The sequence below is a fragment of the Osmia lignaria genome, unplaced genomic scaffold, assembly GCF_051020975.1.
Source record: "Osmia lignaria lignaria isolate PbOS001 unplaced genomic scaffold, iyOsmLign1 scaffold0005, whole genome shotgun sequence".
NCBI lineage: Eukaryota > Metazoa > Arthropoda > Insecta > Hymenoptera > Megachilidae > Osmia > Osmia lignaria.
The window spans coordinates 16,599,113-16,671,201 of record NW_027478162.1 but is presented as its reverse complement, the minus strand read 5'-3'; positions in this window follow the sequence as shown (position 1 = coordinate 16,671,201).

Here is a 72,089-nt window from a genome sequence, read left to right as displayed (position 1 = left end):
GCATTTGCGGCTCGCACTAGTGCAGAGTTATCTCAAAGAAAGGGGCCACGGTGTTTCTGTATCTGTATTATGTTGGTGCGGCTTCGGAACTTTTAAATATCTTGATATATCTCGAGAACTACGCATCTGATCAAAGAATATCATAGAACATAAAAAGTAGGAAACTTAATTCTCTACAAAAAAGGTCTCTTAACATTTTGCCATAGCTCACTTCGTTTCCGAGATATTTGCAGATTTATCTCAAGGGAAGGGGCCTGACGGACATATCTCGAGATATTTCTTCTTCTTGTTGTTCTTCTTCTGCACAGCTAAGCTGGAAGTGGCATTTGCGGCTCGCACTAGTGCAGAGTTATCTCAAAGAAAGGGGCCACGGTGTTTCTGTATCTGTATTATGTTGGTGCGGCTTCGGAACTTTTAAATATCTTGATATATCTCGAGAACTACGCGTCTGATCAAAAAATATCATAGAACATAAAATGTAGGAAACATAATTCTCTACAAAAAAGGTCTCTTAACATTTTGCCATAGCTCGCTTCGTTTCCGAGATATTTGCAGATTTATCTCAAGGGAAGGGGCCTGACGGACATATTTCGAGATATTTCTTCTTCTTGTTGTTCTTCTTCTGCACAGCTAAGCTGGAAGTGGCATTTGCGGCTCGCACTAGTGCACAGTTATCTCAAAGAAAGGGGCCACGGTGTTTCTGTATCTCTATTATGTTGGTGCGGCTTCGGAACTTTTAAATATCTCGATATATCTCGAAAACTACGCTTCTGATCAAAAAATATCATAGAACATAAATTGTAGGAAACATAATTCTCTACAAAAAACGTCTCTTAACATTTTGCCATAGCTCGCTTCGTTTCCGAGATATTTGCAGATTCAGCTCAAAGGAACGGGCCTGACGGACATATTTCGAGATACTTCTTTTTCTTGTTGTTCTTCCTCTGCACAGCTAAGCTGGAAGTGGCATTTGCAGCTCGCAATAGTGCAGAGTTATCTCAAAGAAAGGGGCCACGGTGTTTCTGTATCTCTATTATGTTGGTGCGGCTTCGGAACTTTTAAATATCTTGATATATCTCGAGAACTACGCATCTGATCAAAAAATATCATAGAACATAAAAAGTAGGAAACTTAATTCTCCACAAAAAAGGTCTCTTAATATTTTGCCAAGCTCGCTTCGTTTCCGAGATATTTGCAGATTTATCTCAAGGGAAGGGGCCTGACGGACATATTTCGAGATATTTCTTCTTCTTGTTGTTCTTCTTCTGCACAGCTAAGCTGGAAGTGGCATTTGCGGCTCGCACTAGTGCAGAGTTATCTCAAAGAAAGGGGCCACGGTGTTTCTGTATCTCTATTATGTTGGTGCGGCTTCGGAACTTTTAAATATCTCGATATATCTCGAAAACTACGCTTCTGATCAAAAAATATCATAGAACATAAATTGTAGGAAACATAATTCTCTACAAAAAAGGTCTCTCAACATTTTGCCATAGCTCGCTTCGTTTCCGAGATATTTGCAGATATATCTCAAGGGCAGGGGCCTGACGGACATATTTCGAGATATTTCTTCTTCTTGTTGTTCTTCTTCTGCACAGCTAAGCTGGAAGTGGCATTTACAGCTCGCAATAGTGCAGAGTTATCTCAAAGAGAGGGGCCACGGTGTTTCTGTATCTCTATTATGTTGGTGCGGCTTCGGAACTTTTAAATATCTTGATATATCTCGAGAACTACGCATCTGATCAAAAAATATCATAGAACATAAAAAGTAGGAAACTTAATTCTCTACAAAAAAGGTCTCTTAACATTTTGCCATAGCTCGCTTGGTTTCCGAGATATTTGCAGATTTACCTCAAGGGAAGGGGCCCGACGGACATATTTCGAGATATTTCTTTTTCTTGTTGTTCTTCTTCTGCACAGCTAAGCTGGAAGTGGCATTTGCGGCTCGCACTAGTGCAGAGTTATCTCAAAGAAAGGGGCCACGGTGTTTCTGTATCTCTATTATGTTGGTGCGGCTTCGGAACTTTTAAATATCTCGATATATCTCGAAAACTACGCTTCTGATCAAAAAATATCATAGAGCATAAATTGTAGGAAACATAATTCTCTACAAAAAACGTCTCTTAACATTTTGCCATAGCTCGCTTCGTTTCCGAGATATTTGCAGATTCAGCTCAAAGGAACGGGCCTGACGAACATATTTCGAGATACTTCTTCTTCTTGTTGTTCTTCCTCTGCACAGCTAAGCTGGAAGTGGCATTTGCAGCTCGCAATAGTGCAGAGTTATCTCAAAGAAAGGGGCCACGGTGTTTCTGTATCTCTATTATGTTGGTGCGGCTTCGGAACTTTTAAATATCTCGATATATCTCGAAAACTACGCTTCTGATCAAAAAATATCATAGAACATAAATTGTAGGAAACATAATTCGCTACAAAAAAGGTCTCTCAACATTTTGCCATAGCTCGCTTCGTTTCCGAGATATTTGCAGATATATCTCAAGGGAAGGGGCCTGACGGACATATTTCGAGATATTTCTTCTTCTTGTTGTTCTTCTTCTGCACAGCTAAGCTGGAAGTGGCATTTGCGGCTCGCACTATTGCAGAGTTATCTCAAAGAAAGGGGCCACGGTGTTTCTGTATCTCTATTATGTTGGTGCGGCTTCGGAACTTTTAAATATCTCGATATATCTCGAAAACTACGCTTCTGATCAAAAAATATCATAGAACATAAATTGTAGGAAACATAATTCTCTACAAAAAAGGTCTCTCAACATTTTGCCATAGCTCGCTTCGTTTCCGAGATATTTGCAGATATATCTCAAGGGCAGGGGCCTGACGGACATATTTCGAGATATTTCTTCTTCTTGTTGTTCTTCTTCTGCACAGCTAAGCTGGAAGTGGCATTTACAGCTCGCAATAGTGCAGAGTTATCTCAAAGAAAGGGGCCACGGTGTTTCTGTATCTCTATTATGTTGGTGCGGCTTCGGAACTTTTAAATATCTTGATATATCTCGAGAACTGCGCATCTGATCAAAAAATATCATAGAACATAAAAAGTAGGAAACTTAATTCTCTACAAAAAAGGTCTCTTAACATTTTGCCATAGCTCGCTTCGTTTCCGAGATATTTGCAGATTTATCTCAAGGGAAGGGGCCTAACGGACATATTTCGAGATATTTCTTCTTCTTGTTGTTCTTCTTCTGCACAGCTAAGCTGGAAGTGGCATTTGCGGCTCGCACTATTGCAGAGTTATCTCAAAGAAAGGGGCCACGGTGTTTCTGTATCTCTATTATGTTGGTGCGGCTTCGGAACTTTTAAATATCTTGATATATCTCGAGAACTACGCATCTGATCAAAAAATATCATAGAACATAAAAAGTAGGAAACTTAATTCTCTACAAAAAAGGTCTCTTAACATTTTGCCATACCTCGCTTCGTTTCCGAGATATTTGCAGATTTATCTCAAGGGAAGGGGCCTGACGGACATATTTCGAGATATTTCTTCTTCTTGTTGTTCTTCTTCTGCACAGCTAAGCTGGAAGTGGCATTTGCGGCTCGCACTAGTGCAGAGTTATCTCAAAGAAAGGGGCCACGGTGTTTCTGTATCTCTATTATGTTGGTGCGGCTTCGGAACTTTTAAATATCTCGATATATCTCGAAAACTACGCTTCTGATCAAAAAATATCATAGAACATAAAAAGTAGGAAACTTAATTCTCTACAAAAAAGGTCTCTCAACATTTTGCCATAGCTCGCTTCGTTTCCGAGATATTTGCAGATTTATCTCAAGGGAAGGGGCCTGACGGACATATTTCGAGATATTTCTTCTTCTTGTTGTTCTTCTTCTGCACAGCTAAGCTGGAAGTGGCATTTGCGGCTCGCACTAGTGCAGAGTTATCTCAAAGAAAGGGGCCACGGTGTTTCTGTATCTGTATTATGTTGGTGCGGCTTCGGAACTTTTAAATATCTTGATATATCTCGAGAACTACGCATCTGATCAAAGAATATCATAGAACATAAAAAGTAGGAAACTTAATTCTCTACAAAAAAGGTCTCTTAACATTTTGCCATAGCTCACTTCGTTTCCGAGATATTTGCAGATTTATCTCAAGGGAAGGGGCCTGACGGACATATCTCGAGATATTTCTTCTTCTTGTTGTTCTTCTTCTGCACAGCTAAGCTGGAAGTGGCATTTGCGGCTCGCACTAGTGCAGAGTTATCTCAAAGAAAGGGGCCACGGTGTTTCTGTATCTGTATTATGTTGGTGCGGCTTCGGAACTTTTAAATATCTTGATATATCTCGAGAACTACGCGTCTGATCAAAAAATATCATAGAACATAAAATGTAGGAAACATAATTCTCTACAAAAAAGGTCTCTTAACATTTTGCCATAGCTCGCTTCGTTTCCGAGATATTTGCAGATTTATCTCAAGGGAAGGGGCCTGACGGACATATTTCGAGATATTTCTTCTTCTTGTTGTTCTTCTTCTGCACAGCTAAGCTGGAAGTGGCATTTGCGGCTCGCACTAGTGCACAGTTATCTCAAAGAAAGGGGCCACGGTGTTTCTGTATCTCTATTATGTTGGTGCGGCTTCGGAACTTTTAAATATCTCGATATATCTCGAAAACTACGCTTCTGATCAAAAAATATCATAGAACATAAATTGTAGGAAACATAATTCTCTACAAAAAACGTCTCTTAACATTTTGCCATAGCTCGCTTCGTTTCCGAGATATTTGCAGATTCAGCTCAAAGGAACGGGCCTGACGGACATATTTCGAGATACTTCTTTTTCTTGTTGTTCTTCCTCTGCACAGCTAAGCTGGAAGTGGCATTTGCAGCTCGCAATAGTGCAGAGTTATCTCAAAGAAAGGGGCCACGGTGTTTCTGTATCTCTATTATGTTGGTGCGGCTTCGGAACTTTTAAATATCTTGATATATCTCGAGAACTACGCATCTGATCAAAAAATATCATAGAACATAAAAAGTAGGAAACTTAATTCTCCACAAAAAAGGTCTCTTAATATTTTGCCAAGCTCGCTTCGTTTCCGAGATATTTGCAGATTTATCTCAAGGGAAGGGGCCTGACGGACATATTTCGAGATATTTCTTCTTCTTGTTGTTCTTCTTCTGCACAGCTAAGCTGGAAGTGGCATTTGCGGCTCGCACTATTGCAGAGTTATCTCAAAGAAAGGGGCCACGGTGTTTCTGTATCTCTATTATGTTGGTGCGGCTTCGGAACTTTTAAATATCTCGATATATCTCGAAAACTACGCTTCTGATCAAAAAATATCATAGAACATAAATTGTAGGAAACATAATTCTCTACAAAAAAGGTCTCTCAACATTTTGCCATAGCTCGCTTCGTTTCCGAGATATTTGCAGATATATCTCAAGGGCAGGGGCCTGACGGACATATTTCGAGATATTTCTTCTTCTTGTTGTTCTTCTTCTGCACAGCTAAGCTGGAAGTGGCATTTACAGCTCGCAATAGTGCAGAGTTATCTCAAAGAAAGGGGCCACGGTGTTTCTGTATCTCTATTATGTTGGTGCGGCTTCGGAACTTTTAAATATCTTGATATATCTCGAGAACTGCGCATCTGATCAAAAAATATCATAGAACATAAAAAGTAGGAAACTTAATTCTCTACAAAAAAGGTCTCTTAACATTTTGCCATAGCTCGCTTCGTTTCCGAGATATTTGCAGATTTATCTCAAGGGAAGGGGCCTAACGGACATATTTCGAGATATTTCTTCTTCTTGTTGTTCTTCTTCTGCACAGCTAAGCTGGAAGTGGCATTTGCGGCTCGCACTATTGCAGAGTTATCTCAAAGAAAGGGGCCACGGTGTTTCTGTATCTCTATTATGTTGGTGCGGCTTCGGAACTTTTCAATATCTTGATATATCTCGAGAACTACGCATCTGATCAAAAAATATCATAGAACATAAAAAGTAGGAAACCTAATTCTCTACAAAAAAGGTCTCTTAACATTTTGCCATACCTCGCTTCGTTTCCGAGATATTTGCAGATTTATCTCAAGGGAAGGGGCCTGACGGACATATTTCGAGATATTTCTTCTTCTTGTTGTTCTTCTTCTGCACAGCTAAGCTGGAAGTGGCATTTGCGGCTCGCACTAGTGCAGAGTTATCTCAAAGAAAGGGGCCACGGTGTTTCTGTATCTCTATTATGTTGGTGCGGCTTCGGAACTTTTAAATATCTCGATATATCTCGAAAACTACGCTTCTGATCAAAAAATATCATAGAACATAAAAAGTAGGAAACTTAATTCTCTACAAAAAAGGTCTCTTAACATTTTGCCATAGCTCGCTTCGTTTCCGAGATATTTGCAGATTTATCTCAAGGGAAGGGGCCTGACGGACATATTTCGAGATATTTCTTCTTCTTGTTGTTCTTCTTCTGCACAGCTAAGCTGGAAGTGGCATTTGCGGCTCGCACTAGTGCAGAGTTATCTCAAAGAAAGGGGCCACGGTGTTTCTGTATCTCTATTATGTTGGTGCGGCTTCGGAACTTTTAAATATCTCGATATATCTCGAAAACTACGCTTCTGATCAAAAAATATCATAGAACATAAATTGTAGGAAACATAATTCTCTACAAAAAAGGTCTCTCAACATTTTGCCATAGCTCGCTTCGTTTCCGAGATATTTGCAGATATATCTCAAGGGCAGGGGCCTGACGGACATATTTCGAGATATTTCTTCTTCTTGTTGTTCTTCTTCTGCACAGCTAAGCTGGAAGTGGCATTTGCGGCTCGCAATAGTGCAGAGTTATCTCAAAGAAAGGGGCCACGGTGTTTCTGTATCTCTATTATGTTGGTGGGGCTTCGGAACTTTTAAATATCTTGATATATCTCGAGAACTACGCATCTGATCAAAAAATATCATAGAACATAAAAAGTAGGAAACTTAATTCTCTACAAAAAAGGTCTCTTAACATTTTGCCATAGCTCGCTTCGTTTCCGAGATATTTGCAGATTTATCTCAAGGGAAGGGGCCTGACGGACATATTTCGAGATATTTCTTCTTCTTGTTGTTCTTCTTCTGCACAGCTAAGCTGGAAGTGGCATTTGCGGCTCGCACTATTGCAGAGTTATCTCAAAGAAAGGGGCCACGGTGTTTCTGTATCTCTATTATGTTGGTGCGGCTTCGGAACTTTTAAATATCTCGATATATCTCGAAAACTACGCTTCTGATCAAAAAATATCATAGAACATAAATTGTAGGAAACATAATTCTCTACAAAAAAGGTCTCTCAACATTTTGCCATAGCTCGCTTCGTTTCCGAGATATTTGCAGATATATCTCAAGGGCAGGGGCCTGACGGACATATTTCGAGATATTTCTTCTTCTTGTTGTTCTTCTTCTGCACAGCTAAGCTGGAAGTGGCATTTACAGCTCGCAATAGTGCAGAGTTATCTCAAAGAGAGGGGCCACGGTGTTTCTGTATCTCTATTATGTTGGTGCGGCTTCGGAACTTTTAAATATCTTGATATATCTCGAGAACTACGCATCTGATCAAAAAATATCATAGAACATAAAAAGTAGGAAACTTAATTCTCTACAAAAAAGGTCTCTTAACATTTTGCCATAGCTCGCTTGGTTTCCGAGATATTTGCAGATTTACCTCAAGGGAAGGGGCCCGACGGATATATTTCGAGATATTTCTTTTTCTTGTTGTTCTTCTTCTGCACAGCTAAGCTGGAAGTGGCATTTGCGGCTCGCACTAGTGCAGAGTTATCTCAAAGAAAGGGGCCACGGTGTTTCTGTATCTCTATTATGTTGGTGCGGCTTCGGAACTTTTAAATATCTCGATATATCTCGAAAACTACGCTTCTGATCAAAAAATATCATAGAACATAAATTGTAGGAAACATAATTCTCTACAAAAAACGTCTCTTAACATTTTGCCATAGCTCGCTTCGTTTCCGAGATATTTGCAGATTCAGCTCAAAGGAACGGGCCTGACGGACATATTTCGAGATACTTCTTTTCCTTGTTGTTCTTCCTCTGCACAGCTAAGCTGGAAGTGGCATTTGCAGCTCGCAATAGTGCAGAGTTATCTCAAAGAAAGGGGCCACGGTGTTTCTGTATCTCTATTATGTTGGTGCGGCTTCGGAACTTTTAAATATCTCGATATATCTCGAAAACTACGCTTCTGATCAAAAAATATCATAGAACATAAATTGTAGGAAACATAATTCGCTACAAAAAAGGTCTCTCAACATTTTGCCATAGCTCGCTTCGTTTCCGAGATATTTGCAGATATATCTCAAGGGAAGGGGCCTGACGGACATATTTCGAGATATTTCTTCTTCTTGTTGTTCTTCTTCTGCACAGCTAAGCTGGAAGTGGCATTTACAGCTCGCAATAGTGCAGAGTTATCTCAAAGAAAGGGGCCACGGTGTTTCTGTATCTCTATTATGTTGGTGCGGCTTCGGAACTTTTAAATATCTTGATATATCTCGAGAACTGCGCATCTGATCAAAAAATATCATAGAACATAAAAAGTAGGAAACTTAATTCTCTACAAAAAAGGTCTCTTAACATTTTGCCATAGCTCGCTTCGTTTCCGAGATATTTGCAGATTTATCTCAAGGGAAGGGGCCTAACGGACATATTTCGAGATATTTCTTCTTCTTGTTGTTCTTCTTCTGCACAGCTAAGCTGGAAGTGGCATTTGCGGCTCGCACTATTGCAGAGTTATCTCAAAGAAAGGGGCCACGGTGTTTCTGTATCTCTATTATGTTGGTGCGGCTTCGGAACTTTTCAATATCTTGATATATCTCGAGAACTACGCATCTGATCAAAAAATATCATAGAACATAAAAAGTAGGAAACTTAATTCTCTACAAAAAAGGTCTCTTAACATTTTGCCATACCTCGCTTCGTTTCCGAGATATTTGCAGATTTATCTCAAGGGAAGGGGCCTGACGGACATATTTCGAGATATTTCTTCTTCTTGTTGTTCTTCTTCTGCACAGCTAAGCTGGAAGTGGCATTTGCGGCTCGCACTAGTGCAGAGTTATCTCAAAGAAAGGGGCCACGGTGTTTCTGTATCTCTATTATGTTGGTGCGGCTTCGGAACTTTTAAATATCTCGATATATCTCGAAAACTACGCTTCTGATCAAAAAATATCATAGAACATAAAAAGTAGGAAACTTAATTCTCTACAAAAAAGGTCTCTTAACATTTTGCCATAGCTCGCTTCGTTTCCGAGATATTTGCAGATTTATCTCAAGGGAAGGGGCCTGACGGACATATTTCGAGATATTTCTTCTTCTTGTTGTTCTTCTTCTGCACAGCTAAGCTGGAAGTGGCATTTGCGGCTCGCACTAGTGCAGAGTTATCTCAAAGAAAGGGGCCACGGTGTTTCTGTATCTCTATTATGTTGGTGCGGCTTCGGAACTTTTAAACATCTCGATATATCTCGAAAACTACGCTTCTGATCAAAAAATATCATAGAACATAAATTGTAGGAAACATAATTCTCTACAAAAAACGTCTCTTAACATTTTGCCATAGCTCGCTTCGTTTCCGAGATATTTGCAGATTCAGCTCAAAGGAACGGGCCTGACGGACATATTTCGAGATACTTCTTTTTCTTGTTGTTCTTCCTCTGCACAGCTAAGCTGGAAGTGGCATTTGCAGCTCGCAATAGTGCAGAGTTATCTCAAAGAAAGGGGCCACGGTGTTTCTGTATCTCTATTATGTTGGTGCGGCTTCGGAACTTTTAAATATCTTGATATATCTCGAGAACTACGCATCTGATCAAAAAATATCATAGAACATAAAAAGTAGGAAACTTAATTCTCTACAAAAAAGGTCTCTTAACATTTTGCCATAGCTCGCTTCGTTTCCGAGATATTTGCAGATTTATCTCAAGGGAAGGGGCCTGACGGACATATTTCGAGATATTTCTTCTTCTTGTTGTTCTTCGTCTGCACAGCTAAGCTGGAAGTGGCATTTGCGGCTCGCACTAGTGCAGAGTTATCTCAAAGAAAGGGGCCACGGTGTTTCTGTATCTCTATTATGTTGGTGCGGCTTCGGAACTTTTAAATATCTCGATATATCTCGAAAACTACGCTTCTGATCAAAAAATATCATAGAACATAAATTGTAGGAAACATAATTCTCTACAAAAAAGGTCTCTCAACATTTTGCCATAGCTCGCTTCGTTTCCGAGATATTTGCAGATATATCTCAAGGGCAGGGGCCTGACGGACATATTTCGAGATATTTCTTCTTCTTGTTGTTCTTCTTCTGCACAGCTAAGCTGGAAGTGGCATTTACAGCTCGCAATAGTGCAGAGTTATCTCAAAGAAAGGGGCCACGGTGTTTCTGTATCTCTATTATGTTGGTGCGGCTTCGGAACTTTTAAATATCTTGATATATCTCGAGAACTGCGCATCTGATCAAAAAATATCATAGAACATAAAAAGTAGGAAACTTAATTCTCTACAAAAAAGGTCTCTTAACATTTTGCCATAGCTCGCTTCGTTTCCGAGATATTTGCAGATTTATCTCAAGGGAAGGGGCCTAACGGACATATTTCGAGATATTTCTTCTTCTTGTTGTTCTTCTTCTGCACAGCTAAGCTGGAAGTGGCATTTGCGGCTCGCACTATTGCAGAGTTATCTCAAAGAAAGGGGCCACGGTGTTTCTGTATCTCTATTATGTTGGTGAGGCTTCGGAACTTTTAAATATCTTGATATATCTCGAGAACTACGCATCTGATCAAAAAATATCATAGAACATAAAAAGTAGGAAACTTAATTCTCTACAAAAAAGGTCTCTTAACATTTTGCCATACCTCGCTTCGTTTCCGAGATATTTGCAGATTTATCTCAAGGGAAGGGGCCTGTCGGACATATTTCGAGATATTTCTTCTTCTTGTTGTTCTTCTTCTGCACAGCTAAGCTGGAGGTGGCATTTGCGGCTCGCACTAGTGCAGAGTTATCTCAAAGAAAGGGGCCACGGTGTTTCGGTATCTCTATTATGTTGGTGCGGCTTCGGAACTTTTAAATATCTCGATATATCTCGAAAACTACGCTTCTGATCGAAAAATATCATAGAACATAAATTGTAGGAAACATAATTCTCTACAAAAAACGTCTCTAAACATTTTGCCATAGCTCGCTTCGTTTCGGAGATATTTGCAGATTCAGCTCAAAGGAACGGGCCTGACGGACATATTTCGAGATACTTCTTTTTCTTGTTGTTCTTCCTCTGCACAGCTAAGCTGGAAGTGGCATTTGCAGCTCGCAATAGTGCAGAGTTATCTCAAAGAAAGGGGCCACGGTGTTTCTGTATCTGTATTATGTTGGTGCGGCTTCGGAACTTTTAAATATCTTGATATATCTCGAGAACTACGCATCTGATCAAAGAATATCATAGAACATAAAAAGTAGGAAACTTAATTCTCTACAAAAAAGGTCTCTTAACATTTTGCCATAGCTCACTTCGTTTCCGAGATATTTGCAGATTTATCTCAAGGGAAGGGGCCTGACGGACATATCTCGAGATATTTCTTCTTCTTGTTGTTCTTCTTCTGCACAGCTAAGCTGGAAGTGGCATTTGCGGCTCGCACTAGTGCACAGTTATCTCAAAGAAAGGGGCCACGGTGTTTCTGTATCTCTAATATGTTGGTGCGGCTTCGGAACTTTTAAGTATCTCGATATATCTCGAAAACTACGCTTCTGATCAAAGAATATCATACAAGATAAATTGTAGGAAACATAATTCTCTACAAAAAACGTCTCTTAACATTTTGCCATAGCTCGCTTCGTTTCCGAGATATTTGCAGATTAAGCTCAAAGGAACTGGCCTGACGGACATATTTCGAGATATTTCTTCTTCTTGTTGTTCTTCCTCTGCACAGCTCAGCTGGAAGTGGCATTTGCAGCTCGCAATAGTGCAGAGTTATCTCAAAGAAAGGGGCCACGGTGTTTCTGTATCTGTATTATGTTGGTGCGGCTTCGGAACTTTTAAATATCTTGATATATCTCGAGAACTACGCATCTGATCAAAAAATATCATAGAACATAAAAAGTAGGAAACTTAATTCTCTACAAAAAAGGTCTCTTAACATTTTGCCATAGCTCGCTTCGTTTCCGAGATATTTGCAGATTTATCTCAAGGGAAGGGGCCTGACGGACATATTTCGAGATATTTCTTCTTCTTGTTGTTCTTCTTCTGCACAGCTAAGCTGGAAGTGGCATTTGCGGCTCGCACTAGTGCACAGTTATCTCAAAGAAAGGGGCCACGGTGTTTCTGTATCTCTAATATGTTGGTGCGGCTTCGGAACTTTTAAGTATCTCGATATATCTCGAAAACTACGCTTCTGATCAAAAAATATCATAGAACATAAATTGTAGGAAACATAATTCTCTACAAAAAACGTCTCTTAACATTTTGCCATAGCTCGCTTCGTTTCCGAGATATTTGCAGATTCAGCTCAAAGGAACTGGCCTGACGGACATATTTCGAGATATTTCTTCTTCTTGTTGTTCTTCCTCTGCACAGCTAAGCTGGAAGTGGCATTTGCAGCTCGCAATAGTGCAGAGTTATCTCAAAGAAAGGGGCCACGGTGTTTCTGTATCTGTATTATGCTGGTGCGGCTTCGGAACTTTTAAATATCTTGATATATCTCGAGAACTACGCATCTGATCAAAAAATATCATAGAACATAAAAAGTAGGAAACTTAATTCTCTACAAAAAAGGTCTCTTAACATTTTGCCATAGCTCGCTTCGTTTCCGAGATATTTGCAGATTTATCTCAAGGGAAGGGGCCTGACGGACATATTTCGAAATATTTCTTCTTCTTGTTGTTCTTCTTCTGCACAGCTAAGCTGGAAGTGGCATTTGCGGCTCGCACTATTGCAGAGTTATCTCAAAGAAAGGGGCCACGGTGTTTCTGTATCTCTATTATGTTGGTGCGGCTTCGTAACTTTTAAATATCTCGATATATCTCGAAAACTACGCTTCTGATCAAAAAATATCATAGAACATAAATTGTAGGAAACATAATTCTCTACAAAAAAGGTCTCTTAACATTTTGCCATAGCTCGCTTGGTTTCCGAGCTATTTGCAGATATATCTCAAGGGCAGGGGCCTGACGGACATATTTCGAGATATTTCTTCTTCTTGTTGTTCTTCTTCTGCACAGCTAAGCTGGAAGTGGCATTTACAGCTCGCAATAGTGCAGAGTTATCTCAAAGAAAGGGGCCACGGTGATTCTGTATCTCTATTATGTTGGTGCGGCTTCGGAACTTTTAAATATCTTGATATATCTCGAGAACTACGCATCTGATCAAAAAATATCATAGAACATAAAAAGTAGGAAACTTGATTCTCTACAAAAAAGGTCTCTTAACATTTTGCCATAGCTCGCTTCGTTTCCGAGATATTTGCAGATTTATCTCAAGGGAAGGGGCCTGACGGACATATTTCGAAATATTTCTTCTTCTTGTTGTTCTTCTTCTGCACAGCTAAGCTGGAAGTGGCATTTGCGGCTCGCACTATTGCAGAGTTATCTCAAAGAAAGGGGCCACGGTGATTCTGTATCTCTATTATGTTGGTGCGGCTTCGTAACTTTTAAATATCTCGATATATCTCGAAAACTACGCTTCTGGTCAAAAAATATCATAGAACATAAATTGTAGGAAACAAAGTTCTCTACAAAAAAGGTCTCTTAACATTTTGCCATAGCTCGCTTGGTTTCCGAGATATTAGCAGATATATCTCAAGGGCAGGGGCCTGACGGACATATTTCGAGATATTTCTTCTTCTTGTTGTTCTTCTTCTGCACAGCTAAGCTGGAAGTGGCATTTACAGCTCGCAATAGTGCAGAGTTATCTCAAAGAAAGGGGCCACGGTGTTTCTGTATCTCTATTATGTTGGTGCGGTTTCGGAACTTTTAAATATCTTGATATATCTCGAGAACTACGCATCTGATCAAAAAATATCATAGAACATAAAAAGTAGAAAACTTAATTCTCTACAAAAAAGGTCTCTTAACATTTTGCCATAGCTCGCTTCGTTTCCGAGATATTTGCAGATTTATGTCAAGGGAAGGGGCCTCACGGACATATTTCGAGATATTTCTTCTTCTTGTTGTTCTTCTTCTGCACAGCTAAGCTGGAAGTGGCATTTGCAGCTCGCAATAGTGCAGAAATATCTCAAAGAAAGGGGCCACGGTGTTTCTGTATCTCTATTATGTTGGTGCGGCTTCGGAACTTTTAAATATCTTGATATATCTCGAGAACTACGCGTCTATTCAAAAAATATCATAGAACATAAAAAGTAGGAAACATAATTCTCTACAAAAAAGGTCTCTTAACATTTTGCCATAGCTCGCTTCGTTTCCGAGATATTTGCAGATTTATCTCAAGGGAAGGGGCCTGACGGACATATTTCGAGAAGTTTCTGCTTCTTGTTGTTCTTCTTCTGCACAGCTAAGCTGGAAGTGGCATTTGCGGCTCGCACTAGTGCACAGTTATCTCAAAGAAAGGGGCCACGGTGTTTCTGTATCTCTAATATGTTGGTGCGGCTTCGGAACTTTTAAGTATCTCGATATATCTCGAAAACTACGCTTCTGATCAAAAAATATCATAGAACATAAATTGTAGGAAACATAATTCTCTACAAAAAAGGTCTCTTAACATTTTGCCATAGCTCGCTTCGTTTCCGAGATATTTGCAGATTTATCTCAAGGGAAGGGGCCTGACGGACATATTTCGAAATATTTCTTCTTCTTGTTGTTCTTCTTCTGCACAGCTAAGCTGGAAGTGGCATTTGCGGCTCGCACTATTGCAGAGTTATCTCAAAGAAAGGGGCCACGGTGTTTCTGTATCTCTATTATGTTGGTGCGGCTTCGTAACTTTTAAATATCTCGATATATCTCGAAAACTACGCTTCTGATCAAAAAATATCATAGAACATAAATTGTAGGAAACATAATTCTCTACAAAAAAGGTCTCTTAACATTTTGCCATAGCTCGCTTGGTTTCCGAGCTATTTGCAGATATATCTCAAGGGCAGGGGCCTGACGGACATATTTCGAGATATTTCTTCTTCTTGTTGTTCTTCTTCTGCACAGCTAAGCTGGAAGTGGCATTTACAGCTCGCAATAGTGCAGAGTTATCTCAAAGAAAGGGGCCACGGTGTTTCTGTATCTCTATTATGTTGGTGCGGCTTCGGAACTTTTAAATATCTTGATATATCTCGAGAACTACGCATCTGATCAAAAAATATCATAGAACATAAAAAGTAGGAAACTTGATTCTCTACAAAAAAGGTCTCTTAACATTTTGCCATAGCTCGCTTCGTTTCCGAGATATTTGCAGATTTATCTCAAGGGAAGGGGCCTGACGGACATATTTCGAAATATTTCTTCTTCTTGTTGTTCTTCTTCTGCACAGCTAAGCTGGAAGTGGCATTTGCGGCTCGCACTATTGCAGAGTTATCTCAAAGAAAGGGGCCACGGTGATTCTGTATCTCTATTATGTTGGTGCGGCTTCGTAACTTTTAAATATCTCGATATATCTCGAAAACTACGCGTCTATTCAAAAAATATCATAGAACATAAAAAGTAGGAAACATAATTCTCTACAAATAAGGTCTCTTAACATTTTGCCATAGCTCACTTCGTTTCCGAGATATTTGCAGATTTATCTCAAGGGAAGGGGCCTCACGGACATATTTCGAGATATTTCTTCTTCTTGTTGTTCTTCTTCTGCACAGCTAAGCTGGAAGTGGCATTTGCAGCTCGCAATAGTGCAGAAATATCTCAAAGAAAGGGGCCACGGTGTTTCTGTATCTCTATTATGTTGGTGCGGCTTCGGAACTTTTAAATATCTTGATATATCTCGAGAACTACGCGTCTATTCAAAAAATATCATAGAACATAAAAAGCAGGAAACATAATTCTCTACAAAAAAGGTCTCTTAACATTTTGCCATAGCTCGCTTCGTTTCCGAGATATTTGCAGATTTATCTCAAGGGAAGGGGCCTGACGGACATATTTCGAGAAGTTTCTGCTTCTTGTTGTTCTTCTTCTGCACAGCTAAGCTGGAAGTGGCATTTGCGGCTCGCACTAGTGCACAGTTATCTCAAAGAAAGGGGCCACGGTGTTTCTGTATCTCTAATATGTTGGTGCGGCTTCGGAACTTTTAAGTATCTCGATATATCTCGAAAACTACGCTTCTGATCAAAAAATATCATAGAACATAAATTGTAGGAAACATAATTCTCTACAAAAAACGTCTCTTAACATTTTGCCATAGCTCGCTTCGTTTCCGAGATATTTGCAGATTCAGCTCAAAGGAACTGGCCTGACGGACATATTTCGAGATATTTCTTCTTCTTGTTGTTCTTCCTCTGCACAGCTAAGCTGGAAGTGGCATTTGCAGCTCGCAATAGTGCAGAGTTATCTCAAAGAAAGGGGCCACGGTGTTTCTGTATCTATTATGTTGGTGCGGCTTCGGAACTTTTAAATATCTTGATATATCTCGAGAACTACGCATCTGATCAAAAAATATCATAGAACACAAAAAGTAGGAAACTTAATTCTCTACAAAAAAGGTCTCCTAACATTTTGCCATAGCTCGCTTCGTTTCCGAGATATTTGCAGATTTATCTCAAGGGAAGGGGCCTGACGGACATATTTCGAGATATTTCTTCTTCTTGTTGTTCTTCTTCTGCACAGCTGAGCTGGAAGTGGCATTTGCGGCTCGCACTATTGCAGAGTTATCTCAAAGAAAGGGGCCACGGTGATTCTGTATCTCTATTATGTTGGTGCGGCTTCGTAACTTTTAAATATCTCGATATATCTCGAAAACTACGCGTCTATTCAAAAAATATCATAGAACATAAAAAGTAGGAAACATAATTCTCTACAAATAAGGTCTCTTAACATTTTGCCATAGCTCACTTCGTTTCCGAGATATTTGCAGATTTATCTCAAGGGAAGGGGCCTCACGGACATATTTCGAGATATTTCTTCTTCTTGTTGTTCTTCTTCTGCACAGCTAAGCTGGAAGTGGCATTTGCAGCTCGCAATAGTGCAGAAATATCTCAAAGAAAGGGGCCACGGTGTTTCTGTATCTCTATTATGTTGGTGCGGCTTCGGAACTTTTAAATATCTTGATATATCTCGAGAACTACGCGTCTATTCAAAAAATATCATAGAACATAAAAAGTAGGAAACATAATTCTCTACAAAAAAGGTCTCTTAACATTTTGCCATAGCTCGCTTCGTTTCCGAGATATTTGCAGATTTATCTCAAGGGAAGGGGCCTGACGGACATATTTCGAGAAGTTTCTGCTTCTTGTTGTTCTTCTTCTGCACAGCTAAGCTGGAAGTGGCATTTGCGGCTCGCACTAGTGCACAGTTATCTCAAAGAAAGGGGCCACGGTGTTTCTGTATCTCTAATATGTTGGTGCGGCTTCGGAACTTTTAAGTATCTCGATATATCTCGAAAACTACGCTTCTGATCAAAAAATATCATAGAACATAAATTGTAGGAAACATAATTCTCTACAAAAAACGTCTCTTAACATTTTGCCATAGCTCGCTTCGTTTCCGCGATATTTGCAGATTCAGCTCAAAGGAACTGGCCTGACGGACATATTTCGAGATATTTCTTCTTCTTGTTGTTCTTCCTCTGCACAGCTAAGCTGGAAGTGGCATTTGCAGCTCGCAATAGTGCAGAGTTATCTCAAAGAAAGGGGCCACGGTGTTTCTGTATCTATTATGTTGGTGCGGCTTCGGAACTTTTAAATATCTTGATATATCTCGAGAACTACGCATCTGATCAAAAAATATCATAGAACACAAAAAGTAGGAAACTTAATTCTCTACAAAAAAGGTCTCCTAACATTTTGCCATAGCTCGCTTCGTTTCCGAGATATTTGCAGATTTATCTCAAGGGAAGGGGCCTGACGGACATATTTCGAGATATTTCTTCTTCTTGTTGTTCTTCTTCTGCACAGCTGAGCTGGAAGTGGCATTTGCAGGTCGCAATAGTGCAGAGTTATCTCAAAGAAAGGGGCCACGGTGTTTCTGTATCTCTATTATGTTGGTGCGGCTTCGGAACTTTTAAATATCTCGATATATCTCGAAAACTACGCTTCTGATCAAAAAATATCATAGAACGTAAATTGTAGGAAACATTATTCTCTACAGAAAAGGTCTCTTAACATTTTGCCATAGCTCGCTTCGTTTCCGAGATATTTGCAGATTCATCTCAAGGGAAGGGGTCTGACGGACATATTTCGAGATATTTCTTCTTCTTGTTGTTCTTCTTCTGCACAGCTAAGCTCGAAGCGGCATTTGCAGCTCGCAATAGTGCTGAGTTATCTCAAAGAAAGAGGCCACGGTGTTTCTGTACCTCTATTATGTTGGTGCAGCTTCGGAACTTTTAAATATCTTGATATATCTCGAGAACTACGCATCTGATCAAAAAATATCATCGAACATAAAAAGGAGGAAACTTAATTCTCTACAAAAAAGGTCTCTTAACATTTTGCCATAGCTCGCTTCGTTTCCGAGATATTTGCAGATTTATCTCAAGGGAAGTGGCCTGACGGACATATTTCGAGATATTTCTTCTTCTTGTTGTTCTTCTTCTGCACAGCTAAGCTGGAAGTGGCATTTGCAGCTCGCAATAGTGCAGAGTTATCCCAAAGAAAGGGGCCACGGTGTTTCTGTATCTCTATTATGTTGGTGCGGCTTCGGAACTTTTAAATATCTTGATATATCTCGAGAACTACGCATCTGATCAAAAAATATCATACTACATAAAAAGTAGGAAACTTAATTCTCTACAAGAAAGGTCTCTAAACATTTTGCCATAGCTCGCTTCGTTTCCGAGATATTTGCAGATTTATCTCAAGGGAAGGGGCCTGACGGACATATTTCGAGATATTTCTTCTTCTTGTTGTTCTTCTTCTGCACAGCTAAGCTGGAAGTGGCATTTGCAGCTCGCAATAGTGCAGAGTTATCCCAAAGAAAGGGGCCACGGTGTTTCTGTATCTCTATTATGTTGGTGCGGCTTCGGAACTTTTAAATATCTCGATATATCTCGAAAACTACGCTTCTGATCAAAAAATATCATAGAACATAAAAAGTAGGAAACTTAATTCTCTACAAAAAAGGTCTCTTAACATTTTGCCATAGCTCGCTTCGTTTCCGAGATATTTGCAGATTTATCTCAAGGGAAGGGGCCTAACGGACATATTTCGAGATATTTCTTCTTCTTGTTGTTCTTCTTCTGCACAGCTAAACTGGAAGTGGCATTTCCAGCTCGCAATAGTGCAGAGTTATCTCAAAGAAAGGGGCCACGGTGTTTCTGTATCTCTATTATGTTGGTGCGGCTTCGGAACTTTTAAATATCTTGATATATCTCGAGAACTACGCATCTGATCAAAAAATATCATAGAACATAAAAAGTAGGAAACTTAATTCTCTACAAAAAAGGTCTCTTAACATTTTGCCATAGCTCGCTTCGTTTCCGAGATATTTGCAGATTTATCTCAAGGGAAGGGGCCTGACGGACATATTTCGAGATATTTCTTCTTCTTGTTGTTCTTCTTCTGCACAGCTGAGCTGGAAGTGGCATTTGCAGGTCGCAATAGTGCAGAGTTATCTCAAAGAAAGGGGCCACGGTGTTTCTGTATCTCTATTATGTTGGTGCGGCTTCGGAACTTTTAAATATCTCGATATATCTCGAAAACTACGCTTCTGATCAAAAAATATCATAGAACGTAAATTGTAGGAAACATTATTCTCTACAAAAAAGGTCTCTTAACATTTTGCCATAGCTCGCTTCGTTTCCGAGATATTTGCAGATTCATCTCAAGGGAAGGGGTCTGACGGACATATTTCGAGATATTTCTTCTTCTTGTTGTTCTTCTTCTGCACAGCTAAGCTGGAAGTGGCATTTGCAGCTCGCAATAGTGCAGAGTTATCTCAAAGAAAGGGGCCACGGTGTTTCTGTATCTCTATTATGTTGGTGCGGCTTCGGAACTTTTAAATATCTCGATATATCTCGAAAACTACGCTTCTGATCGAAAAATATCATACAACGTAAATTGTAGGAAACATAATTCTCTACAAAAAACGTCTCTTAACATTTTGCCATAGCTCGCTTCGTTTCCGAGATATTTGCAGATTCAGCTCAAAGGAACGGGCCTGACGGACATATTTCGAGATACTTCTTTTCCTTGTTGTTCTTCCTCTGCACAGCTAAGCTGGAAGTGGCATTTGCAGCTCGCAATAGTGCAGAGTTATCTCAAAGAAAGGGGCCACGGTGTTTCTGTATCTCTATTATGTTGGTGCGGCTTCGGAACTTTTAAATATCTTGATATATCTCGAGAACTACGCATCTGATCAAAAAATGTCATAGAACATAAAAAGTAGGAAACTTAATTCTCTACAAGAAAGGTCTCTTAACATTTTGCCATAGCTCGCTTCGTTTCCGAGATATTTGCATATTTATCTCAAGGGAAGGGGCCTGACGGACATATTTCGAGATATTTCTTCTTCTTGTTGTTCTTCTTCTGCACAGCTAAGCTGGAAGTGGCATTTGCGGCTCGCACTAGTGCAGAGTTATCTCAAAGAAAGGGGCCACGGTGTTTCTGTATCTTTATTATGTTGGTGCGGCTTCGGAACTTTTAAATATCTCGATATATCTCGACAACTACGCTTCTGATCAAAAAATATCATAGAACATAAAAAGTAGGAAACTTAATTCTCTACAAAAAAGGTCTCTTAACATTTTGCCATAGCTCGCTTCGTTTCCGAGATATTTGCAGATTTATCTCAAGGGAAGGGGCCTAACGGACATATTTCGAGATATTTCTTCTTCTTGTTGTTCTTCTTCTGCACAGCTAAGCTGGAAGTGGCATTTGCGGCTCGCAATAGTGCAGAGTTATCTCAAAGAAAGGGGCCACGGTGTTTCTGTATCTCTATTATGTTGGTGCGGCTTCGGAACTTTTAAATATCTCGATATATCTCGAGAACTACGCATCTGATCAAAAAATGTCATAGAGCATAAAAAGTAGGAAACTTAATTCTCTACAAAAAAGGTCTCTTAAGATTTTGCCATAGCTCGCTTCGTTTCCGAGATATTTGCATATTTATCTCAAGGGAAGGGGCCTGACGGACATATTTCGAGATATTTCTTCTTCTTGTTGTTCTTCTTCTGCACAGCTAAGCTGGAAGTGGCATTTGCGGCTCGCACTAGTGCAGAGTTATCTCAAAGAAAGGGGCCACGGTGTTTCTGTATCTTTATTATGTTGGTGCGGCTTCGGAACTTTTAAATATCTCGATATATCTCGACAACTACGCTTCTGATCAAAAAATATCATAGAACATAAAAAGTAGGAAACTTAATTCTCTACAAAAAAGGTCTCTTAACATTTTGCCATAGCTCGCTTCGTTTCCGAGATATTTGCAGATTTATCTCAAGGGAAGTGGCCTGACGGACATATTTCGAGATATTTCTTCTTCTTGTTGTTCATCTTCTGCACAGCTAAGCTGGAAGTGGCATTTGCAGCTCGCAATAGTGCAGAGTTATCCCAAAGAAAGGGGCCACGGTGTTTCTGTATCTCTATTATGTTGGTGCGGCTTCGGAACTTTTAAATATCTTGATATATCTCGAGAACTACGCATCTGATCAAAAAATATCATACCACATAAAAAGTAGGAAACTTAATTCTCTACAAGAAAGGTCTCTAAACATTTTGCCATAGCTCGCTTCGTTTCCGAGATATTTGCAGATTTATCTCAAGGGAAGGGGCCTGACGGACATATTTCGAGATATTTCTTCTTCTTGTTGTTCTTCTTCTGCACAGCTAAGCTGGAAGTGGCATTTGCAGCTCGCAATAGTGCAGAGTTATCTCAAAGAAAGGGGCCACGGTGTTTCTGTATCTCTATTATGTTGGTGCGGCTTCGGAACTTTTAAATATCTCGATATATCTCGAAAACTACGCTTCTGATCAAAAAATATCATAGAACATAAAAAGTAGGAAACTTAATTCTCTACACAAAAGGTCTCTTAACATTTTGCCATAGCTCGCTTCGTTTCCGAGATATTTGCAGATTCATCTCAAGGGAAGGGGTCTGACGGACATATTTCGAGATATTTCTTCTTCTTGTTGTTCTTCTTCTGCACAGCTAAGCTCGAAGCGGCATTTGCAGCTCGCAATAGTGCAGAGTTATCTCAAAGAAAGAGGCCACGGTGTTTCTCTACCTCTATTATGTTGGTGCAGCTTCGGAACTTTTAAATATCTTGATATATCTCGAGAACTACGCATCTGATCAAAAAATATCATCGAACATAAAAAGTAGGAAACTTAATTCTCTACAAAAAAGGTCTCTTATGATTTTGCCATAGCTCGCTTCGTTTCCGAGATATTTGCAGATTTATCTCAAGGGAAGTGGCCTGACGGACATATTTCGAGATATTTCTTCTTCTTGTTGTTCTTCTTCTGCACAGCTAAGCTGGAAGTGGCATTTGCAGCTCGCAATAGTGCAGAGTTATCCCAAAGAAAGGGGCCACGGTGTTTCTGTATCTCTATTATGTTGGTGCGGCTTCGGAACTTTTAAATATCTTGATATATCTCGAGAACTACGCATCTGATCAAAAAATATCATACTACATAAAAAGTAGGAAACTTAATTCTCTACAAGAAAGGTCTCTAAACATTTTGCCATAGCTCGCTTCGTTTCCGAGATATTTGCAGGTTTATCTCAAGGGAAGGGGCCTGACGGACATATTTCGAGATATTTCTTCTTCTTGTTGTTCTTCTTCTGCACAGCTAAGCTGGAAGTGGCATTTGCAGCTCGCAATAGTGCAGAGTTATCTCAAAGAAAGGGGCCACGGTGTTTCTGTATCTCTATTATGTTGGTGCGGCTTCGGAACTTTTAAATATCTCGATATATCTCGAAAACTACGCTTCTGATCAAAAAATATCATAGAACATAAAAAGTAGGAAACTTAATTCTCTACAAAAAAGGTCTCTTAACATTTTGCCATAGCTCGCTTCGTTTCCGAGATATTTGCAGATTTATCTCAAGGGAAGTGGCCTGACGGACATATTTCGAGATATTTCTTCTTCTTGTTGTTCTTCTTCTGCACAGCTAAGCTGGAAGTGGCATTTGCAGCTCGCAATAGTGCAGAGTTATCCCAAAGAAAGGGGCCACGGTGTTTCTGTATCTCTATTATGTTGGTGCGGCTTCGGAACTTTTAAATATCTTGATATATCTCGAGAACTACGCATCTGATCAAAAAATGTCATACTACATAAAAAGTAGGAAACTTAATTCTCTACAAGAAAGGTCTCTAAACATTTTGCCATAGCTCGCTTCGTTTCCGAGATATTTGCAGATTTATCTCAAGGGAAGGGGCCTGACGGACATATTTCGAGATATTTCTTCTTCTTGTTGTTCTTCTTCTGCACAGCTAAGCTGGAAGTGGCATTTGCAGCTCGCAATAGTGCAGAGTTATCTCAAAGAAAGGGGCCACGGTGTTTCTGTATCTCTATTATGTTGGTGCGGCTTCGGAACTTTTAAATATCTCGATATATCTCGAAAACTACGCTTCTGATCAAAAAATATCATAGAACATAAAAAGTAGGAAACTTAATTCTCTACAAAAAAGGTCTCTTAACATTTTGCCATAGCTCGCTTCGTTTCCGAGATATTTGCAGATTCATCTCAAGGGAAGTGGCCTGACGGACATATTTCGAGATATTTCTTCTTCTTGTTGTTCTTCTTCTGCACAGCTAAGCTGGAAGTGGCATTTGCAGCTCGCAATAGTGCAGAGTTATCCCAAAGAAAGGGGCCACGGTGTTTCTGTATCTCTATTATGTTGGTGCGGCTTCGGAACTTTTAAATATCTTGATATATCTCGAGAACTACGCATCTGATCAAAAAATATCATACTACATAAAAAGTAGGAAACTTAATTCTCTACAAGAAAGGTCTCTAAACATTTTGCCATAGCTCGCTTCGTTTCCGAGATATTTGCAGATTTATCTCAAGGGAAGGGGCCTGACGGACATATTTCGAGATATTTCTTCTTCTTGTTGTTCTTCTTCTGCACAGCTAAGCTGGAAGTGGCATTTGCAGCTCGCAATAGTGCAGAGTTATCTCAAAGAAAGGGGCCACGGTGTTTCTGTATCTCTATTATGTTGGTGCGGCTTCGGAACTTTTAAATATCTCGATATATCTCGAAAACTACGCTTCTGATCAAAAAATATCATAGAACATAAAAAGTAGGAAACTTAATTCTCTACAAAAAAGGTCTCTTAACATTTTGCCATAGCTCGCTTCGTTTCCGAGATATTTGCAGATTTATCTCAAGGGAAGGGGCCTGACGGACATATTTCGAGAAGTTTCTGCTTCTTGTTGTTCTTCTTCTGCACAGCTAAGCTGGAAGTGGCATTTGCGGCTCGCACTAGTGCACAGTTATCTCAAAGAAAGGGGCCACGGTGTTTCTGTATCTCTAATATGTTGGTGCGGCTTCGGAACTTTTAAGTATCTCGATATATCTCGAAAACTACGCTTCTGATCAAAAAATATCATAGAACATAAATTGTAGGAAACATAATTCTCTACAAAAAAGGTCTCTTAACATTTTGCCATAGCTCGCTTCGTTTCCGAGATATTTGCAGATTTATCTCAAGGGAAGGGGCCTGACGGACATATTTCGAAATATTTCTTCTTCTTGTTGTTCTTCTTCTGCACAGCTAAGCTGGAAGTGGCATTTGCGGCTCGCACTATTGCAGAGTTATCTCAAAGAAAGGGGCCACGGTGTTTCTGTATCTCTATTATGTTGGTGCGGCTTCGTAACTTTTAAATATCTCGATATATCTCGAAAACTACGCTTCTGATCAAAAAATATCATAGAACATAAATTGTAGGAAACATAATTCTCTACAAAAAAGGTCTCTTAACATTTTGCCATAGCTCGCTTGGTTTCCGAGCTATTTGCAGATATATCTCAAGGGCAGGGGCCTGACGGACATATTTCGAGATATTTCTTCTTCTTGTTGTTCTTCTTCTGCACAGCTAAGCTGGAAGTGGCATTTACAGCTCGCAATAGTGCAGAGTTATCTCAAAGAAAGGGGCCACGGTGTTTCTGTATCTCTATTATGTTGGTGCGGCTTCGGAACTTTTAAATATCTTGATATATCTCGAGAACTACGCATCTGATCAAAAAATATCATAGAACATAAAAAGTAGGAAACTTGATTCTCTACAAAAAAGGTCTCTTAACATTTTGCCATAGCTCGCTTCGTTTCCGAGATATTTGCAGATTTATCTCAAGGGAAGGGGCCTGACGGACATATTTCGAAATATTTCTTCTTCTTGTTGTTCTTCTTCTGCACAGCTAAGCTGGAAGTGGCATTTGCGGCTCGCACTATTGCAGAGTTATCTCAAAGAAAGGGGCCACGGTGATTCTGTATCTCTATTATGTTGGTGCGGCTTCGTAACTTTTAAATATCTCGATATATCTCGAAAACTACGCGTCTATTCAAAAAATATCATAGAACATAAAAAGTAGGAAACATAATTCTCTACAAATAAGGTCTCTTAACATTTTGCCATAGCTCACTTCGTTTCCGAGATATTTGCAGATTTATCTCAAGGGAAGGGGCCTCACGGACATATTTCGAGATATTTCTTCTTCTTGTTGTTCTTCTTCTGCACAGCTAAGCTGGAAGTGGCATTTGCAGCTCGCAATAGTGCAGAAATATCTCAAAGAAAGGGGCCACGGTGTTTCTGTATCTCTATTATGTTGGTGCGGCTTCGGAACTTTTAAATATCTTGATATATCTCGAGAACTACGCGTCTATTCAAAAAATATCATAGAACATAAAAAGTAGGAAACATAATTCTCTACAAAAAAGGTCTCTTAACATTTTGCCATAGCTCGCTTCGTTTCCGAGATATTTGCAGATTTATCTCAAGGGAAGGGGCCTGACGGACATATTTCGAGAAGTTTCTGCTTCTTGTTGTTCTTCTTCTGCACAGCTAAGCTGGAAGTGGCATTTGCGGCTCGCACTAGTGCACAGTTATCTCAAAGAAAGGGGCCACGGTGTTTCTGTATCTCTAATATGTTGGTGCGGCTTCGGAACTTTTAAGTATCTCGATATATCTCGAAAACTACGCTTCTGATCAAAAAATATCATAGAACATAAATTGTAGGAAACATAATTCTCTACAAAAAACGTCTCTTAACATTTTGCCATAGCTCGCTTCGTTTCCGAGATATTTGCAGATTCAGCTCAAAGGAACTGGCCTGACGGACATATTTCGAGATATTTCTTCTTCTTGTTGTTCTTCCTCTGCACAGCTAAGCTGGAAGTGGCATTTGCAGCTCGCAATAGTGCAGAGTTATCTCAAAGAAAGGGGCCACGGTGTTTCTGTATCTATTATGTTGGTGCGGCTTCGGAACTTTTAAATATCTTGATATATCTCGAGAACTACGCATCTGATCAAAAAATATCATAGAACACAAAAAGTAGGAAACTTAATTCTCTACAAAAAAGGTCTCCTAACATTTTGCCATAGCTCGCTTCGTTTCCGAGATATTTGCAGATTTATCTCAAGGGAAGGGGCCTGACGGACATATTTCGAGATATTTCTTCTTCTTGTTGTTCTTCTTCTGCACAGCTGAGCTGGAAGTGGCATTTGCAGGTCGCAATAGTGCAGAGTTATCTCAAAGAAAGGGGCCACGGTGTTTCTGTATCTCTATTATGTTGGTGCGGCTTCGGAACTTTTAAATATCTCGATATATCTCGAAAACTACGCTTCTGATCAAAAAATATCATAGAACGTAAATTGTAGGAAACATTATTCTCTACAGAAAAGGTCTCTTAACATTTTGCCATAGCTCGCTTCGTTTCCGAGATATTTGCAGATTCATCTCAAGGGAAGGGGTCTGACGGACATATTTCGAGATATTTCTTCTTCTTGTTGTTCTTCTTCTGCACAGCTAAGCTCGAAGCGGCATTTGCAGCTCGCAATAGTGCTGAGTTATCTCAAAGAAAGAGGCCACGGTGTTTCTGTACCTCTATTATGTTGGTGCAGCTTCGGAACTTTTAAATATCTTGATATATCTCGAGAACTACGCATCTGATCAAAAAATATCATCGAACATAAAAAGGAGGAAACTTAATTCTCTACAAAAAAGGTCTCTTAACATTTTGCCATAGCTCGCTTCGTTTCCGAGATATTTGCAGATTTATCTCAAGGGAAGTGGCCTGACGGACATATTTCGAGATATTTCTTCTTCTTGTTGTTCTTCTTCTGCACAGCTAAGCTGGAAGTGGCATTTGCAGCTCGCAATAGTGCAGAGTTATCCCAAAGAAAGGGGCCACGGTGTTTCTGTATCTCTATTATGTTGGTGCGGCTTCGGAACTTTTAAATATCTTGATATATCTCGAGAACTACGCATCTGATCAAAAAATATCATACTACATAAAAAGTAGGAAACTTAATTCTCTACAAGAAAGGTCTCTAAACATTTTGCCATAGCTCGCTTCGTTTCCGAGATATTTGCAGATTCATCTCAAGGGAAGGGGTCTGACGGACATATTTCGAGATATTTCTTCTTCTTGTTGTTCTTCTTCTGCACAGCTAAGCTGGAAGTGGCATTTGCAGCTCGCAATAGTGCAGAGTTATCTCAAAGAAAGGGGCCACGGTGTTTCTGTATCTCTATTATGTTGGTGCGGCTTCGGAACTTTTAAATATCTCGATATATCTCGAAAACTACGCTTCTGATCGAAAAATATCATACAACGTAAATTGTAGGAAACATAATTCTCTACAAAAAACGTCTCTTAACATTTTGCCATAGCTCGCTTCGTTTCCGAGATATTTGCAGATTCAGCTCAAAGGAACGGGCCTGACGGACATATTTCGAGATACTTCTTTTCCTTGTTGTTCTTCCTCTGCACAGCTAAGCTGGAAGTGGCATTTGCAGCTCGCAATAGTGCAGAGTTATCTCAAAGAAAGGGGCCACGGTGTTTCTGTATCTCTATTATGTTGGTGCGGCTTCGGAACTTTTAAATATCTTGATATATCTCGAGAACTACGCATCTGATCAAAAAATGTCATAGAACATAAAAAGTAGGAAACTTAATTCTCTACAAGAAAGGTCTCTTAACATTTTGCCATAGCTCGCTTCGTTTCCGAGATATTTGCATATTTATCTCAAGGGAAGGGGCCTGACGGACATATTTCGAGATATTTCTTCTTCTTGTTGTTCTTCTTCTGCACAGCTAAGCTGGAAGTGGCATTTGCGGCTCGCACTAGTGCAGAGTTATCTCAAAGAAAGGGGCCACGGTGTTTCTGTATCTTTATTATGTTGGTGCGGCTTCGGAACTTTTAAATATCTCGATATATCTCGACAACTACGCTTCTGATCAAAAAATATCATAGAACATAAAAAGTAGGAAACTTAATTCTCTACAAAAAAGGTCTCTTAACATTTTGCCATAGCTCGCTTCGTTTCCGAGATATTTGCAGATTTATCTCAAGGGAAGGGGCCTAACGGACATATTTCGAGATATTTCTTCTTCTTGTTGTTCTTCTTCTGCACAGCTAAGCTGGAAGTGGCATTTGCGGCTCGCAATAGTGCAGAGTTATCTCAAAGAAAGGGGCCACGGTGTTTCTGTATCTCTATTATGTTGGTGCGGCTTCGGAACTTTTAAATATCTCGATATATCTCGAGAACTACGCATCTGATCAAAAAATGTCATAGAGCATAAAAAGTAGGAAACTTAATTCTCTACAAAAAAGGTCTCTTAAGATTTTGCCATAGCTCGCTTCGTTTCCGAGATATTTGCATATTTATCTCAAGGGAAGGGGCCTGACGGACATATTTCGAGATATTTCTTCTTCTTGTTGTTCTTCTTCTGCACAGCTAAGCTGGAAGTGGCATTTGCGGCTCGCACTAGTGCAGAGTTATCTCAAAGAAAGGGGCCACGGTGTTTCTGTATCTTTATTATGTTGGTGCGGCTTCGGAACTTTTAAATATCTCGATATATCTCGACAACTACGCTTCTGATCAAAAAATATCATAGAACATAAAAAGTAGGAAACTTAATTCTCTACAAAAAAGGTCTCTTAACATTTTGCCATAGCTCGCTTCGTTTCCGAGATATTTGCAGATTTATCTCAAGGGAAGTGGCCTGACGGACATATTTCGAGATATTTCTTCTTCTTGTTGTTCATCTTCTGCACAGCTAAGCTGGAAGTGGCATTTGCAGCTCGCAATAGTGCAGAGTTATCCCAAAGAAAGGGGCCACGGTGTTTCTGTATCTCTATTATGTTGGTGCGGCTTCGGAACTTTTAAATATCTTGATATATCTCGAGAACTACGCATCTGATCAAAAAATATCATACCACATAAAAAGTAGGAAACTTAATTCTCTACAAGAAAGGTCTCTAAACATTTTGCCATAGCTCGCTTCGTTTCCGAGATATTTGCAGATTTATCTCAAGGGAAGGGGCCTGACGGACATATTTCGAGATATTTCTTCTTCTTGTTGTTCTTCTTCTGCACAGCTAAGCTGGAAGTGGCATTTGCAGCTCGCAATAGTGCAGAGTTATCTCAAAGAAAGGGGCCACGGTGTTTCTGTATCTCTATTATGTTGGTGCGGCTTCGGAACTTTTAAATATCTCGATATATCTCGAAAACTACGCTTCTGATCAAAAAATATCATAGAACATAAAAAGTAGGAAACTTAATTCTCTACACAAAAGGTCTCTTAACATTTTGCCATAGCTCGCTTCGTTTCCGAGATATTTGCAGATTCATCTCAAGGGAAGGGGTCTGACGGACATATTTCGAGATATTTCTTCTTCTTGTTGTTCTTCTTCTGCACAGCTAAGCTCGAAGCGGCATTTGCAGCTCGCAATAGTGCAGAGTTATCTCAAAGAAAGAGGCCACGGTGTTTCTGTACCTCTATTATGTTGGTGCAGCTTCGGAACTTTTAAATATCTTGATATATCTCGAGAACTACGCATCTGATCAAAAAATATCATCGAACATAAAAAGTAGGAAACTTAATTCTCTACAAAAAAGGTCTCTTATGATTTTGCCATAGCTCGCTTCGTTTCCGAGATATTTGCAGATTTATCTCAAGGGAAGTGGCCTGACGGACATATTTCGAGATATTTCTTCTTCTTGTTGTTCTTCTTCTGCACAGCTAAGCTGGAAGTGGCATTTGCAGCTCGCAATAGTGCAGAGTTATCCCAAAGAAAGGGGCCACGGTGTTTCTGTATCTCTATTATGTTGGTGCGGCTTCGGAACTTTTAAATATCTTGATATATCTCGAGAACTACGCATCTGATCAAAAAATATCATACTACATAAAAAGTAGGAAACTTAATTCTCTACAAGAAAGGTCTCTAAACATTTTGCCATAGCTCGCTTCGTTTCCGAGATATTTGCAGGTTTATCTCAAGGGAAGGGGCCTGACGGACATATTTCGAGATATTTCTTCTTCTTGTTGTTCTTCTTCTGCACAGCTAAGCTGGAAGTGGCATTTGCAGCTCGCAATAGTGCAGAGTTATCTCAAAGAAAGGGGCCACGGTGTTTCTGTATCTCTATTATGTTGGTGCGGCTTCGGAACTTTTAAATATCTCGATATATCTCGAAAACTACGCTTCTGATCAAAAAATATCATAGAACATAAAAAGTAGGAAACTTAATTCTCTACAAAAAAGGTCTCTTAACATTTTGCCATAGCTCGCTTCGTTTCCGAGATATTTGCAGATTTATCTCAAGGGAAGTGGCCTGACGGACATATTTCGAGATATTTCTTCTTCTTGTTGTTCTTCTTCTGCACAGCTAAGCTGGAAGTGGCATTTGCAGCTCGCAATAGTGCAGAGTTATCCCAAAGAAAGGGGCCACGGTGTTTCTGTATCTCTATTATGTTGGTGCGGCTTCGGAACTTTTAAATATCTTGATATATCTCGAGAACTACGCATCTGATCAAAAAATGTCATACTACATAAAAAGTAGGAAACTTAATTCTCTACAAGAAAGGTCTCTAAACATTTTGCCATAGCTCGCTTCGTTTCCGAGATATTTGCAGATTTATCTCAAGGGAAGGGGCCTGACGGACATATTTCGAGATATTTCTTCTTCTTGTTGTTCTTCTTCTGCACAGCTAAGCTGGAAGTGGCATTTGCAGCTCGCAATAGTGCAGAGTTATCTCAAAGAAAGGGGCCACGGTGTTTCTGTATCTCTATTATGTTGGTGCGGCTTCGGAACTTTTAAATATCTCGATATATCTCGAAAACTACGCTTCTGATCAAAAAATATCATAGAACATAAAAAGTAGGAAACTTAATTCTCTACAAAAAAGGTCTCTTAACATTTTGCCATAGCTCGCTTCGTTTCCGAGATATTTGCAGATTCATCTCAAGGGAAGTGGCCTGACGGACATATTTCGAGATATTTCTTCTTCTTGTTGTTCTTCTTCTGCACAGCTAAGCTGGAAGTGGCATTTGCAGCTCGCAATAGTGCAGAGTTATCCCCAAGAAAGGGGCCACGGTGTTTCTGTATCTCTATTATGTTGGTGCGGCTTCGGAACTTTTAAATATCTTGATATATCTCGAGAACTACGCATCTGATCAAAAAATATCATACTACATAAAAAGTAGGAAACTTAATTCTCTACAAGAAAGGTCTCTAAACATTTTGCCATAGCTCGCTTCGTTTCCGAGATATTTGCAGATTTATCTCAAGGGAAGGGGCCTGACGGACATATTTCGAGATATTTCTTCTTCTTGTTGTTCTTCTTCTGCACAGCTAAGCTGGAAGTGGCATTTGCAGCTCGCAATAGTGCAGAGTTATCTCAAAGAAAGGGGCCACGGTGTTTCTGTATCTCTATTATGTTGGTGCGGCTTCGGAACTTTTAAATATCTCGATATATCTCGAAAACTACGCTTCTGATCAAAAAATATCATAGAACATAAAAAGTAGGAAACTTAATTCTCTACAAAAAAGGTCTCTTAACATTTTGCCATAGCTCGCTTCGTTTCCGAGATATTTGCAGATTTATCTCAAGGGAAGGGGCCTAACGGACATATTTCGAGATATTTCTTCTTCTTGTTGTTCTTCTTCTGCACAGCTAAACTGGAAGTGGCATTTCCAGCTCGCAATAGTGCAGAGTTATCTCAAAGAAAGGGGCCACGGTGTTTCTGTATCTCTATTATGTTGGTGCGGCTTCGGAACTTTTAAATATCTTGATATATCTCGAGAACTACGCATCTGATCAAAAAATATCATAGAACATAAAAAGTAGGAAACTTAATTCTCTACAAAAAAGGTCTCTTAACATTTTGCCATAGCTCGCTTCGTTTCCGAGATATTTGCAGATTTATCTCAAGGGAAGGGGCCTGACGGACATATTTCGAGATATTTCTTCTTCTTGTTGTTCTTCTTCTGCACAGCTGAGCTGGAAGTGGCATTTGCAGCTCGCAATAGTGCAGAGTTATCTCAAAGAAAGGGGCCACGGTGTTTCTGTATCTCTATTATGTTGGTGCGGCTTCGGAACTTTTAAATATCTCGATATATCTCGAAAACTACGCTTCTGATCAAAAAATATCATAGAACGTAAATTGTAGGAAACATTACTCTCTACAAAAAAGGTCTCTTAACATTTTGCCATAGCTCGCTTCGTTTCCGAGATATTTGCAGATTCATCTCAAGGGAAGGGGTCTGACGGACATATTTCGAGATATTTCTTCTTCTTGTTGTTCTTCTTCTGCAGAGCTAAGCTGGAAGTGGCATTTGCAGCTCGCAATAGTGCAGAGTTATCTCAAAGAAAGGGGCCACGGTGTTTCTGTATCTCTATTATGTTGGTGCGGCTTCGGAACTTTTAAATATCTCGATATATCTCGAAAACTACGCTTCTGATCGAAAAATATCATACAACGTAAATTGTAGGAAACATAATTCTCTACAAAAAACGTCTCTTAACATTTTGCCATAGCTCGCTTCGTTTCCGAGATATTTGCAGATTCAGCTCAAAGGAACGGGCCTGACGGACATATTTCGAGATACTTCTTTTCCTTGTTGTTCTTCCTCTGCACAGCTAAGCTGGAAGTGGCATTTGCAGCTCGCAATAGTGCAGAGTTATCTCAAAGAAAGGGGCCACGGTGTTTCTGTATCTCTATTATGTTGGTGCGGCTTCGGAACTTTTAAATATCTTGATATATCTCGAGAACTACGCATCTGATCAAAAAATCTCATAGAACATAAAAAGTAGGAAACTTAATTCTCTACAAAAAAGGTCTCTTAACATTTTGCCATAGCTCGCTTCGTTTCCGAGATATTTGCATATTTATCTCAAGGGAAGGGGCCTGACGGACATATTTCGAGATATTTCTTCTTCTTGTTGTTCTTCTTCTGCACAGCTAAGCTGGAAGTGGCATTTGCGGCTCGCACTAGTGCAGAGTTATCTCAAAGAAAGGGGCCACGGTGTTTCTGTATCTTTATTATGTTGGTGCGGCTTCGGAACTTTTAAATATCTCGATATATCTCGACAACTACGCTTCTGATCAAAAAATATCATAGAACATAAAAAGTAGGAAACTTAATTCTCTACAAAAAAGGTCTCTTAACATTTTGCCATAGCTCGCTTGGTTTCCGAGATATTTGCAGATTTATCTCAAGGGAAGGGGCCTAACGGACATATTTCGAGATATTTCTTCTTCTTGTTGTTCTTCTTCTGCACAGCTAAGCTGGAAGTGGCATTTGCGGCTCGCAATAGTGCAGAGTTATCTCAAAGAAAGGGGCCACGGTGTTTCTGTATCTCTATTATGTTGGTGCGGCTTCGGAACTTTTAAATATCTTGATATATCTCGAGAACTACGCATCTGATCAAAAAATGTCATAGAGCATAAAAAGTAGGAAACTTAATTCTCTACAAAAAAGGTCTCTTAACATTTTGCCATAGCTCGCTTCGTTTCCGAGATATTTGCATATTTATCTCAAGGGAAGGGGCCTGACGGACATATTTCGAGATATTTCTTCTTCTTGTTGTTCTTCTTCTGCACAGCTAAGCTGGAAGTGGCATTTGCGGCTCGCACTAGTGCAGAGTTATCTCAAAGAAAGGGGCCACGGTGTTTCTGTATCTTTATTATGTTGGTGCGGCTTCGGAACTTTTAAATATCTCGATATATCTCGACAACTACGCTTCTGATCAAAAAATATCATAGAACATAAAAAGTAGGAAACTTAATTCTCTACAAAAAAGGTCTCTTAACATTTTGCCATAGCTCGCTTCGTTTCCGAGATATTTGCAGATTTATCTCAAGGGAAGGGGCCTAACGGACATATTTCGAGATATTTCTTCTTCTTGTTGTTCTTCTTCTGCACAGCTAAGCTGGAAGTGGCATTTGCGGCTCGCACTAGTGCAGAGGTATCTCAAAGAAAGGGGCCACGGTGTTTCTGTATCCCTATTATGTTGGTGCGGCTTCGGAACTTTTAAATATCTCGATATATCTCGAAAACTACGCTTCTGATCAAAAAATATCATAGAACATAAATTGTAGGAAACATAATTCTCTACAAAAAACGTCTCTTAACATTTTGCCATAGATCGCTTCGTTTCCGAGATATTTGCAGATTCAGCTCAAAGGAACTGGCCTGACGGACATATTTCGAGATATTTCTTCTTCTTGTTGTTCCTCCTCTGCACAGCTAAGCTGGAAGTGGCATTTGCAGCTCGCAATAGTGCAGAGTTATCTCAAAGAAAGGGGCCACGGTGTTTCTGTATCTCTATTATGTTGGTGCGGCTTCGGAACTTTTAAATATCTTGATATATCTCGAGAACTACGCATCTGATCAAAAAATATCATAGAACATAAAAAGTAGGAAACTTAATTCTCTACAAAAAAGGTCTCTTAACATTTTGCCATAGCTCGCTTCGTTTCCGAGACATTTGCAGATTTATCTCAAGGGAAGGGGCCTGACGGACATATTTCGAGATATTTCTTCTTCTTGTTGTTCTTCTTCTGCACAGCTAAGCCGGAAGTTGCATTTGCGGCTCGCACTAGTGCACAGTTATCTCAAAGAAAGGGGCCACGGTGTTTCTGTATCTCTATTATGTTGGTGCGGCTTCGGAACTTTTAAATATCTCGATATATCTCGAAAACTACGCTTCTGATCAAAAAATATCATAGAACATAAATAGTAGGAAACATAATTCTCTACAAAAAAGGTCTCTTAACATTTTGCCATAGCTCGCTTCGTTTCCGAGATATTTGCAGATTTATCTCAAGGGAAAGGGCCTGACGGACATATTTCGAGATATTTCTTCTTCTTGTTGTTCTTCTTCTGCACAGCTAAGCTGGAAGTGGCATTTGCAGCTCGCACTAGTGCAGAGTTATCTCACCGAAATGGGCCACGGTGTTTCTGTATCTCTATTATGTTGGTGCGGCTTCGAAACTTTTAAATATCTCGATATATCTCGAAAACTACGCTTCTGATCAAAAAATATCATAGAACATAAATTGTAGGAAACATAATTCTCTACAAAAAACGTCTCTTAACATTTTGCCATAGCTCGCTTCGTTTCCGAGATATTTGCAGATTCAGCTCAAAGGAACTGGCCTGACGGACATATTTCGAGATATTTCTTCTTCTTGTTGTTCTTCCTCTGCACAGCTAAGCTGGAAGTGGCATTTGCAGCTCGCAATAGTGCAGAGTTATCTCAAAGAAAGGGGCCACGGTGTTTCTGTATCTATTATGTTGGTGCGGCTTCGGAACTTTTAAATATCTTGATATATCTCGAGAACTACGCATCTGATCAAAAAATATCATAGAACATAAAAAGTAGGAAACTTAATTCTCTACAAAAAAGGTCTCTTAACATTTTGCCATAGCTCGCTTCGTTTCCGAGATATTTGCATATTTATCTCAAGGGAAGGGGCCTGACGGACATATTTCGAGATATTTCTTCGTCTTGTTGTTCTTCTTCTGCACAGCTAAGCTGGAAGTGGCATTTGCGGCTCTCACTAGTGCAGAGTTATCTCAAAGAAAGGGGCCACGGTGTTTCTGTATCTCTATTATGTTGGTGCGGCTTCGGAACTTTTAAATATCTCGATATATCTCGAAAACTACGCGTCTGATCAAAAAATATCATAGAACATAAATTGTAGGAAACATAATTCTCTACAAAAAAGGTCTCTTAACATTTTGCCATAGCTCGCTTCGTTTCCGAGATATTTGCAGATTTATCTCAAGGGAAGGGTCCTGATGGACATATTTCGAGATATTTCTTCTTCTTGTTGTTCTTCTTCTGCACAGCTAAACTGGAAGTGGCATTTCCAGCTCGCAATCGTGCAGAGTTATCTCAAAGAAAGGGGCCACGGTGTTTCTGTATCTCTATTATGTTGGTGCGGCTTCGGAACTTTTAAATATCTTGATATATCTCGAGAACTACGCATCTGATCAAAAAATATCATAGAACATAAAAAGTAGGAAACTTAATTCTCTACAAAAAAGGTCTCTTAACATTTTGCCATAGCTCGCTTCGTTTCCGAGACATTTACAGATTTATCTCAAGGGAAGGGGCCTGACGGACATATTTCGAGATATTTCTTCTTCTTGTTGTTCTTCTTCTGCACAGCTGAGCTGGAAGTGGCATTTGCAGGTCGCAATAGTGCAGAGTTATCTCAAAGAAAGGGGCCACGGTGTTTCTGTATCTCTATTATGTTGGTGCGGCTTCGGAACTTTTAAATATCTCGATATATCTCGAAAACTACGCTTCTGATCAAAAAATATCATAGAACGTGAATTGTAGGAAACATTATTCTCTACAAAAAAGGTCTCTTAACATTTTGCCATAGCTCGCTTCGTTTCCGAGATATTTGCAGATTCATCTCAAGGGAAGGGGTCTGACGGACATATTTCGAGATATTTCTTCTTCTTGTTGTTCTTCTTCTGCACAGCTAAGCTCGAAGCGGCATTTGCAGCTCGCAATAGTGCAGAGTTATCTCAAAGAAAGAAGCCACGGTGTTTCTGTACCTCTATTATGTTGGTGCAGCTTCGGAACTTTTAAATATCTTGATATATCTCGAGAACTACGCATCTGATCAAAAAATATCACCGAACATAAAAAGTAGGAAACATAATTCTCTACAAAAAACGTCTCTTAACATTTTGCCATAGCTCGCTTCGTTTCCGAGATATTTGCAGATTCACCTCAAAGGAACTGGCCTGACGGACATATTTCGAGATATTTCTTCTTCTTGTTGTTCTTCCTCTGCACAGCTAAGCTGGAAGTGGCATTTGCAGCTCGCAATAGTGCAGAGTTATCTCAAAGAAAGGGGCCACGGTGTTTCTGTATCTCTATTATGTTGGTGCGGCTTCGGAACTTTTAAATATCTTGATATATCTCGAGAACTACGCATCTGATCAAAAAATATCATAGAACATAAAAAGTAGGAAACTTAATTCTCTACAAAAAAGGTCGCTTAACATTTTGCCATAGCTCGCTTCGTTTCCGAGATATTTGCAGATTTATCTCAAGGGAAGGGGCCTGACGGACATATTTCGAGATATTTCTTCTTCTTGTTGTTCTTCTTCTGCACAGCTAAGCTGGAAGTGGCATTTGCAGCTCGCACTAGTGCAGAGTTATCTCACCGAAATGGGCCACGGTGTTTCTGTATCTCTATTATGTTGGTGCGGCTTCGGAACTTTTAAATATCTCGATATATCTCGAAAACTACGCTTCTGATCAAAAAATATCATAGAACATAAATTGTAGGAAACATAATTCTCTACAAAAAAGGTCTCTTAACATTTTGCCATAGCTCGCTTCGTTTCCGAGATATTTGCAGATTTATCTCAAGGGAAGGGGCCTGACGGACATATTTCGAGATATTTCTTCTTCTTGTTGTTCTTCTTCTGCACAGCTAAGCTGGAAGTGGCATTTGCAGCTCGCACTAGTGCCGAGTTATCTCACCGAAATGGGCCACGGTGTTTCTGTATCTCTATTATGTTGGTGCGGCTTCGGAACTTTTAAATATCTCGATATATCTCGAAAACTACGCTTCTGATCAAAAAATATCATAGAACATAAATTGTAGGAAACATAATTCTCTACAAAAAAGGTCTCTTAACATTTTGCCATAGCTCGCTTCGTTTCCGAGATATTTGCAGATTTATCTCAAGGGAAGGGGCCTGACGGACATATTTCGAGATATTTCTCCTTCTTGTTGTTCTTCTTCTGCACAGCTAAGCTGGAAGTGGCATTTGCAGCTCGCACTAGTGCAGAGTTATCTCAAAGAAAGGGGCCACGGTGTTTCTGTATCTCTATTATGTTGGTGCGTCTTCGGAACTTTTAAATATCTCGATATATCTCGAAAACTACGCTTCTGATCAAAAAATATCATAGAACATAAATTGTAGGAAACATAATTCTCTACAAAAAACGTCTCTTAACATTTTGCCATAGCTCGCTTCGTTTCCGAGATATTTGCAGATTCAGCTCAAAGGAACTGGCCTGACGGACATATTTCGAGATATTTCTTCTTCTTGTTGTTCTTCCTCTGCACAGCTAAGCTGGAAGTGGCATTTGCAGCTCGCAATAGTGCAGAGTTATCTCAAAAAAAGGGGCCACGGTGTTTCTGTATCTCTATTATGTTGGTGCGGCTTCGGAACTTTTAAATATCTTGATATATCTCGAGAACTACGCATCTGATCAAAAAATATCATAGAACATAAAAAGTAGGAAACTTAATTCTCTACAAAAAAGGTCTCTTAACATTTTGCCATAGCTCGCTTCGTTTCCGAGATATTTGCAGATTTATCTCAAGGGAAGGGGCCTGACGGACATATTTCGAGATATTTCTTCTTCTTGTTGTTCTTCTTCTGCACAGCTAAGCTGGCGGTGGCATTTACAGCTCGCAATAGTGCAGAGTTATCTCAAAGAAAGGGGCCACGGTGTTTCTGTATCTCTATTATGTTGGTGTGGCTTCGGAACTTTTAAATATCTTGATATATCTCGAGAACTACGCATCTGATCAAAGAATATCATAGAACATAAATTGTAGGAAACATAATTCTCTACAAAAAAGGTCTCTTAACATTTTGCCATAGCTCGCTTCGTTTCCGAGATATTTGCAGATTTATCACAAGGGAAGGGGCCTGACGGACATATTTCGAGATATTTCTTCTTCTTGTTGTTCTTCTTCTGCACAGCTAAGCTGGAAGTGGCATTTGCGGCTCGCACTAGTGCAGAGTTATCTCAAAGAAAGGGGCCACGGTGTTTCTGTATCCCTATTATATTGGTGCGGCTTCGGAACTTTTAAATATCTCGATATATCTCGAAAACTACGCTTCTGATCAAAAAATATCATAGAACATAAATTGTAGGAAACATAATTCTCTACAAAAAAGGTCTCTTAACATTTTGCCATAGCTCGCTTCGTTTCCGAGATATTTGCAGATATATCTCAAGGGAAGGGGCCTGACGGACATATTTCGAGATATTTCTTCTTCTTGTTGTTCTTGTTCTGCACAACTAAGCTGGAAGTGGCATTTGCAGCTCGCAATAGTGCAGAGTTATCCCAAAGAAAGGGGCCACGGTGTTTCTGTATCTCTATTATGTTGGTGCGGCTTCGGAACTTTTAAATATCTTGATATATCTCGAGAACTACGCATCTGATCAAAAAATATCATACTACATAAAAAGTAGGAAACTTAATTCTCTACAAGAAAGGTCTCTAAACATTTTGCCATAGCTCGCTTCGTTTCCGAGATATTTGCAGATTTATCTCAAGGGAAGGGGCCTGACGGACATATTTCGAGATATTTCTTCTTCTTGTTGTTCTTCTTCTGCACAGCTAAGCTGGAAGTGGCATTTGCAGCTCGCAATAGTGCAGAATTATCTCAAAGAGAGGGGCCACGGTGTTTCTGTATCTCTATTATGTTGGTGCGGCTTCGGAACTTTTAAATATCTTGATATATCTCGAGAACTACGCATCTGATCAAAAAATATCATAGAAGATAAAAAGTAGGAAACTTAATTCTCTACAAAAAAGGTCTCTTAACATTTCGCCATAGCTCGCTTCGTTTCCGAGATATTTGCAGATATATCTCAAGGGAAGGGGCCTGACGGACATATTTCGAGATATTTCTTCTTCTTGTTGTTCTTCTTCTGCACAGCTAAGCTGGAAGTGGCATTTGCGGCTCGCACTAGTGCACAGTTATCTCAAAGAAAGGGGCCACGGTGTTTCTGTATCTCTATTATGTTGGTGCGGCTTCGGAACTTTTAAATATCTCGATATATCTCGAAAACTACGCTTCTGATCAAAAAATATCATAGAACATAAATTGTAGGAAACATAATTCTCTACAAAAAAGGTCTCTTAACATTTTGCCATAGCTCGCTTCGTTTCCGAAATATTTGCAGATTTATCTCAAGGGAAGGGGCCTGACGGACATATTTCGAGATATTTCTTCTTCTTGTTGTTCTTCTTCTGCACAGCTAAGCTGGAAGTGGCATTTGCAGCTCGCACTAGTGCCGAGTTATCTCACCGAAATGGGCCACGGTGTTTCTGTATCTCTATTATGTTGGTGCGGCTTCGGAACTTTTAAATATCTTGATATATCTCGAGAACTACGCATCTGATCAAAAAATATCATAGAACATAAAAAGTAGGAAACTTAATTCTCTACAAAAAAGGTCTCTTAACATTTTGCCATAGCTCGCTTCGTTTCCGAGACATTTGCAGATTTATCTCAAGGGAAGGGGCCTGACGGACATATTTCGAGATATTTCTTCTTCTTGTTGTTCTTCTTCTGCACAGCTAAGCCGGAAGTTGCATTTGCGGCTCGCACTAGTGCACAGTTATCTCAAAGAAAGGGGCCACGGTGTTTCTGTATCTCTATTATGTTGGTGCGGCTTCGGAACTTTTAAATATCTCGATATATCTCGAAAACTACGCTTCTGATCAAAAAATATCATAGAACATAAATAGTAGGAAACTTAATTCTCTACAAAAAAGGTCTCTTAACATTTTGCCATAGCTCGCTTCGTTTCCGAGATATTTGCAGATTTATCTCAAGGGAAGTGGCCTGACGGACATATTTCGAGATATTTCTTCTTCTTGTTGTTCTTGTTCTGCACAACTAAGCTGGAAGTGGCATTTGCAGCTCGCAATAGTGCAGAGTTACCCCAAAGAAAGGGGCCACGGTGTTTCTGTATCTCTATTATGTTGGTGCGGCTTCGGAACTTTTAAATATCTTGATATATCTCGAGAACTACGCATCTGATCAAAAAATATCATACAACATAAAAAGTAGGAAACTTAATTCTCTACAAGAAAGGTCTCTAAACATTTTGCCATAGCTCGCTTCGTTTCCGAGATATTTGCAGATTTATCTCAAGGGAAGGGGCCTGACGGACATATTTCGAGATATTTCTTCTTCTTGTTGTTCTTCTTCTGCACAGCTAAGCTGGAAGTGGCATTTGCAGCTCGCAATAGTGCAGAGTTATCTCAAAGAGAGGGGCCACGGTGTTTCTGTATCTCTATTATGTTGGTGCGGCTTCGGAACTTTTAAATATCTTGATATATCTCGAGAACTACGCATCTGATCAAAAAATATCATAGAAGATAAAAAGTAGGAAACTTAATTCTCTACAAAAAAGGTCTCTTAACATTTCGCCATAGCTCGCTTCGTTTCCGAGATATTTGCAGATATATCTCAAGGGAAGGGGCCTGACGGACATATTTCGAGATATTTCTTCTTCTTGTTGTTCTTCTTTTGCACAGCTAAGCTGGAAGTGGCATTTGCGGCTCGCACTAGTGCACAGTTATCTCAAAGAAAGGGGCCACGGTGTTTCTGTATCTCTATTATGTTGGTGCGTCTTCGGAACTTTTAAATATCTCGATATATCTCGAAAACTACGCTTCTGATCAAAAAATATCATAGAACATAAATTGTAGGAAACATAATTCTCTACAAAAAACGTCTCTTAACATTTTGCCATAGCTCGCTTCGTTTCCGAGATATTTGCAGATTCACCTCAAAGGAACTGGCCTGACGGACATATTTCGAGATATTTCTTCTTCTTGTTGTTCTTCCTCTGCACAGCTAAGCTGGAAGTGGCATTTGCAGCTCGCAATAGTGCAGAGTTATCTCAAAGAAAGGGGCCACGGTGTTTCTGTATCTCTATTATGTTGGTGCGGCTTCGGAACTTTTAAATATCTTGATATATCTCGAGAACTACGCATCTGATCAAAAAATATCATAGAACATAAAAAGTAGGAAACTTAATTCTCTACAAAAAAGGTCGCTTAACATTTTGCCATAGCTCGCTTCGTTTCCGAGATATTTGCAGATTTATCTCAAGGGAAGGGGCCTGACGGACATATTTCGAGATATTTCTTCTTCTTGTTGTTCTTCTTCTGCACAGCTAAGCTGGAAGTGGCATTTGCAGCTCGCACTAGTGCAGAGTTATCTCAAAGAAAGAGGCCACGGTGTTTCTGTACCTCTATTATGTTGGTGCAGCTTCGGAACTTTTAAATATCTTGATATATCTCGAGAACTACGCATCTGATCAAAAAATATCATCGAACATAAAAAGTAGGAAACTTAATTCTCTACAAAAAAGGTCTCTTATGATTTTGCCATAGCTCGCTTCGTTTCCGAGATATTTGCAGATTTATCTCAAGGGAAGTGGCCTGACGGACATATTTCGAGATATTTCTTCTTCTTGTTGTTCTTCTTCTGCACAGCTAAGCTGGAAGTGGCATTTGCAGCTCGCAATAGTGCAGAGTTATCCCAAAGAAAGGGGCCACGGTGTTTCTGTATCTCTATTATGTTGGTGCGGCTTCGGAACTTTTAAATATCTTGATATATCTCGAGAACTACGCATCTGATCAAAAAATATCATACTACATAAAAAGTAGGAAACTTAATTCTCTACAAGAAAGGTCTCTAAACATTTTGCCATAGCTCGCTTCGTTTCCGAGATATTTGCAGGTTTATCTCAAGGGAAGGGGCCTGACGGACATATTTCGAGATATTTCTTCTTCTTGTTGTTCTTCTTCTGCACAGCTAAGCTGGAAGTGGCATTTGCAGCTCGCAATAGTGCAGAGTTATCTCAAAGAAAGGGGCCACGGTGTTTCTGTATCTCTATTATGTTGGTGCGGCTTCGGAACTTTTAAATATCTCGATATATCTCGAAAACTACGCTTCTGATCAAAAAATATCATAGAACATAAAAAGTAGGAAACTTAATTCTCTACAAAAAAGGTCTCTTAACATTTTGCCATAGCTCGCTTCGTTTCCGAGATATTTGCAGATTTATCTCAAGGGAAGTGGCCTGACGGACATATTTCGAGATATTTCTTCTTCTTGTTGTTCTTCTTCTGCACAGCTAAGCTGGAAGTGGCATTTGCAGCTCGCAATAGTGCAGAGTTATCCCAAAGAAAGGGGCCACGGTGTTTCTGTATCTCTATTATGTTGGTGCGGCTTCGGAACTTTTAAATATCTTGATATATCTCGAGAACTACGCATCTGATCAAAAAATGTCATACTACATAAAAAGTAGGAAACTTAATTCTCTACAAGAAAGGTCTCTAAACATTTTGCCATAGCTCGCTTCGTTTCCGAGATATTTGCAGATTTATCTCAAGGGAAGGGGCCTGACGGACATATTTCGAGATATTTCTTCTTCTTGTTGTTCTTCTTCTGCACAGCTAAGCTGGAAGTGGCATTTGCAGCTCGCAATAGTGCAGAGTTATCTCAAAGAAAGGGGCCACGGTGTTTCTGTATCTCTATTATGTTGGTGCGGCTTCGGAACTTTTAAATATCTCGATATATCTCGAAAACTACGCTTCTGATCAAAAAATATCATAGAACATAAAAAGTAGGAAACTTAATTCTCTACAAAAAAGGTCTCTTAACATTTTGCCATAGCTCGCTTCGTTTCCGAGATATTTGCAGATTCATCTCAAGGGAAGTGGCCTGACGGACATATTTCGAGATATTTCTTCTTCTTGTTGTTCTTCTTCTGCACAGCTAAGCTGGAAGTGGCATTTGCAGCTCGCAATAGTGCAGAGTTATCCCAAAGAAAGGGGCCACGGTGTTTCTGTATCTCTATTATGTTGGTGCGGCTTCGGAACTTTTAAATATCTTGATATATCTCGAGAACTACGCATCTGATCAAAAAATATCATACTACATAAAAAGTAGGAAACTTAATTCTCTACAAGAAAGGTCTCTAAACATTTTGCCATAGCTCGCTTCGTTTCCGAGATATTTGCAGATTTATCTCAAGGGAAGGGGCCTGACGGACATATTTCGAGATATTTCTTCTTCTTGTTGTTCTTCTTCTGCACAGCTAAGCTGGAAGTGGCATTTGCAGCTCGCAATAGTGCAGAGTTATCTCAAAGAAAGGGGCCACGGTGTTTCTGTATCTCTATTATGTTGGTGCGGCTTCGGAACTTTTAAATATCTCGATATATCTCGAAAACTACGCTTCTGATCAAAAAATATCATAGAACATAAAAAGTAGGAAACTTAATTCTCTACAAAAAAGGTCTCTTAACATTTTGCCATAGCTCGCTTCGTTTCCGAGATATTTGCAGATTTATCTCAAGGGAAGGGGCCTAACGGACATATTTCGAGATATTTCTTCTTCTTGTTGTTCTTCTTCTGCACAGCTAAACTGGAAGTGGCATTTCCAGCTCGCAATAGTGCAGAGTTATCTCAAAGAAAGGGGCCACGGTGTTTCTGTATCTCTATTATGTTGGTGCGGCTTCGGAACTTTTAAATATCTTGATATATCTCGAGAACTACGCATCTGATCAAAAAATATCATAGAACATAAAAAGTAGGAAACTTAATTCTCTACAAAAAAGGTCTCTTAACATTTTGCCATAGCTCGCTTCGTTTCCGAGATATTTGCAGATTTATCTCAAGGGAAGGGGCCTGACGGACATATTTCGAGATATTTCTTCTTCTTGTTGTTCTTCTTCTGCACAGCTGAGCTGGAAGTGGCATTTGCAGCTCGCAATAGTGCAGAGTTATCTCAAAGAAAGGGGCCACGGTGTTTCTGTATCTCTATTATGTTGGTGCGGCTTCGGAACTTTTAAATATCTCGATATATCTCGAAAACTACGCTTCTGATCAAAAAATATCATAGAACGTAAATTGTAGGAAACATTACTCTCTACAAAAAAGGTCTCTTAACATTTTGCCATAGCTCGCTTCGTTTCCGAGATATTTGCAGATTCATCTCAAGGGAAGGGGTCTGACGGACATATTTCGAGATATTTCTTCTTCTTGTTGTTCTTCTTCTGCACAGCTAAGCTGGAAGTGGCATTTGCAGCTCGCAATAGTGCAGAGTTATCTCAAAGAAAGGGGCCACGGTGTTTCTGTATCTCTATTATGTTGGTGCGGCTTCGGAACTTTTAAATATCTCGATATATCTCGAAAACTACGCTTCTGATCGAAAAATATCATACAACGTAAATTGTAGGAAACATAATTCTCTACAAAAAACGTCTCTTAACATTTTGCCATAGCTCGCTTCGTTTCCGAGATATTTGCAGATTCAGCTCAAAGGAACGGGCCTGACGGACATATTTCGAGATACTTCTTTTCCTTGTTGTTCTTCCTCTGCACAGCTAAGCTGGAAGTGGCATTTGCAGCTCGCAATAGTGCAGAGTTATCTCAAAGAAAGGGGCCACGGTGTTTCTGTATCTCTATTATGTTGGTGCGGCTTCGGAACTTTTAAATATCTTGATATATCTCGAGAACTACGCATCTGATCAAAAAATCTCATAGAACATAAAAAGTAGGAAACTTAATTCTCTACAAAAAAGGTCTCTTAACATTTTGCCATAGCTCGCTTCGTTTCCGAGATATTTGCATATTTATCTCAAGGGAAGGGGCCTGACGGACATATTTCGAGATATTTCTTCTTCTTGTTGTTCTTCTTCTGCACAGCTAAGCTGGAAGTGGCATTTGCGGCTCGCACTAGTGCAGAGTTATCTCAAAGAAAGGGGCCACGGTGTTTCTGTATCTTTATTATGTTGGTGCGGCTTCGGAACTTTTAAATATCTCGATATATCTCGACAACTACGCTTCTGATCAAAAAATATCATAGAACATAAAAAGTAGGAAACTTAATTCTCTACAAAAAAGGTCTCTTAACATTTTGCCATAGCTCGCTTGGTTTCCGAGATATTTGCAGATTTATCTCAAGGGAAGGGGCCTAACGGACATATTTCGAGATATTTCTTCTTCTTGTTGTTCTTCTTCTGCACAGCTAAGCTGGAAGTGGCATTTGCGGCTCGCAATAGTGCAGAGTTATCTCAAAGAAAGGGGCCACGGTGTTTCTGTATCTCTATTATGTTGGTGCGGCTTCGGAACTTTTAAATATCTTGATATATCTCGAGAACTACGCATCTGATCAAAAAATGTCATAGAGCATAAAAAGTAGGAAACTTAATTCTCTACAAAAAAGGTCTCTTAACATTTTGCCATAGCTCGCTTCGTTTCCGAGATATTTGCATATTTATCTCAAGGGAAGGGGCCTGACGGACATATTTCGAGATATTTCTTCTTCTTGTTGTTCTTCTTCTGCACAGCTAAGCTGGAAGTGGCATTTGCGGCTCGCACTAGTGCAGAGTTATCTCAAAGAAAGGGGCCACGGTGTTTCTGTATCTTTATTATGTTGGTGCGGCTTCGGAACTTTTAAATATCTCGATATATCTCGACAACTACGCTTCTGATCAAAAAATATCATAGAACATAAAAAGTAGGAAACTTAATTCTCTACAAAAAAGGTCTCTTAACATTTTGCCATAGCTCGCTTCGTTTCCGAGATATTTGCAGATTTATCTCAAGGGAAGGGGCCTAACGGACATATTTCGAGATATTTCTTCTTCTTGTTGTTCTTCTTCTGCACAGCTAAGCTGGAAGTGGCATTTGCGGCTCGCACTAGTGCAGAGGTATCTCAAAGAAAGGGGCCACGGTGTTTCTGTATCCCTATTATGTTGGTGCGGCTTCGGAACTTTTAAATATCTCGATATATCTCGAAAACTACGCTTCTGATCAAAAAATATCATAGAACATAAATTGTAGGAAACATAATTCTCTACAAAAAACGTCTCTTAACATTTTGCCATAGATCGCTTCGTTTCCGAGATATTTGCAGATTCAGCTCAAAGGAACTGGCCTGACGGACATATTTCGAGATATTTCTTCTTCTTGTTGTTCCTCCTCTGCACAGCTAAGCTGGAAGTGGCATTTGCAGCTCGCAATAGTGCAGAGTTATCTCAAAGAAAGGGGCCACGGTGTTTCTGTATCTCTATTATGTTGGTGCGGCTTCGGAACTTTTAAATATCTTGATATATCTCGAGAACTACGCATCTGATCAAAAAATATCATAGAACATAAAAAGTAGGAAACTTAATTCTCTACAAAAAAGGTCTCTTAACATTTTGCCATAGCTCGCTTCGTTTCCGAGACATTTGCAGATTTATCTCAAGGGAAGGGGCCTGACGGACATATTTCGAGATATTTCTTCTTCTTGTTGTTCTTCTTCTGCACAGCTAAGCCGGAAGTTGCATTTGCGGCTCGCACTAGTGCACAGTTATCTCAAAGAAAGGGGCCACGGTGTTTCTGTATCTCTATTATGTTGGTGCGGCTTCGGAACTTTTAAATATCTCGATATATCTCGAAAACTACGCTTCTGATCAAAAAATATCATAGAACATAAATAGTAGGAAACATAATTCTCTACAAAAAAGGTCTCTTAACATTTTGCCATAGCTCGCTTCGTTTCCGAGATATTTGCAGATTTATCTCAAGGGAAGGGGCCTGACGGACATATTTCGAGATATTTCTTCTTCTTGTTGTTCTTCTTCTGCACAGCTAAGCTGGAAGTGGCATTTGCAGCTCGCACTAGTGCAGAGTTATCTCACCGAAATGGGCCACGGTGTTTCTGTATCTCTATTATGTTGGTGCGGCTTCGAAACTTTTAAATATCTCGATATATCTCGAAAACTACGCTTCTGATCAAAAAATATCATAGAACATAAATTGTAGGAAACATAATTCTCTACAAAAAACGTCTCTTAACATTTTGCCATAGCTCGCTTCGTTTCCGAGATATTTGCAGATTCAGCTCAAAGGAACTGGCCTGACGGACATATTTCGAGATATTTCTTCTTCTTGTTGTTCTTCCTCTGCACAGCTAAGCTGGAAGTGGCATTTGCAGCTCGCAATAGTGCAGAGTTATCTCAAAGAAAGGGGCCACGGTGTTTCTGTATCTATTATGTTGGTGCGGCTTCGGAACTTTTAAATATCTTGATATATCTCGAGAACTACGCATCTGATCAAAAAATATCATAGAACATAAAAAGTAGGAAACTTAATTCTCTACAAAAAAGGTCTCTTAACATTTTGCCATAGCTCGCTTCGTTTCCGAGATATTTGCATATTTATCTCAAGGGAAGGGGCCTGACGGACATATTTCGAGATATTTCTTCTTCTTGTTGTTCTTCTTCTGCACAGCTAAGCTGGAAGTGGCATTTGCGGCTCTCACTAGTGCAGAGTTATCTCAAAGAAAGGGGCCACGGTGTTTCTGTATCTCTATTATGTTGGTGCGGCTTCGGAACTTTTAAATATCTCGATATATCTCGAAAACTACGCGTCTGATCAAAAAATATCATAGAACATAAATTGTAGGAAACATAATTCTCTACAAAAAAGGTCTCTTAACATTTTGCCATAGCTCGCTTCGTTTCCGAGATATTTGCAGATTTATCTCAAGGGAAGGGTCCTGATGGACATATTTCGAGATATTTCTTCTTCTTGTTGTTCTTCTTCTGCACAGCTAAACTGGAAGTGGCATTTCCAGCTCGCAATCGTGCAGAGTTATCTCAAAGAAAGGGGCCACGGTGTTTCTGTATCTCTATTATGTTGGTGCGGCTTCGGAACTTTTAAATATCTTGATATATCTCGAGAACTACGCATCTGATCAAAAAATATCATAGAACATAAAAAGTAGGAAACTTAATTCTCTACAAAAAAGGTCTCTTAACATTTTGCCATAGCTCGCTTCGTTTCCGAGACATTTACAGATTTATCTCAAGGGAAGGGGCCTGACGGACATATTTCGAGATATTTCTTCTTCTTGTTGTTCTTCTTCTGCACAGCTGAGCTGGAAGTGGCATTTGCAGGTCGCAATAGTGCAGAGTTATCTCAAAGAAAGGGGCCACGGTGTTTCTGTATCTCTATTATGTTGGTGCGGCTTCGGAACTTTTAAATATCTCGATATATCTCGAAAACTACGCTTCTGATCAAAAAATATCATAGAACGTGAATTGTAGGAAACATTATTCTCTACAAAAAAGGTCTCTTAACATTTTGCCATAGCTCGCTTCATTTCCGAGATATTTGCAGATTCATCTCAAGGGAAGGGGTCTGACGGACATATTTCGAGATATTTCTTCTTCTTGTTGTTCTTCTTCTGCACAGCTAAGCTCGAAGCGGCATTTGCAGCTCGCAATAGTGCAGAGTTATCTCAAAGAAAGAAGCCACGGTGTTTCTGTACCTCTATTATGTTGGTGCAGCTTCGGAACTTTTAAATATCTTGATATATCTCGAGAACTACGCATCTGATCAAAAAATATCACCGAACATAAAAAGTAGGAAACATAATTCTCTACAAAAAACGTCTCTTAACATTTTGCCATAGCTCGCTTCGTTTCCGAGATATTTGCAGATTCACCTCAAAGGAACTGGCCTGACGGACATATTTCGAGATATTTCTTCTTCTTGTTGTTCTTCCTCTGCACAGCTAAGCTGGAAGTGGCATTTGCAGCTCGCAATAGTGCAGAGTTATCTCAAAGAAAGGGGCCACGGTGTTTCTGTATCTCTATTATGTTGGTGCGGCTTCGGAACTTTTAAATATCTTGATATATCTCGAGAACTACGCATCTGATCAAAAAATATCATAGAACATAAAAAGTAGGAAACTTAATTCTCTACAAAAAAGGTCGCTTAACATTTTGCCATAGCTCGCTTCGTTTCCGAGATATTTGCAGATTTATCTCAAGGGAAGGGGCCTGACGGACATATTTCGAGATATTTCTTCTTCTTGTTGTTCTTCTTCTGCACAGCTAAGCTGGAAGTGGCATTTGCAGCTCGCACTAGTGCAGAGTTATCTCACCGAAATGGGCCACGGTGTTTCTGTATCTCTATTATGTTGGTGCGGCTTCGGAACTTTTAAATATCTCGATATATCTCGAAAACTACGCTTCTGATCAAAAAATATCATAGAACATAAATTGTAGGAAACATAATTCTCTACAAAAAAGGTCTCTTAACATTTTGCCATAGCTCGCTTCGTTTCCGAGATATTTGCAGATTTATCTCAAGGGAAGGGGCCTGACGGACATATTTCGAGATATTTCTTCTTCTTGTTGTTCTTCTTCTGCACAGCTAAGCTGGAAGTGGCATTTGCAGCTCGCACTAGTGCCGAGTTATCTCACCGAAATGGGCCACGGTGTTTCTGTATCTCTATTATGTTGGTGCGGCTTCGGAACTTTTAAATATCTCGATATATCTCGAAAACTACGCTTCTGATCAAAAAATATCATAGAACATAAATTGTAGGAAACATAATTCTCTACAAAAAAGGTCTCTTAACATTTTGCCATAGCTCGCTTCGTTTCCGAGATATTTGCAGATTTATCTCAAGGGAAGGGGCCTGACGGACATATTTCGAGATATTTCTCCTTCTTGTTGTTCTTCTTCTGCACAGCTAAGCTGGAAGTGGCATTTGCAGCTCGCACTAGTGCAGAGTTATCTCAAAGAAAGGGGCCACGGTGTTTCTGTATCTCTATTATGTTGGTGCGTCTTCGGAACTTTTAAATATCTCGATATATCTCGAAAACTACGCTTCTGATCAAAAAATATCATAGAACATAAATTGTAGGAAACATAATTCTCTACAAAAAACGTCTCTTAACATTTTGCCATAGCTCGCTTCGTTTCCGAGATATTTGCAGATTCAGCTCAAAGGAACTGGCCTGACGGACATATTTCGAGATATTTCTTCTTCTTGTTGTTCTTCCTCTGCACAGCTAAGCTGGAAGTGGCATTTGCAGCTCGCAATAGTGCAGAGTTATCTCAAAAAAAGGGGCCACGGTGTTTCTGTATCTCTATTATGTTGGTGCGGCTTCGGAACTTTTAAATATCTTGATATATCTCGAGAACTACGCATCTGATCAAAAAATATCATAGAACATAAAAAGTAGGAAACTTAATTCTCTACAAAAAAGGTCTCTTAACATTTTGCCATAGCTCGCTTCGTTTCCGAGATATTTGCAGATTTATCTCAAGGGAAGGGGCCTGACGGACATATTTCGAGATATTTCTTCTTCTTGTTGTTCTTCTTCTGCACAGCTAAGCTGGCGGTGGCATTTACAGCTCGCAATAGTGCAGAGTTATCTCAAAGAAAGGGGCCACGGTGTTTCTGTATCTCTATTATGTTGGTGTGGCTTCGGAACTTTTAAATATCTTGATATATCTCGAGAACTACGCATCTGATCAAAGAATATCATAGAACATAAATTGTAGGAAACATAATTCTCTACAAAAAAGGTCTCTTAACATTTTGCCATAGCTCGCTTCGTTTCCGAGATATTTGCAGATTTATCACAAGGGAAGGGGCCTGACGGACATATTTCGAGATATTTCTTCTTCTTGTTGTTCTTCTTCTGCACAGCTAAGCTGGAAGTGGCATTTGCGGCTCGCACTAGTGCAGAGTTATCTCAAAGAAAGGGGCCACGGTGTTTCTGTATCCCTATTATATTGGTGCGGCTTCGGAACTTTTAAATATCTCGATATATCTCGAAAACTACGCTTCTGATCAAAAAATATCATAGAACATAAATTGTAGGAAACATAATTCTCTACAAAAAAGGTCTCTTAACATTTTGCCATAGCTCGCTTCGTTTCCGAGATATTTGCAGATATATCTCAAGGGAAGGGGCCTGACGGACATATTTCGAGATATTTCTTCTTCTTGTTGTTCTTGTTCTGCACAACTAAGCTGGAAGTGGCATTTGCAGCTCGCAATAGTGCAGAGTTATCCCAAAGAAAGGGGCCACGGTGTTTCTGTATCTCTATTATGTTGGTGCGGCTTCGGAACTTTTAAATATCTTGATATATCTCGAGAACTACGCATCTGATCAAAAAATATCATACTACATAAAAAGTAGGAAACTTAATTCTCTACAAGAAAGGTCTCTAAACATTTTGCCATAGCTCGCTTCGTTTCCGAGATATTTGCAGATTTATCTCAAGGGAAGGGGCCTGACGGACATATTTCGAGATATTTCTTCTTCTTGTTGTTCTTCTTCTGCACAGCTAAGCTGGAAGTGGCATTTGCAGCTCGCAATAGTGCAGAATTATCTCAAAGAGAGGGGCCACGGTGTTTCTGTATCTCTATTATGTTGGTGCGGCTTCGGAACTTTTAAATATCTTGATATATCTCGAGAACTACGCATCTGATCAAAAAATATCATAGAAGATAAAAAGTAGGAAACTTAATTCTCTACAAAAAAGGTCTCTTAACATTTCGCCATAGCTCGCTTCGTTTCCGAGATATTTGCAGATATATCTCAAGGGAAGGGGCCTGACGGACATATTTCGAGATATTTCTTCTTCTTGTTGTTCTTCTTCTGCACAGCTAAGCTGGAAGTGGCATTTGCGGCTCGCACTAGTGCACAGTTATCTCAAAGAAAGGGGCCACGGTGTTTCTGTATCTCTATTATGTTGGTGCGGCTTCGGAACTTTTAAATATCTCGATATATCTCGAAAACTACGCTTCTGATCAAAAAATATCATAGAACATAAATTGTAGGAAACATAATTCTCTACAAAAAAGGTCTCTTAACATTTTGCCATAGCTCGCTTCGTTTCCGAAATATTTGCAGATTTATCTCAAGGGAAGGGGCCTGACGGACATATTTCGAGATATTTCTTCTTCTTGTTGTTCTTCTTCTGCACAGCTAAGCTGGAAGTGGCATTTGCAGCTCGCACTAGTGCCGAGTTATCTCACCGAAATGGGCCACGGTGTTTCTGTATCTCTATTATGTTGGTGCGGCTTCGGAACTTTTAAATATCTTGATATATCTCGAGAACTACGCATCTGATCAAAAAATATCATAGAACATAAAAAGTAGGAAACTTAATTCTCTACAAAAAAGGTCTCTTAACATTTTGCCATAGCTCGCTTCGTTTCCGAGACATTTGCAGATTTATCTCAAGGGAAGGGGCCTGACGGACATATTTCGAGATATTTCTTCTTCTTGTTGTTCTTCTTCTGCACAGCTAAGCCGGAAGTTGCATTTGCGGCTCGCACTAGTGCACAGTTATCTCAAAGAAAGGGGCCACGGTGTTTCTGTATCTCTATTATGTTGGTGCGGCTTCGGAACTTTTAAATATCTCGATATATCTCGAAAACTACGCTTCTGATCAAAAAATATCATAGAACATAAATAGTAGGAAACTTAATTCTCTACAAAAAAGGTCTCTTAACATTTTGCCATAGCTCGCTTCGTTTCCGAGATATTTGCAGATTTATCTCAAGGGAAGTGGCCTGACGGACATATTTCGAGATATTTCTTCTTCTTGTTGTTCTTGTTCTGCACAACTAAGCTGGAAGTGGCATTTGCAGCTCGCAATAGTGCAGAGTTACCCCAAAGAAAGGGGCCACGGTGTTTCTGTATCTCTATTATGTTGGTGCGGCTTCGGAACTTTTAAATATCTTGATATATCTCGAGAACTACGCATCTGATCAAAAAATATCATACAACATAAAAAGTAGGAAACTTAATTCTCTACAAGAAAGGTCTCTAAACATTTTGCCATAGCTCGCTTCGTTTCCGAGATATTTGCAGATTTATCTCAAGGGAAGGGGCCTGACGGACATATTTCGAGATATTTCTTCTTCTTGTTGTTCTTCTTCTGCACAGCTAAGCTGGAAGTGGCATTTGCAGCTCGCAATAGTGCAGAGTTATCTCAAAGAGAGGGGCCACGGTGTTTCTGTATCTCTATTATGTTGGTGCGGCTTCGGAACTTTTAAATATCTTGATATATCTCGAGAACTACGCATCTGATCAAAAAATATCATAGAAGATAAAAAGTAGGAAACTTAATTCTCTACAAAAAAGGTCTCTTAACATTTCGCCATAGCTCGCTTCGTTTCCGAGATATTTGCAGATATATCTCAAGGGAAGGGGCCTGACGGACATATTTCGAGATATTTCTTCTTCTTGTTGTTCTTCTTTTGCACAGCTAAGCTGGAAGTGGCATTTGCGGCTCGCACTAGTGCACAGTTATCTCAAAGAAAGGGGCCACGGTGTTTCTGTATCTCTATTATGTTGGTGCGTCTTCGGAACTTTTAAATATCTCGATATATCTCGAAAACTACGCTTCTGATCAAAAAATATCATAGAACATAAATTGTAGGAAACATAATTCTCTACAAAAAACGTCTCTTAACATTTTGCCATAGCTCGCTTCGTTTCCGAGATATTTGCAGATTCACCTCAAAGGAACTGGCCTGACGGACATATTTCGAGATATTTCTTCTTCTTGTTGTTCTTCCTCTGCACAGCTAAGCTGGAAGTGGCATTTGCAGCTCGCAACAGTGCAGAGTTATCTCAAAGAAAGGGGCCACGGTGTTTCTGTATCTCTATTATGTTGGTGCGGCTTCGGAACTTTTAAATATCTTGATATATCTCGAGAACTACGCATCTGATCAAAAAATATCATAGAACATAAAAAGTAGGAAACTTAATTCTCTACAAAAAAGGTCGCTTAACATTTTGCCATAGCTCGCTTCGTTTCCGAGATATTTGCAGATTTATCTCAAGGGAAGGGGCCTGACGGACATATTTCGAGATATTTCTTCTTCTTGTTGTTCTTCTTCTGCACAGCTAAGCTGGAAGTGGCATTTGCAGCTCGCACTAGTGCAGAGTTATCTCACCGAAATGGGCCACGGTGTTTCTGTATCTCTATTATGTTGGTGCGGCTTCGGAACTTTTAAATATCTCGATATATCTCGAAAACTACGCTTCTGATCAAAAAATATCATAGAACATAAATTGTAGGAAACATAATTCTCTACAAAAAAGGTCTCTTAACATTTTGCCATAGCTCGCTTCGTTTCCGAGATATTTGCAGATTTATCTCAAGGGAAGGGGCCTGACGGACATATTTCGAGATATTTCTTCTTCTTGTTGTTCTTCTTCTGCACAGCTAAGCTGGAAGTGGCATTTGCAGCTCGCACTAGTGCCGAGTTATCTCACCGAAATGGGCCACGGTGTTTCTGTATCTCTATTATGTTGGTGCGGCTTCGGAACTTTTAAATATCTCGATATATCTCGAAAACTACGCCTCTGATCAAAAAATATCATAGAACATAAATTGTAGGAAACATAATTCTCTACAAAAAAGGTCTCTTAACATTTTGCCATAGCTCGCTTCGTTTCCGAGATATTTGCAGATATATCTCAAGGGAAGGGGCCTGGCGGACATATTTCGAGATATTTCTTCTTCTTGTTGTTCTTCTTCTGCACAGCTAAGCTGGAAGTGGCATTTGCAGCTCGCACTAGTGCAGAGTTATCTCAAAGAAAGGGGCCACGGTGTTTCTGTATCTCTATTATGTTGGTGCGTCTTCGGAACTTTTAAATATCTCGATATATCTCGAAAACTACGCTTCTGATCAAAAAATATCATAGAACATAAATTGTAGGAAACATAATTCTCTACAAAAAACGTCTCTTAACATTTTGCCATAGCTCGCTTCGTTTCCGAGATATTTGCAGATTCAGCTCAAAGGAACTGGCCTGACGGACATATTTCGAGATATTTCTTCTTCTTGTTGTTCTTCCTCTGCACAGCTAAGCTGGAAGTGGCATTTGCAGCTCGCAATAGTGCAGAGTTATCTCAAAAAAAGGGGCCACGGTGTTTCTGTATCTCTATTATGTCGGTGCGGCTTCGGAACTTTTAAATATCTTGATATATCTCGAGAACTACGCATCTGATCAAAAAATATCATAGAACATAAAAAGTAGGAAACTTAATTCTCTACAAAAAAGGTCTCTTAACATTTTGCCATAGCTCGCTTCGTTTCCGAGATATTTGCAGATTTATCTCAAGGGAAGGGGCCTGACGGACATATTTCGAGATATTTCTTCTTCTTGTTGTTCTTCTTCTGCACAGCTAAGCTGGCAGTGGCATTTACAGCTCGCAATAGTGCAGAGTTATCTCAAAGAAAGGGGCCACGGTGTTTCTGTATCTCTATTATGTTGGTGTGGCTTCGGAACTTTTAAATATCTTGATATATCTCGAGAACTACGCATCTGATCAAAAAATATCATACAACATAAAAAGTAGGAAACTTAATTCTCTACAAGAAAGGTCTCTAAACATTTTGCCATAGCTCGCTTCGTTTCCGAGATATTTGCAGATTTATCTCAAGGGAAGGGGCCTGACGGACATATTTCGAGATATTTCTTCTTCTTGTTGTTCTTCTTCTGCACAGCTAAGCTGGAAGTGGCATTTGCAGCTCGCAATAGTGCAGAGTTATCTCAAAGAGAGGGGCCACGGTGTTTCTGTATCTCTATTATGTTGGTGCGGCTTCGGAACTTTTAAATATCTTGATATATCTCGAGAACTACGCATCTGATCAAAAAATATCATAGAAGATAAAAAGTAGGAAACTTAATTCTCTACAAAAAAGGTCTCTTAACATTTCGCCATAGCTCGCTTCGTTTCCGAGATATTTGCAGATATATCTCAAGGGAAGGGGCCTGACGGACATATTTCGAGATATTTCTTCTTCTTGTTGTTCTTCTTTTGCACAGCTAAGCTGGAAGTGGCATTTGCGGCTCGCACTAGTGCACAGTTATCTCAAAGAAAGGGGCCACGGTGTTTCTGTATCTCTATTATGTTGGTGCGTCTTCGGAACTTTTAAATATCTCGATATATCTCGAAAACTACGCTTCTGATCAAAAAATATCATAGAACATAAATTGTAGGAAACATAATTCTCTACAAAAAACGTCTCTTAACATTTTGCCATAGCTCGCTTCGTTTCCGAGATATTTGCAGATTCACCTCAAAGGAACTGGCCTGACGGACATATTTCGAGATATTTCTTCTTCTTGTTGTTCTTCCTCTGCACAGCTAAGCTGGAAGTGGCATTTGCAGCTCGCAATAGTGCAGAGTTATCTCAAAGAAAGGGGCCACGGTGTTTCTGTATCTCTATTATGTTGGTGCGGCTTCGGAACTTTTAAATATCTTGATATATCTCGAGAACTACGCATCTGATCAAAAAATATCATAGAACATAAAAAGTAGGAAACTTAATTCTCTACAAAAAAGGTCGCTTAACATTTTGCCATAGCTCGCTTCGTTTCCGAGATATTTGCAGATTTATCTCAAGGGAAGGGGCCTGACGGACATATTTCGAGATATTTCTTCTTCTTGTTGTTCTTCTTCTGCACAGCTAAGCTCGAAGTGGCATTTGCAGCTCGCACTAGTGCAGAGTTATCTCACCGAAATGGGCCACGGTGTTTCTGTATCTCTATTATGTTGGTGCGGCTTCGGAACTTTTAAATATCTCGATATATCTCGAAAACTACGCTTCTGATCAAAAAATATCATAGAACATAAATTGTAGGAAACATAATTCTCTACAAAAAAGGTCTCTTAACATTTTGCCATAGCTCGCTTCGTTTCCGAGATATTTGCAGATTTATCTCAAGGGAAGGGGCCTGACGGACATATTTCGAGATATTTCTTCTTCTTGTTGTTCTTCTTCTGCACAGCTAAGCTGGAAGTGGCATTTGCAGCTCGCACTAGTGCCGAGTTATCTCACCGAAATGGGCCACGGTGTTTCTGTATCTCTATTATGTTGGTGCGGCTTCGGAACTTTTAAATATCTCGATATATCTCGAAAACTACGCCTCTGATCAAAAAATATCATAGAACATAAATTGTAGGAAACATAATTCTCTACAAAAAAGGTCTCTTAACATTTTGCCATAGCTCGCTTCGTTTCCGAGATATTTGCAGATATATCTCAAGGGAAGGGGCCTGGCGGACATATTTCGAGATATTTCTTCTTCTTGTTGTTCTTCTTCTGCACAGCTAAGCTGGAAGTGGCATTTGCAGCTCGCACTAGTGCAGAGTTATCTCAAAGAAAGGGGCCACGGTGTTTCTGTATCTCTATTATGTTGGTGCGTCTTCGGAACTTTTAAATATCTCGATATATCTCGAAAACTACGCTTCTGATCAAAAAATATCATAGAACATAAATTGTAGGAAACATAATTCTCTACAAAAAACGTCTCTTAACATTTTGCCATAGCTCGCTTCGTTTCCGAGATATTTGCAGATTCAGCTCAAAGGAACTGGCCTGACGGACATATTTCGAGATATTTCTTCTTCTTGTTGTTCTTCCTCTGCACAGCTAAGCTGGAAGTGGCATTTGCAGCTCGCAATAGTGCAGAGTTATCTCAAAAAAAGGGGCCACGGTGTTTCTGTATCTCTATTATGTCGGTGCGGCTTCGGAACTTTTAAATATCTTGATATATCTCGAGAACTACGCATCTGATCAAAAAATATCATAGAACATAAAAAGTAGGAAACTTAATTCTCTACAAAAAAGGTCTCTTAACATTTTGCCATAGCTCGCTTCGTTTCCGAGATATTTGCAGATTTATCTCAAGGGAAGGGGCCTGACGGACATATTTCGAGATATTTCTTCTTCTTGTTGTTCTTCTTCTGCACAGCTAAGCTGGCAGTGGCATTTACAGCTCGCAATAGTGCAGAGTTATCTCAAAGAAAGGGGCCACGGTGTTTCTGTATCTCTATTATGTTGGTGTGGCTTCGGAACTTTTAAATATCTTGATATATCTCGAGAACTACGCATCTGATCAAAGAATATCATAGAACATAAATTGTAGGAAACATAATTCTCTACAAAAAAGGTCTCTTAACATTTTGCCATAGCTCGCTTCGTTTCCGAGATATTTGCAGATTTATCACAAGGGAAGGGGCCTGACGGACATATTTCGAGATATTTCTTCTTCTTGTTGTTCTTCTTCTGCACAGCTAAGCTGGAAGTGGCATTTGCGGCTCGCACTAGTGCAGAGTTATCTCAAAGAAAGGGGCCACGGTGTATCTGTATCCCTATTATGTTGGTGCGGCTTCGGAACTTTTAAATATCTCGATATATCTCGAAAACTACGCTTCTGATCAAAAAATATCATAGAACATAAATTGTAGGAAACATAATTCTCTACAAAAAAGGTCTCTTAACATTTTGCCATAGCTCGCTTCGTTTCCGAGATATTTGCAGATTTATCTCAAGGGAAGGGGCCTGACGGACATATTTCGAGATATTTCTTCTTCTTGTTGTTCTTCTTCTGCACAGCTAAGCTGGAAGTGGCATTTGCAGCTCGCAATAGTGCAGAATTATCTCAAAGAGAGGGGCCACGGTGTTTCTGTATCTCTATTATGTTGGTGCGGCTTCGGAACTTTTAAATATCTTCATATATCTCGAGAACTACGCATCTGATCAAAAAATATCATAGAAGATAAAAAGTAGGAAACTTAATTCTCTACAAAAAAGGTCTCTTAACATTTCGCCATAGCTCGCTTCGTTTCCGAGATATTTGCAGATATATCTCAAGGGAAGGGGCCTGACGGACATATTTCGAGATATTTCTTCTTCTTGTTGTTCTTCTTCTGCACAGCTAAGCTGGAAGTGGCATTTGCGGCTCGCACTAGTGCACAGTTATCTCAAAGAAAGGGGCCACGGTGTTTCTGTATCTCTATTATGTTGGTGCGGCTTCGGAACTTTTAAATATCTCGATATATCTCGAAAACTACGCTTCTGATCAAAAAATATCATAGAACATAAATTGTAGGAAACATAATTCTCTACAAAAAAGGTCTCTTAACATTTTGCCATAGCTCGCTTCGTTTCCGAGATATTTGCAGATTTATCTCAAGGGAAGGGGCCTGACGGACATATTTCGAGATATTTCTTCTTCTTGTTGTTCTTCTTCTGCACAGCTAAGCTGGAAGTGGCATTTGCAGCTCGCACTAGTGCCGAGTTATCTCACCGAAATGGGCCACGGTGTTTCTGTATCTCTATTATGTTGGTGCGGCTTCGGAACTTTTAAATATCTCGATATATCTCGAAAACTACGCTTCTGATCAAAAAATATCATAGAACATAAATTGTAGGAAACATAATTCTCTACAAAAAACGTCTCTTAACATTTTGCCATAGATCGCTTCGTTTCCGAGATATTTGCAGATTCAGCTCAAAGGAACTGGCCTGACGGACATATTTCGAGATATTTCTTCTTCTTGTTGTTCTTCCTCTGCACAGCTAAGCTGGAAGTGGCATTTGCAGCTCGCAATAGTGCAGAGTTATCTCAAAGAAAGGGGCCACGGTGTTTCTGTATCTCTATTATGTTGGTGCGGCTTCGGAACTTTTAAATATCTTGATATATCTCGAGAACTACGCATCTGATCAAAAAATATCATAGAACATAAAAAGTAGGAAACTTAATTCTCTACAAAAAAGGTCTCTTAACATTTTGCCATAGCTCGCTTCGTTTCCGAGACATTTGCAGATTTATCTCAAGGGAAGGGGCCTGACGGACATATTTCGAGATATTTCTTCTTCTTGTTGTTCTTCTTCTGCACAGCTAAGCCGGAAGTTGCATTTGCGGCTCGCACTAGTGCACAGTTATCTCAAAGAAAGGGGCCACGGTGTTTCTGTATCTCTATTATGTTGGTGCGGCTTCGGAACTTTTAAATATCTCGATATATCTCGAAAACTACGCTTCTGATCAAAAAATATCATAGAACATAAATAGTAGGAAACGTAATTCTCTACAAAAAAGGTCTCTTAACATTTTGCCATAGCTCGCTTCGTTTCCGAGATATTTGCAGATTTATCTCAAGGGAAGTGGCCTGACGGACATATTTCGAGATATTTCTTCTTCTTGTTGTTCTTGTTCTGCACAACTAAGCTGGAAGTGGCATTTGCAGCTCGCAATAGTGCAGAGTTATCCCAAAGAAAGGGGCCACGGTGTTTCTGTATCTCTATTATGTTGGTGCGGCTTCGGAACTTTTAAATATCTTGATATATCTCGAGAACTACGCATCTGATCAAAAAATATCATACAACATAAAAAGTAGGAAACTTAATTCTCTACAAGAAAGGTGTCTAAACATTTTGCCATAGCTCGCTTCGTTTCCGAGATATTTGCAGATTTATCTCAAGGGAAGGGGCCTGACGGACATATTTCGAGATATTTCTTCTTCTTGTTGTTCTTCTTCTGCACAGCTAAGCTGGAAGTGGCATTTGCAGCTCGCAATAGTGCAGAGTTATCTCAAAGAGAGGGGCCACGGTGTTTCTGTATCTCTATTATGTTGGTGCGGCTTCGGAACTTTTAAATATCTTGATATATCTCGAGAACTACGCATCTGATCAAAAAATATCATAGAAGATAAAAAGTAGGAAACTTAATTCTCTACAAAAAAGGTCTCTTAACATTTCGCCATAGCTCGCTTCGTTTCCGAGATATTTGCAGATATATCTCAAGGGAAGGGGCCTGACGGACATATTTCGAGATATTTCTTCTTCTTGTTGTTCTTCTTTTGCACAGCTAAGCTGGAAGTGGCATTTGCGGCTCGCACTAGTGCACAGTTATCTCAAGGAAAGGGGCCACGGTGTTTCTGTATCTCTATTATGTTGGTGCGTCTTCGGAACTTTTAAATATCTCGATATATCTCGAAAACTACGCTTCTGATCAAAAAGTATCATAGAACATAAATTGTAGGAAACATAATTCTCTACAAAAAACGTCTCTCAACATTTTGCCATAGCTCGCTTCGTTTCCGAGATATTTGCAGATTCACCTCAAAGGAACTGGCCTGACGGACATATTTCGAGATATTTCTTCTTCTTGTTGTTCTTCCTCTGCACAGCTAAGCTGGAAGTGGCATTTGCAGCTCGCAATAGTGCAGAGTTATCTCAAAGAAAGGGGCCACGGTGTTTCTGTATCTCTATTATGTTGGTGCGGCTTCGGAACTTTTAAATATCTTGATATATCTCGAGAACTACGCATCTGATCAAAAAATATCATAGAACATAAAAAGTAGGAAACTTAATTCTCTACAAAAAAGGTCGCTTAACATTTTGCCATAGCTCGCTTCGTTTCCGAGATATTTGCAGATTTATCTCAAGGGAAGGGGCCTGACGGACATATTTCGAGATATTTCTTCTTCTTGTTGTTCTTCTTCTGCACAGCTAAGCTGGAAGTGGCATTTGCAGCTCGCACTAGTGCAGAGTTATCTCACCGAAATGGGCCACGGTGTTTCTGTATCTCTATTATGTTGGTGCGGCTTCGGAACTTTTAAATATCTCGATATATCTCGAAAACTACGCTTCTGATCAAAAAATATCATAGAACATAAATTGTAGGAAACATAATTCTCTACAAAAAAGGTCTCTTAACATTTTGCCATAGCTCGCTTCGTTTCCGAGATATTTGCAGATTTATCTCAAGGGAAGGGGCCTGACGGACATATTTCGAGATATTTCTTCTTCTTGTTGTTCTTGTTCTGCACAACTAAGCTGGAAGTGGCATTTGCAGCTCGCAATAGTGCAGAGTTATCCCAAAGAAAGGGGCCACGGTGTTTCTGTATCTCTATTATGTTGGTGCGGCTTCGGAACTTTTAAATATCTCGATATATCTCGAAAACTACGCTTCTGATCAAAAAATATCATAGAACATAAATTGTAGGAAACATAATTCTCTACAAAAAAGGTCTCTTAACATTTTGCCATAGCTCGCTTCGTTTCCGAGATATTTGCAGATTCACCTCAAAGGAACTGGCCTGACGGACATATTTCGAGATATTTCTTCTTCTTGTTGTTCTTCCTCTGCACAGCTAAGCTGGAAGTGGCATTTGCAGCTCGCAATAGTGCAGAGTTATCTCAAAGAAAGGGGCCACGGTGTTTCTGTATCTCTAGTATGTTGGTGCGGCTTCGGAACTTTTAAATATCTTGATATATCTCGAGAACTACGCATCTGATCAAAAAATATCATAGAACATAAAAAGTAGGAAACTTAATTCTCTACAAAAAAGGTCGCTTAACATTTTGCCATAGCTCGCTTCGTTTCCGAGATATTTGCAGATTTATCTCAAGGGAAGGGGCCTGACGGACATATTTCGAGATATTTCTTCTTCTTGTTGTTCTTCTTCTGCACAGCTAAGCTGGAAGTGGCATTTGCAGCTCGCACTAGTGCAGAGTTATCTCACCGAAATGGGCCACGGTGTTTCTGTATCTCTATTATGTTGGTGCGTCTTCGGAACTTTGAAATATCTCGATATATCTCGAAAACTACGCTTCTGATCAAAAAATATCATAGAACATAAATTGTAGGAAACATAATTCTCTACAAAAAACGTCTCTTAACATTTTGCCATAGCTCGCTTCGTTTCCGAGATATTTGCAGATTCACCTCAAAGGAACTGGCCTGACGGACATATTTCGAGATATTTCTTCTTCTTGTTGTTCTTCCTCTGCACAGCTAAGCTGGAAGTGGCATTTGCAGCTCGCAATAGTGCAGAGTTATCTCAAAGAAAGGGGCCACGGTGTTTCTGTATCTCTATTATGTTGGTGCGGCTTCGGAACTTTTAAATATCTCGATATATCTCGAAAACTACGCTTCTGATCAAAAAATATCATAGAACATAAATTGTAGGAAACATAATTCTCTACAAAAAACGTCTCTCAACATTTTGCCATAGCTCGCTTCGTTTCCGAGATATTTGCAGATTCACCTCAAAGGAACTGGCCTGACGGACATATTTCGAGATATTTCTTCTTCTTGTTGTTCTTCCTCTGCACAGCTAAGCTGGAAGTGGCATTTGCAGCTCGCAATAGTGCAGAGTTATCTCAAAGAAAGGGGCCACGGTGTTTCTGTATCTCTATTATGTTGGTGCGGCTTCGGAACTTTTAAATATCTTGATATATCTCGAGAACTACGCATCTGATCAAAAAATATCATAGAACATAAAAAGTAGGAAACATAATTCTCTACAAAAAAGGTCTCTTAACATTTTGCCATAGCTCGCTTCGTTTCCGAGATATTTGCAGATTTATCTCAAGGGAAGGGGCCTGACGGACATATTTCGAGATATTTCTTCTTCTTGTTGTTCTTCTTCTGCACAGCTAAGCTGGAACTGGCATTTGCAGCTCGCACTAGTGCCGAGTTATCTCACCGAAATGGGCCACGGTGTTTCTGTATCTCTATTATGTTGGTGCGGCTTCGGAACTTTTAAATATCTCGATATATCTCGAAAACTACGCTTCTGATCAAAAAATATCATAGAACATAAATTGTAGGAAACATAATTCTCTACAAAAAAGGTCTCTTAACATTTTGCCATAGCTCGCTTCGTTTCCGAGATATTTGCAGATTTATCTCAAGGGAAGGGGCCTGACGGACATATTTCGAGATATTTCTTCTTCTTGTTGTTCTTCTTCTGCACAGCTAAGCTGGAAGTGGCATTTGCAGCTCGCACTAGTGCAGAGTTATCTCAAAGAAAGGGGCCACGGTGTTTCTGTATCTCTATTATGTTGGTGCGTCTTCGGAACTTTTAAATATCTCGATATATCTCGAAAACTACGCTTCTGATCAAAAAATATCATAGAACATAAATTGTAGGAAACATAATTCTCTACAAAAAACGTCTCTTAACATTTTGCCATAGCTCGCTTCGTTTCCGAGATATTTGCAGATTCAGCTCAAAGGAACTGGCCTGACGGACATATTTCGAGATATTTCTTCTTCTTGTTGTTCTTCCTCTGCACAGCTAAGCTGGAAGTGGCATTTGCAGCTCGCAATAGTGCAGAGTTATCTCAAAAAAAGGGGCCACGGTGTTTCTGTATCTCTATTATGTTGGTGCGGCTTCGGAACTTTTAAATATCTTGATATATCTCGAGAACTACGCATCTGATCAAAAAATATCATAGAACATAAAAAGTAGGAAACTTAATTCTCTACAAAAAAGGTCTCTTAACATTTTGCCATAGCTCGCTTCGTTTCCGAGATATTTGCAGATATACCTCTAGGGAAGGGGCCTGACGGACATATTTCGAGATATTTCTTCTTCTTGTTGTTCTTGTTCTGCACAACTAAGCTGGAAGTGGCATTTGCAGCTCGCAATAGTGCAGAGTTATCCCAAAGAAAGGGGCCACGGTGTTTCTGTATCTCTATTATGTTGGTGCGGCTTCGGAACTTTTAAATATCTCGATATATCTCGAAAACTACGCTTCTGATCAAAAAATATCATAGAACATAAATTGTAGGAAACATAATTCTCTACAAAAAAGGTCTCTTAACATTTTGCCATAGCTCGCTTCGTTTCCGAGATATTTGCAGATTCACCTCAAAGGAACTGGCCTGACGGACATATTTCGAGATATTTCTTCTTCTTGTTGTTCTTCCTCTGCACAGCTAAGCTGGAAGTGGCATTTTCAGCTCGCAATAGTGCAGAGTTATCTCAAAGAAAGGGGCCACGGTGTTTCTGTATCTCTAGTATGTTGGTGCGGCTTCGGAACTTTTAAATATCTTGATATATCTCGAGAACTACGCATCTGATCAAAAAATATCATAGAACATAAAAAGTAGGAAACTTAATTCTCTACAAAAAAGGTCGCTTAACATTTTGCCATAGCTCGCTTCGTTTCCGAGATATTTGCAGATTTATCTCAAGGGAAGGGGCCTGACGGACATATTTCGAGATATTTCTTCTTCTTGTTGTTCTTCTTCTGCACAGCTAAGCTGGAAGTGGCATTTGCAGCTCGCACTAGTGCAGAGTTATCTCACCGAAATGGGCCACGGTGTTTCTGTATCTCTATTATGTTGGTGCGTCTTCGGAACTTTGAAATATCTCGATATATCTCGAAAACTACGCTTCTGATCAAAAAATATCATAGAACATAAATTGTAGGAAACATAATTCTCTACAAAAAACGTCTCTTAACATTTTGCCATAGCTCGCTTCGTTTCCGAGATATTTGCAGATTCACCTCAAAGGAACTGGCCTGACGGACATATTTCGAGATATTTCTTCTTCTTGTTGTTCTTCCTCTGCACAGCTAAGCTGGAAGTGGCATTTGCAGCTCGCAATAGTGCAGAGTTATCTCAAAGAAAGGGGCCACGGTGTTTCTGTATCTCTATTATGTTGGTGCGGCTTCGGAACTTTTAAATATCTCGATATATCTCGAAAACTACGCTTCTGATCAAAAAATATCATAGAACATAAATTGTAGGAAACATAATTCTCTACAAAAAACGTCTCTCAACATTTTGCCATAGCTCGCTTCGTTTCCGAGATATTTGCAGATTCACCTCAAAGGAACTGGCCTGACGGACATATTTCGAGATATTTCTTCTTCTTGTTGTTCTTCCTCTGCACAGCTAAGCTGGAAGTGGCATTTGCAGCTCGCAATAGTGCAGAGTTATCTCAAAGAAAGGGGCCACGGTGTTTCTGTATCTCTATTATGTTGGTGCGGCTTCGGAACTTTTAAATATCTTGATATATCTCGAGAACTACGCATCTGATCAAAAAATATCATAGAACATAAAAAGTAGGAAACTTAATTCTCTACAAAAAAGGTCGCTTAACATTTTGCCATAGCTCGCTTCGTTTCCGAGATATTTGCAGATTTATCTCAAGGGAAGGGGCCTGACGGACATATTTCGAGATATTTCTTCTTCTTGTTGTTCTTCTTCTGCACAGCTAAGCTGGAAGTGGCATTTGCAGCTCGCACTAGTGCAGAGTTATCTCACCGAAATGGGCCACGGTGTTTCTGTATCTCTATTATGTTGGTGCGGCTTCGGAACTTTTAAATATCTCGATATATCTCGAAAACTACGCTTCTGATCAAAAAATATCATAGAACATAAATTGTAGGAAACATAATTCTCTACAAAAAAGGTCTCTTAACATTTTGCCATAGCTCGCTTCGTTTCCGAGATATTTGCAGATTTATCTCAAGGGAAGGGGCCTGACGGACATATTTCGAGATATTTCTTCTTCTTGTTGTTCTTCTTCTGCACAGCTAAGCTGGAACTGGCATTTGCAGCTCGCACTAGTGCCGAGTTATCTCACCGAAATGGGCCACGGTGTTTCTGTATCTCTATTATGTTGGTGCGGCTTCGGAACTTTTAAATATCTCGATATATCTCGAAAACTACGCATCTGATCAAAAAATATCATAGAACATAAAAAGTAGGAAACTTAATTCTCTACAAAAAAGGTCGCTTAACATTTTGCCATAGCTCGCTTCGTTTCCGAGATATTTGCAGATTTATCTCAAGGGAAGGGGCCTGACGGACATATTTCGAGATATTTCTTCTTCTTGTTGTTCTTCCTCTGCACAGCTAAGCTGGAAGTGGCATTTGCAGCTCGCAATAGTGCAGAGTTATCTCAAAAAAAGGGGCCACGGTGTTTCTGTATCTCTATTATGTTGGTGCGGCTTCGGAACTTTTAAATATCTTGATATATCTCGAGAACTACGCATCTGATCAAAAAATATCATAGAACATAAAAAGTAGGAAACTTAATTCTCTACAAAAAAGGTCTCTTAACATTTTGCCATAGCTCGCTTCGTTTCCGAGATATTTGCAGATTTATCTCAAGGGAAGGGGCCTGACGGACATATTTCGAGATATTTCTTCTTCTTGTTGTTCTTCTTCTGCACAGCTAAGCTGGCAGTGGCATTTACAGCTCGCAATAGTGCAGAGTTATCTCAAAGAAAGGGGCCACGGTGTTTCTGTATCTCTATTATGTTGGTGTGGCTTCGGAACTTTTAAATATCTTGATATATCTCGAGAACTACGCATCTGATCAAAGAATATCATAGAACATAAATTGTAGGAAACATAATTCTCTACAAAAAAGGTCTCTTAACATTTTGCCATAGCTCGCTTCGTTTCCGAGATATTTGCAGATTTATCACAAGGGAAGGGGCCTGACGGACATATTTCGAGATATTTCTTCTTCTTGTTGTTCTTCTTCTGCACAGCTAAGCTGGAAGTGGCATTTGCGGCTCGCACTAGTGCAGAGTTATCTCAAAGAAAGGGGCCACGGTGTTTCTGTATCCCTATTATGTTGGTGCGGCTTCGGAACTTTTAAATATCTCGATATATCTCGAAAACTACGCTTCTGATCAAAAAATATCATAGAACATAAATTGTAGGAAACATAATTCTCTACAAAAAAGTTCTCTTAACATTTTGCCATAGCTCGCTTCTTTTCCGAGATATTTGCAGATATACCTCTAGGGAAGGGGCCTGACGGACATATTTCGAGATATTTCTTCTTCTTGTTGTTCTTGTTCTGCACAACTAAGCTGGAAGTGGCATTTGCAGCTCGCAATAGTGCAGAGTTATCCCAAAGAAAGGGGCCACGGTGTTTCTGTATCTCTATTATGTTGGTGCGGCTTCGGAACTTTTAAATATCTCGATATATCTCGAAAACTACGCTTCTGATCAAAAAATATCATAGAACATAAATTGTAGGAAACATAATTCTCTACAAAAAAGGTCTCTTAACATTTTGCCATAGCTCGCTTCGTTTCCGAGATATTTGCAGATTCACCTCAAAGGAACTGGCCTGACGGACATATTTCGAGATATTTCTTCTTCTTGTTGTTCTTCCTCTGCACAGCTAAGCTGGAAGTGGCATTTGCAGCTCGCAATAGTGCAGAGTTATCTCAAAGAAAGGGGCCACGGTGTTTCTGTATCTCTAGTATGTTGGTGCGGCTTCGGAACTTTTAAATATCTTGATATATCTCGAGAACTACGCATCTGATCAAAAAATATCATAGAACATAAAAAGTAGGAAACTTAATTCTCTACAAAAAAGGTCGCTTAACATTTTGCCATAGCTCGCTTCGTTTCCGAGATATTTGCAGATTTATCTCAAGGGAAGGGGCCTGACGGACATATTTCGAGATATTTCTTCTTCTTGTTGTTCTTCTTCTGCACAGCTAAGCTGGAAGTGGCATTTGCAGCTCGCACTAGTGCAGAGTTATCTCACCGAAATGGGCCACGGTGTTTCTGTATCTCTATTATGTTGGTGCGTCTTCGGAACTTTGAAATATCTCGATATATCTCGAAAACTACGCTTCTGATCAAAAAATATCATAGAACATAAATTGTAGGAAACATAATTCTCTACAAAAAACGTCTCTTAACATTTTGCCATAGCTCGCTTCGTTTCCGAGATATTTGCAGATTCACCTCAAAGGAACTGGCCTGACGGACATATTTCGAGATATTTCTTCTTCTTGTTGTTCTTCCTCTGCACAGCTAAGCTGGAAGTGGCATTTGCAGCTCGCAATAGTGCAGAGTTATCTCAAAGAAAGGGGCCACGGTGTTTCTGTATCTCTATTATGTTGGTGCGGCTTCGGAACTTTTAAATATCTCGATATATCTCGAAAACTACGCTTCTGATCAAAAAATATCATAGAACATAAAAAGCAGGAAACTTAATTCTCTACAAAAAAGGTCTCTTAACATTTTGTCATAGCTCGCTTCGTTTCCGAGATATTTGCAGATTTATCTCAAGGGAAGGGGCCTAACGGACATATTTCGAGATATTTCTTCTTCTTGTTGTTCTTCTTCTGCACAGCTAAACTGGAAGTGGCATTTCCAGCTCGCAATAGTGCAGAGTTATCTCAAAGAGAGGGGCCACGGTGTTTCTGTATCTCTATTATGTTGGTGCGGCTTCGGAACTTTTAAATATCTTGATATATCTCGAGAACTACGCATCTGATCAAAAAATATCATAGAGGATAAAAAGTAGGAAACTTAATTCTCTACACAAAAGGTCTCTTGACATTTTGCCATAGCTCGCTTCGTTTCCGAGATATGTGCAGATTTATCTCAAGGGAAGGGGCCTCACGGACATATTTCGAGATATTTCTTCTTCTTGTTGTTCTTCTTCTGCACAGCTAAGCTGGAAGTGGCATTTGCGGCTCGCACTAGTGCAGAGTTATCTCAAAGAAAGGGGCCACGGTGTTTCTGTATCTCTATTATGTTGGTGCGGCTTCGGAACTCTTAAATATCTCGATATATCTCGAAAACTACGCTTCTGATCAAAAAATATCATAGAACGTAAATTGTAGGAAACATTATTCTCTACAAAAAAGGTCTCTTAACATTTTGCCATAGCTCGCTTCGTTTCCGAGATATTTGCAGATTCATCTCAAGGGAAGGGGTCTGACGGACATATTTCGAGATATTTCTTCGTCTTGTTGTTCTTCTTCTGCACAGCTAAGCTGGAAGTGGCATTTGCAGCTCGCAATAGTGCAGAGTTATCTCAAAGAAAGGGGCCACGGTGTTTCTGTATCTCTATTATGTTGGTGCGGCTTCGGAACTTTTAAATATCTTGATATATCTCGAGAACTACGCATCTGATCAAAAAATATCATAGAACATAAAAAGTAGGAAACTTAATTCTCTACAAAAAAGGTCTCTTAACATTTTGCCATAGCTCGCTTCGTTTCCGAGATATTTGCAGATTTATCTCAAGGGAAGGGTCCTGATGGACATATTTCGAGATATTTCTTCTTCTTGTTGTTCTTCTTCTGCACAGCTAAACTGGAAGTGGCATTTCCAGCTCGCAATCGTGCAGAGTTATCTCAAAGAAAGGGGCCACGGTGTTTCTGTATCTCTATTATGTTGGTGCGGCTTCGGAACTTTTAAATATCTTGATATATCTCGAGAACTACGCCTCTGATCGAAAAATATCATAGAACATAAAAAGTAGGAAACTTAATTCTCTACAAAAACGGTCTCTAAACATTTTGCCATAGCTCGCTTCGTTTCCGAGATATTTGCACATATCTCTCAAGGGAAGGGGCCTGACGGACATATTTCGAGATATTTCTTCTTCTTGTTGTTCTTCTTCTGCACAGCTAAGCTGGAAGTGGCATTTGCGGCTCGCACTAGTGCACAGTTATCTCAAAGAAAGGTGCCACGGTGTTTCTGTATCTCTATTATGTTGGTGCGTCTTCGGAACTTTGAAATATCTCGATATATCTCGAAAACTACGCTTCTGATCAAAAAATATCATAGAACATAAATTGTAGGAAACATAATTCTCTACAAAAAACGTCTCTTAACATTTTGCCATAGCTCGCTTCGTTTCCGAGATATTTGCAGATTCAGCTCAAAGGAGCTGGCCTGACGGACATATTTCGAGATATTTCTTCTTCTTGTTGTTCTTCCTCTGCACAGCTAAGCTGGAAGTGGCATTTGCAGCTCGCAATAGTGCAGAGTTATCTCAAAGAAAGGGGCCACGGTGTTTCTGTATCTCTATTATGTTGGTGCGGCTTCGGAACTTTTAAATATCTTGATATATCTCGAGAACTACGCATCTGATCAAAAAATATCATTGAACATAAAAAGTAGGAAACTTAATTCTCTACAAAAAAGGTCTCTTAACATTTTGCCATAGCTCGCTTCGTTTCCGAGATATTTGCAGATATATCTCAAGGGAAGGGGCCTGACGGACATATTTCGAGATATTTCTTCTTCTTGTTGTTCTTCTTCTGCACAGCTAAGCTGGAAGTGGCATTTGCAGCTCGCAATAGTGCAGAGTTATCTCAAAGAAAGGGGCCACGGTGTTTCTGTATCTCTATTATGTTGGTGCGGCTTCGGAACTTTTAAATATCTTGATATATCTCGAGAACTATGCATCTGATCTAAAAATATCATAGAACATAAACAGTAGGAAACTTAATTCTCTACAAAAAAGGTCTCTTAACATTTTGCCATAGCTCGCTTCGTTTCCGAGATATTTGCAGATTTATCTCAAGGGAAGGGTCCTGATGGACATATTTCGAGATATTTCTTCTTCTTGTTGTTC